Source organism: Strix aluco, chromosome 4 (assembly GCF_031877795.1).
Source record: "Strix aluco isolate bStrAlu1 chromosome 4, bStrAlu1.hap1, whole genome shotgun sequence".
Classification (NCBI taxonomy): domain Eukaryota; kingdom Metazoa; phylum Chordata; class Aves; order Strigiformes; family Strigidae; genus Strix; species Strix aluco.
In genome coordinates, this window is record NC_133934.1 from 45,374,805 (window position 1) to 45,446,893 (window position 72,089).

General features: G+C 39.4%; 1 protein-coding gene and 1 long non-coding RNA gene across 3 annotated transcripts; both read left to right on the forward strand.

Moving 5' to 3' along the window:
- The first annotated feature begins 9,853 nt into the window (after positions 1–9,853).
- NAF1 (nuclear assembly factor 1 ribonucleoprotein) lies at positions 9,854–38,144 on the forward strand. Of its 2 annotated transcripts, XM_074822911.1 has the most exons (9): positions 9,854–10,148; positions 12,508–12,646; positions 22,575–22,668; positions 26,331–26,413; positions 27,448–27,608; positions 32,815–32,866; positions 33,519–33,646; positions 35,771–35,876; positions 37,441–37,812. In XM_074822911.1, exons 1-9 carry the CDS (start codon positions 9,895–9,897, stop codon positions 37,561–37,563), a joined length of 1,140 nt encoding a protein of 379 aa, XP_074679012.1. In that variant the 5' UTR covers positions 9,854–9,894; the 3' UTR covers positions 37,564–37,812. The 2 variants fall into 2 exon arrangements, with proteins under 2 accessions (XP_074679012.1, XP_074679011.1); XM_074822910.1 differs by lacking the exon at positions 33,519–33,646 and having other exon boundaries at positions 37,441–38,144.
- Positions 38,145–45,023: 6,879 nt separating this feature from the next.
- On the forward strand, positions 45,024–50,504 carry LOC141922273 (uncharacterized). Its single transcript, XR_012622932.1, has 3 exons — positions 45,024–45,233; positions 49,750–49,854; positions 50,446–50,504. It is a non-coding gene; the product is annotated as an uncharacterized LOC141922273 (long non-coding RNA).
- Positions 50,505–72,089: the final 21,585 nt, after the last annotated feature.

A 72,089-nucleotide genomic window follows, 5' to 3' on the forward strand; every position in this document is an offset into this window, starting at 1 on the left:
ATGCCTTTCTCACTGTAGAATTAAGATCTAATTATTTATCAAGGAGTTCATCACAGGGTGTGAAATCAGATGTCAAGTCTCTTTAATTTTTGCTAATATTTTGTCTCTCTACTCCAAATTTTTGGTTTCTTATAGTGATCTGCTTTTGGAGCACCTTCCTCCTCACTTCTTCCTCTTCTTGCCCCCAAAGAAAATGGACAAAGCAAAGTGGTCTAGTTTCTAATCCAGCGAAGTATGATCTTGGATAGGGGCAGTACACACTGGTTTGCAATGAACACATTGCTTCTGACTGGAAGGGACTGAACTCCTAGTGAAGTTTTGCTTCCTTTTCCACACTCTCAGAATTATGTTTCTGATGGAAGTATGCCAGCTTATATGGAGGGTTTCATCCATAAAATAAGCTAATGATAGAATGTAGGACTTACATGCATAAAGAAGACAAAGTCCTAGAATATCTACATTCACAATAACAGCTTGATAGAAAACAGAATGTGAAGAAAAAAGAAATGGCCTGAAAGTATGAAACCTCCCAGCTATAGACTTACTGCATACAGACGGTGAGGATATGTGCTCGATCCCTGTATGGGCCACCAAGAGGGAGCATAGCCAGAGCAACGGACCCAAACTGGCTAATGAAATATCGCTTATCATATAACATCATGGTCAGTATGATGTTAATTGCTAAATAACCCTGTTATTGCATATCATCATTGCAACCTGATCTAGTGGAAGGTGTCCCTGCCCATGGCAGGGGGTTGGAACTAGGTGATCTTTAAGGTCCCTTCCAACCCAAACCATTCTGTGATTCTATGATTTTATGATAAATCTGTTCAATTGTAACTTTTGCTGGCATATGACCTTTTTTCTTAGCTTAACCAATAAAGCAACCAGTACTTCTCCAGTTTTCTCTGAATTCATCTTGAACAGTAAAAATGTCTATTGCCTATCTCCAAAATTCAGAAATCAAATCTCAGATACTGACAAATGGTATTTTGAGATATTTTAATTAATCTAAGCAATAAGAAAAATAAGGTTATTAAGGGATATACATTTCCTGAAATAAACTGACTGAAATCCATTCTGAATATATTGGATGGCATGTCTCATAGCACACTTTTTTTTTTTTTTGTGAGAGGCATCCACTAAATTATTATAATTATTAAAATACAACATGGAATGCAGATACAACTTTCCTTTTTTCAATAAAAATGCTTTGTGTTGTAGAGATTCTTACCGAGTGATATGTTTTTATAGACCTATTTGTTATAATCCTAAGGTATCTTTCAAGATTTGTAGTAAACAGGCCAGAATCTATATAGTATCTGTAAAGTTAGGGCTGGTTAGGCTCATGTGTGATTTTACAAATTTTGATTCTGAAATCTTCCTTTCTTTTTATCACCCAGCCACTCAGTCTCTCAATGTTCTTTTGCAATTCTTCACAGTCACCTGTATCTTTACTACCCTCATTAGTGTAATAGCTAGCAAATTTTGCCACCTCGTTTTCCAGATCACTTGTGACAATGGGTAAGCAAAGTTTTCATATGTTCTCCATCTAATGCTTCAGGCTGAGAAATGTCACAGGCAGGTTAAGCAGTTCAGCCCTTCCACATACTCAAAATTCACTTTTAAAAATGAATCAGCAAACAGACCAGAGATCAGAATTCAGAATCTCTCAGAGTTCCAGGACACATGGTGCGGGACTAAAATAGTAATAATATGGATTACTTTTTACTTTTTACTGGCTTAAGTAAGGGGAGACTGGACATTGGCAGTGGGGATCCCATTTGCACTGCATCTCTCCCTTTGCCTGGTCAAAACTGAGGTAATTTATGTAACAAATGGCCACTTAGTGCTATAGGGAGAAGGTTTTGATCATTTCACAAGGTCTGTTTTATTTTCTTTCTGAGGCACTGTAGTAGTATTGCTTTTCATCTTATTGTACAGTTCATGAAACAAAGAGAAGTATTTTCCATTTTGTGATGCAGAGGGTGGATGTTTTCCTAGTCCTTCTGGACCAAACATAAATCACATGATGGTTTGAGATTGCAGGAGACTGGATTTGATGAGCCACATCTCTTCCACGTCTCTCTTCCTTGGTTCTCAAAGAGCCTTGTATCTACAACAACAAAGTACTTAAAAAAAAAAAAAAAAGAGAGAGACAGGATTAAATAAAACAAACAAGACAGAAAAGGAAAGGAATGTGGCATGGTAAGAGAACAGTTGGCATATAAAATTTCTGGGACAGACAAAGCGGCAGTGTGAAACACAAATTCCCTGGATGGGAAAAGGGAGGGAAAACAGAGGCAAGGAATTTTAGGAAGTCCTGTGCAATATATTCATTCTAGTTTCTCTTTCCACTTTCTTTAGATCATTGTGGTATGCTGGGTACAATTTGTGTATGTAATGTGAAATGTGCTTGCTTGTTGTCTTTCTGATTACTATTATTTCAGAATAATCATTGAGTAAGTGCTTTCAACTGTGTTTGTTACCGTGTGTGTCTTACTGATGACGTTATGAGAAGATGACTCCATCTACAAGATTTTCAATTTTGTCTGAAGACACTGAGCTCATAGGAACCATAATTTCTCTCAAGAATTAATTCCATATTTCATCAGATGCGTTTCCAAAAAGACTACTTTCTGCAGACATACGTTTGACTTGTGAGGTTTGCAATTCACTTGTATGTAGCTCTCATGAGGGACAGTGTGGTGCAGATCTTACCTATCAGTGAGGAATCAGTAACAAGATTTGAGCACTAGGGCAATGTGCTTTCAGTAGCCATTTTTGCTAGGCAGAACATGTTCTGTTTTCTGAGGCATTTTCATTTTTTGTAAGGTTTTGATGTTGGGTTGTTTTTTTAGGTTTTTTGGTACAGAGAATAATAATTGAGCCTAAGGTCAAATGTACATTGGTTCCCTGTGGTTAAGTCTGAATGCAATAGAAAGATCATCATGTTCCAGCCAAACATATGAAAAAAACCAGTGCATTTTGTGGAAGTAACTCCCTGAGTAGCAAAAGAAATGTGAAGGGCAAATGAGCATGCATAAAATTCTTCAGAACATAATGATTTCACAAAAGCTATTCAACAATGAGTCTAAATATGCAACTTTCTCACCTGCTGGTCTTCTGAACCTTTTTGTTATCTTAGGTTAAACTGCTTTCTTCGGATACTTCAAAGAAGTGCCTTTTTATGGTATTCCAAACAAACCAGTTTTTGTTTCAAAGGGGCTTCTCAGAATTTTTCATAGTCCTTTTGTTATTCTGTTTCTTAACATTGGTCTTTTGGAAAAAAATAAAAAGCCAACCAGTTCTTCCTCATGATTAGGAGGAGGTAAAACTTTCAGTGCTAGGAGCTTGTATATTGTCCCTTAACTGTGAAATGCCCTAGCTCTTGGGTGTTGACATTTCACATCCTACAGCCCATTTATGCTGATGCTAGCATTTTTGTAGGCAGGGTGGTGGTGGTTTAATTTTCACTGGATTTCTCCACCCTGACTCACTCTTGTCTGCATGAACACTAGTGCTGGCACAAGGAACAGGACAGAAAATGAGAGCTGGGGGAAGGGCAAAACCATCTATTTTGCTGGCAGTGCCAGTTTATGCTGCGCTGAAGTTAAGAACTACAACATAAGAAATACAATCTGAGATGTCAAGTCTGCAGAAGTCTACAGCAAAACATTGAATACAGGGAGAAAGATCTTTTAGATTCAATTATTACATAAGTGGATTAAAAATTACATTCTTTAATTTCTTTGTGGATTTCATGCCAAATGCCTGTCGTATATTGACACTTTAATGAGTGCCTGTCTACCAAAACATTATTGCAAGCACAGAAAGAACAGTAGGCTGTGGAGCCAAAATGAGGTGGATTGGTTGAGAGCACGTGTCAGGACGGAAAGAAAAGTCTTCCAGGTTCCTGAGACAGTCGGCATAGCGCTCTGATAGCCACAAAAACTTCACACAAGGTTGTGGGAGACATGCCCGAACCACAAGAATTTATGATAATCAGATAAGCAACCACTTTACTAAAACTTGTTCTTTTTCTTATATTGAGGTCATTATAGGGAAGCCACACTCAATTTTACAGAGCATATTACTCTCTCCAAATGTGACTCCCTACAGACTCCAATACAATGATTTCAGCTACACAGACATTGAAATTTCTGAGCTATTTATACATACCAGAATTAATCACATTTATAGATGCAGCTTGGATGCAGTTGGTTTGGCAGCTAACCAAATTATGCTTATATTGGTATAATTTAAAATATTGGACTGAAATCATAACTAGAAAGGGAATGTAATAGACCCTAATAAAAGAGTTGATAAATTAATTGTACAAACTCTTAGAATATCTGGACATGAACCAGTCTGTCCAGCAGTGAAGGGATTTGGATTGCTATTGATGAAATTGGCTGTGGGCAGCTCAATCATGAGAAAATTATATTGGCTATATTTGGAAGAATAAAGTAAAAGAAGAACATGGGACTATAAGACAAAGTTGTGTATTTTTCCATATTTAAAAATTTATTTTTGGCGAAAGTCTTTTATCCTTAGAAGTCATATTGTTTCTTTTCATCTGATTATAAACTGCCCAGCCCTTTATACAAAGAAAGAACTAAGGAATTTGTGTAATTTAACTCTGTACAATAATTTGAAGCTTTGAAATGAGTAAAACATTCTGTACTGTAGCTATTTTAATCTTGTTTCAGAACAAGATCTCTCAGCTGTGCAAGCTACAATGTTGATTCATCTGGGTGGAATGAAATATGACTAGCAATAGTGATACAGAAAATTCTGTTGATCTGATTTCCTCTCCCTCCCACTGCTCCTGACCATGAATATCTTAACCTCCAATAGTTCAGTTGATGACTGAAAAAAAAGGCTCTGAGATAGGAGCAGTAGTTTCAGAACAGTTGCAAATTTAAGCCCATAGTTTCCTCTTAAAATCGGACTAAATATAAGGAACAAAATGAATGTATAATGGTATGGGGGAACCACAGTCACCACCACCAGATGAATACCCCGCTTACCGTATGAGCACCCAAGCATCCATGGACAAATTCTTCACTACAAATTGGCATACAGGCATATTAATACGGATGTGTCATCAAGGATTGTCTAATACAAGAAAAGCACTGATAACTGTCATTTTTTCCTGACCTTGTTTAGTAAGAGATGTAGTAAGTCAGTCTCTTCCTATTCTATTTCTATGCAATGAGTGGTGTCGACATGCAGCTTAAGGCTACTTCCCACAACAGCAAAAAATTGGTTTTCTGAAGGGATTTTTTTGAGTCTGCAAATGGAACCAACCACTCAAAGAAAGTTTTAAAGTGATTTGTTCAATTCCCTGGAGTAATTATTCTCAGATGTTAGAGAGACAATTCAGATGTCAGCATTCTAACTTTGCAGGTCATTTCAGAAGACACATTCAGCTCATGTCTTTCTTACCTATTTTTATAGGTCAAAATTAAAGCAATTTTCTTTCCCTCATGAATCTAAAAAGTGAATTATTGTGAGGAGTGATGTGGAGTGCCATCCTTCTGCTCCAGGTCACTTGGAGCAAGTCTACACTAGAAACTTGAAGCAGCGTAAAGGCACATAGGGATGTGAATTTTTGATATCACTATGCTGGCAAAAAGCCCTACTGTAATTGAAGTTTTATGTGTTTAAAATGCTTTTCCCAGTAACATTATTCCAGTACTCATCAAATCCATACATTTGCTCTCTTTCTTCTCTGTCTCTAGAGGGGAAGCGCTGGTGCAGACCTGAGCTGAAGAGCTGAGCAGCTGTATAACTGTACCCACATCATATGAAGGAGTAGCAAAGGCTGTTCTGACCAGGACTAATGAAAAGGGTAAATCAACACTAATGGAATTCCCGTCACCTCTTGGCTCAAAACAGCGAAGAGAGTCATCAGGAGAGGAAATGATCTTCTGAAGGCTTTTTCTGACCCCACCGCAGGATATTAGATAAGAAGAAAAAAAGCATTTTTGTCAATCCATTCAAGACTACACCTCTGAATGTGTAAACAGATTTCCCAGAAGTTTTATCACCTGATGGTACCTGGAGACCACATTTAGAGCTGTGAGGTGCAATTTCTCGCTACAAACTGTCTGCAGCTTCAGTTAGTAATGCTACAGCTGGGGGAAAGGTAAATTGCACAGTAGTAAGCATGGGAAGAGGATATGGCAATTGAAACCATCAGGACGCCCGACAACTCACTTTCAGATTCTATTTTTATACACCTGTAAAACAGTATTTCCAGGGTGATCTTTTTCTTGCTTATTATTTTATATTAAAAGTAATTCTCAACTGACACAAGAATCTCAAGGAAGATCTAAGTAATGATTATACTTACAAAACACTGAAATTGGTTACACACAAAATACTGTCAAACTACCTAAATAAACCAACCTGAAATTTAAGAAAAAAATGTTTGCAGAAGTGTATTTTTCAAATTTACTGTGTTCCTTCTATTAATTAAAGTGCACTGGTTTTATACTACCTATAATCTGATATCACAGTGTATGGTCACTAGAATATGAAAGCATAAAATGTGTAAACGATAAATGTCACAATAGTATTTGTTTTCATATTTCAAATATATTAGGAAACATGACTTCCTTTCTTATTCATGCTTTTTCCTCTGAAGACATAAAAAGCAGCCTACAGAAATCTCCAAGCGATTTTCCACCTTCAAGTTCAGAAGACATATCAGGATGAAACTGTTTTTCAACAGATTCCTCTACTGTATCCAAAGAAATTCAATAATACATTGTAATAATAGTTTGAATGGTGTCATTTTAGATTTAAAAGTATGATGGGAGCAATTACACACACCTGTCTTAGCAGCAGGCATAGAAAAAAGAAACGTAGAAAACAACACCTCTGGAGAGCTTCATCAAAGAAATTGCAGGCAGAAACCAGGCCTACAATCACTTTTAGCCCTGACTAGGCAGACGATGTTGGATTCCAGTCCCAGCAGTGACATTCCTTAACTGCTCAGACCTTGAAAGCAAGTATTAGAACCACTGTGATTCAAGTGTTCATCTGTGAAACGACTCTTTTCCTAGAACATCCTCGTGCTTGTGCTACTACTTTGCCAATTACTTAAAAATGCCCCTGCTGAATGGATGATGATGTTTACTATGCATCATGACCTTCACTATCCTCATTCTAAGAGAAATGCTATCTTATAGGTTAAAGGCTAAGCTGCAGTGTTCACATGAAATAAAGTAACTTCTCATTTGAAAGATGCTGCTAGTTCTGCACAAACACAGAGGAAACTGTCAAAACACAATCTAGGTGCCAGAGTACAGCTACAAAACACTTACTAAATTGCTTTAAAAAGCAGGAAAGTCATGATTCATCAGACAATTGAAGAGTTTTATTTACATAAGTGCAAGGTAGAGACCTGAATATGCTTTTACATTTATAAGAGGTTTATGTTCAGCAAATAAAATTAATTTTCATTTCCTCATCATTCAACTCATTCAGTCCTACATTATGACATCAATTATTTTACCTTTTCTTAGGAAAGGATTTTGCTGATATAAGGGCTTTGTCTGGTTTGGGGAAATTATTCCCCCCCCCAGTCACACTGATCAACTTTCTCACACAAACTCACAGATCTCGTATTATGGTCCATTTCAGGTACATCTCAAGTCCCAGTTCTGAAAGAGAAGCAAAGAAATTAAAAACCCCTCGAACTAATAATAAACTTTCTTTGCTTAGTTTTAAAATGAATCTTAGCTTTGCAAAATCTATTTTTGCAGGACTGGGTTTTAGTAGGATTCTGTCTCTCCTTACTCTTTAATTGGATATATATCTCATTTCAATCACTTTGTTAGGGATGAAACCATATTTGCCAGTGAGATTCAATATAAGCCATTTTTATGACTGTTCAATATTTAATCTCCGTGCAATTGACATCTAATTGTTGTTGATATTTAATTGCATCAATTTCTAAAGATCCCTTTTGTTAAAGAGCTTGCAGTACAGGGCACACAGCCCATGTACCCTCACTTCAGGATCCCAGGGTTGTCATTGAAGAGGAGATGATTCCTAACCCAGGTGTTCCGACTAACTGTGTGGAGAGAGAATTTACTTCTGCTGTTTACACATACAGCCTATATAGGCTCCTCGCTTCAGGCAGTGCAAAAAATACCAAATGCCCATAATGTGACTATTCTGCTTGACCTATACATAGTTTTAGACAAATTTAAATAAAAATATTGATGAATTATGTTATATCCACATTTGCATATGTTTAATTTTCCTACTAAATAAATTCTGCTGGTTGCATCTGCTGTGTCATGTTGCAAATGAAGAGCAGAACTACCAGAGAAAGACGTCTGCCTGCCAGACACTGCCTTCAGCCTGTGTGGGGTACCGGTGAAGCACTCGTGTGACGGTTTTTCAACATAGCCTGGATATTTGGGAGAACGAAACGTTTTGGGTGCCTTTGAGCTGTAGGCACACAGTCCTCTCAGAGATGGAGGGGAAGTTTATTACATGGAAAACCTACCATTCTCTGCTCTCGTCAGATGTTCAAGTCCCAGTCTTCTTTGGCACTCTCAGCATTATCACACATAACTTTTTCATGTATTTATTTATGCGGTTCCTCCTCAGACCTATATTGCACTCTGCCCCTCACCCCGTTGCCTGGGAGCGAAGACAGCCTTAGCTCTTGGTTTGAAAGCCCGTCCAAAGGACAGCGTGATGGAGCTCTGTGGTGGTCAGGAACACACGGTGTTGGCACAGGAGCACTGCTGTCAGGTTGCAGTTTGGAGTCCAGGTTAAGGGGGCTTGTTTGTAGGCTCACAGTCAGAGTGACTGCCTAATGTTGATTGTCTTTTGCACATCTTTTGGGCTTTCCCATGGATAAATTGTGTTTAAGAGAAGACCTGGTTTTTTTCTCCTAAGTTATTGTTATGGGAAAGAGCTTTAAGTCGCCAAACACAGAGGTTGGGGAAGGGCAGGGGAGTTCCTCTGTACTCTCCTACAGGAGAGGACACTGTATGCCAGGAGAAAAGACTAAGACACCAACACGCTCCCCCACAGAGTTGTATGAGGCATTGGACAGACACCGAAAGACCCTCAGGCTCTGGAACAGTGGGTATTTATGGTGAACCTAGAACGTACATGGACATTTATGTTGCGGTGAGTGGTCTGGTGATCTAAAGGATGTGGTTAGGTTTTGCAGAGCTAGGTGTTATTGTAGGGTTACTATAGTAGCGTTAGGTATTACTATAGTAATTCGATATTATACAGCTTAACTGGTTTTTTTTTGTTTTAACTACACAAATCTTCTGTGTGTTGTCAGCACACTCATAAAATACCAAAACCAATCCATCCCAGTCAGCCCCAGCAAGAGTAGCAATGACCTCTAGCTTTGCCTTTCAGGCAAGCCTCATAAAAGCAAGTCTTTGGTGTCCAACTTAAATTAACCACAAAATTTACTTAGCATTAAGACTTAAGCAAAGAAGACTTTAAAAATTATGACAAAATTCATTACTGTTACCTTCCACGAGTTTTTAACAACAACGGCTTCTATTAACAAAGGGCTCAGACCAATCAAATGTTAAACAGGCAATTACCACCCCCACGCCCTCAGGCAGCTCCCTCGCCCCCCACCGCCCGCCCTCAGGAGCCCGCCAGCGGCCGCGGCGCCGCGCGCCGTCTCCCCGCCAGCGGCCGCCGCTCCTCGCGCCGCGTGACGGGAGGCCCCGCCCCTCCCGCGGCGCGCTCAGCACCCCACGCACGCGCCCCGCCCGAGCCCAGGCACCGCGGCGCCTGGGGCGCGGGTGCTTGGGGGCCGGAAGTAGCGTGTATCTGGGGGCGGGGCGCGTGGGGCGGCCGGGGCGCGGGGCGCGTGGCGCTGGTGCCGAGATGGAAGCGCAGCTGGCGGTGGTGGCGCAGCTGCAGAGCCTGGCGTTTGAGCCCGGCACCGCCGGACCGCCGCCGCCGCTGACGGGCGGGGAGCGGACGGCGAGCACGGGGGGCGCGCCGAGCCCTCCGAGCTCCCGGGAGGGCGCTGAGGAAGAGAAGGCCCCGCCGCTCCCCGCCGAGGGAGCGCGCAGCTCGCCGCCGCCCCCGAGTCCCAGCCGGCCTCCTGCCGCCGCCCCCTCGTCGGACTCGGACAGGTGGGTCTAAACCGGGGCTGGGCCGCGGGGCGGGAGGGGCGCGTCGCTCTCCGCGGGTCGCTCTTTCCCCTTTGAAGCCTCTTACCCGGCGACGCGTGTGGCCCCGCGGCTCAGCGCTCTGCGAGCGAGGTGCCCGAGTCAGCCCTCTAATCCCCGCCCTACTGTTTCGGCTTCTGTAGCTTTCTCTTTCTCATTAAAGGTGACACTTATATTTCACTAGGAGTTTTATTGTTGAATTAATAAGCCTCCGAAACGGGGACTGTAAGGGTACAGAATTTAGCGAAAACATGAGTTTGGTGCTGGTGGTCTGTAGAACGTCATGATTGGTTGGTCCACCATGACCGTTTGAATGTCTTGTTTGACGTGGTCGTCACAGGGTGCTCCTACATCACTTGTGACAGTGTTATTGCTGAAAAAAACAGTATGTAGGATTCAAGGTAAAGAGTCTGCAAATCTTAACTCTGATGTTGTCTCACTGGAAAAGCTCATTCTCAACCTGTATACTTTTGTAAAAGGTTCCATCTTCTACTTGCATGTGTGCTTTGGTGTTCAGTGTAGTTGGTGAAAGGCAGCTTTGGTTAGATGTGGGCTCTGTTTCAGTCGGCAGCCTGCACACTTTCTCAGTTAGTGAGGTTTGTGTTTTCTTTTTCGGCCATTGCAGCAAGATGGGTATGTGCTCCTCTTGACTAGTGGAGGGTGAAATTAAGTCTAAGGGTCTCTTCTTCAAAAGAAGATACAGGGCTTCTTTAGTAGTTAATGGATTAAAGTTTGACTATGGAAATACTCTGTTTGCTTAGTTCAGAGTTTTCCTAGAACATCATGAAGTGATGGATAGTGAAATTCCTGACCTATGGCAGGGGTTTCACCTGTAGTCTTTCTTGCTTCCAAAATCTGTTGCACTGATATTCATATATCAAAGAAGAAATTTTGATAGCTTTAATTTACTTAGCTGCCCATGTGTATCTCAAAAAAAAAAAAAAAAAAAAAGAGTTTAACTCCTTCCACTGATTGGTCTCTGGTAGTCTGGCTGATTTTTGTATTTCTGCTACGTTGATTTTGTTCTAAGAAGTCCGTATTTGGCTTTTTCAAAAGGTTTATTTGGAAAGGTGGTCTTATTTGTCAGCATTTGTTGGAAAAAAAAAATGCAACAGCAGATAATTTGCCTGTGAAGGAGATAATGTAATACCAAAGAATCTAGAAGAGAGCATTTTTTGTTTTTTATTTATCACTTTGTTTCCAAATGCTTCTTTGTTAACGGCCAGATCAGATAAGAAGGGATAGATGCAATTTTACAAAAGTTTGCTTGCTTTGTGTATTTTTGTGTACAGTTTGTAATGTGTTTTTTCACTCACCAAGATCAGTTACTCCACATGTTTGTTTCTTCCACCAACTCTTGCAGAACTTAGACTTTTGCTAAAAGGAACATGTTGGTGTGAAGAAGGACTGGTTTCTTACTGTGCTCTTTACTTGAAATAATGAGTCTAAGGCAATAAACATCTCTTATGCATGTGCCAGTGAGAAATATTAAATTACTAATCCATGTGAATACATACTAAGGGAATTCAGACAGGCCATGAATTATGAAACTAATCCCTTTTCTCTGCAAAAATTAGAATTTTTTTTTTTTTACCCTCATAGTGTGTGATGCATTGCTTGGAATAAGTATTTACTTTCACTTCGCTTTATGCTAATGTTGGGATTGTACAAGAAGAGTGACTGTGAGCTGTAGAAGGTAGTTTGATGTATTATCTTTGAAATTTTTTTTTTGTGCTCAGTTACATTAAGTGATGTTCAAAACTGGGAATTTAAGTGGTGCATAAAATGGAAATATGTTGATAGTGCATAGACATGGTCCTAATTTGGCTGTGTTTATCTAGGCACTATACTGAAGTGATCCTCCCATGACTAATGTCTCATTTCACTTGCAAACCAATGAAGTGTAGGCCCCAAACCGTGACTATAACTGTGTATGTCTCACAGAGGGAGTTATGCTGGTGCTGGAGTTTAACGTGGGGTGGCTAGTGGGAGAAGCTGGACTAGGTGAACTTAGAGGTGATTGCTGTCATGCCACATGAACCATTCAACAATGAAACAGTGGGAACCGAAGTGAGCCACTGTAGTTGTTAGCATTTGCTCTGAACTGCCGAAGCTACTACTCTTCTGAGATTTTTTTTTTTTTTTTTTTATGATCTTGTTCAGTGGTTGTATGTTCAGGAAAGATTGCTGCTCTTCTGTATACAAATATATACATTTAAGAAAAACATATCTGGTAACCAGAGGTATTTGAGCAATGTATAATGTAGCCACTCTTTTTATCGGTAATGTAGAAGTCAATAATTCCCATGTTTGTTTTATTCAGTGATACAGATTCAGATAGTTCATCAACTACATCTTCTTCTTCACGTTCTCCTTCAACTGTATCTGATGAAGACGATCATCCAAATGAGAAGGATAACAGAACTTACTGTGTTAAAACAAAAGATGAGTTGCCTATTGATGTAAGTACAATGTGTTATCTTTTAAACCTTCTGGTAACACAACTTAAAATATTTTAACTTAATGTATTTTTAAGTCATTGCAATACCTAGTGATTGAATGTGTTTTTACGGTAGTTCAGGTATAACACAGATAATAACTAGAAATGTCTTATTTTTCAGTATATTAAGGCCACTCTGAAGTGAGGTTCACAGCTCATTTTAGGTTCACATTTGTGAAAAATCACAGTTGTAATTAATGAAAATAAATTTCTGGATAAAATTCTGGATATTTTAGTACCTTTGTTGTTTGTATATTGCAGGCATTCATCATTCTTTCTCTGTGACAGACTTGAAGGTCTGATATGTCTTACAGATATATTTCAGATATGTTTAGCTTTGAGGTAAAAATTTCAGATGTTGTATTAAGCCTCCCAGAGGTTCATACTGAATTGCCTCTACTCACTTAAGCAAAATTATTAGAGTGGTCATAGAAATGGTTTGTATTTGTTTTATTCTGCAATTTTTGTTATAGCACTGGTTTACGTATTGCAGATCAGAACCTTAATTTGCATCATGATTCTGTCTTTTGGATTTGGTTCTCATAAATACCATATTCATTAAGTATTGCTGCCATTATTCCTCATTATCTCAAAATTAAGAAGTTTAAAGGAATGAGTTTTAGTAATAGTCTGCTAACAGATGATTAGCTATGCATCATTTGTAATAGCTTACAAATAAAAGGATAATATAACAATGTCATGTCGATTTACATTAACAGTATACTGAATCATAGAGTCATGGTTTGAGTTGGAAGGGACCTTAAAGATCATCTAGTTCCAATCCCCCTGTCAAGGGCAGGGACACCTTCCACTAGACCAGGTTGCTCAAAGCCCCATCCAACCTGGCCTAGAAACTTCCAGAGAGGGGGCATCCACAACCTCTCTGAGCAATCTGTTCCAGTGTCTCACCACCCTCACAGTAAAGAATTTCTTCCTTATATCTAATCTAAATCTACCCTTTTGGTTTAAAACCCTTACCCCTCATCCTATCCGTACACTCCCTGGTAAAGAGTCCCTCCCCATCTTTCCTGTAGGCCCCCTTTAAGTACTGGAAGGCCACTATAAGGTCTCCCCAGAGCCTTCTCTTCTCCAGGCTGAATGACCCCAACTCTCTCAGCCTGTCCTCATAGGGGAGGTGCTTCAGTCCCCTGATCATCTTCGTGGCCTGCTCTGGACCTGCTCGAGCAGGTCCATGTCCTTCTTATGTTGTGGGCCCCAGAGCTGGACACAGCACTGCAGGTGGGGTCTCACAAGAGCAGAGTAGAGGGGGAGAATCACCTCCCTCCACCTGATGCCCACACTTCTCTTGATGCCCAGGATATGGTTGCCTTTGTGGTCTGTGAGCACACATTGCTGGGCCATAGTCAGTTTTCCATCCACTAACACCCCCAAGTCCTTCTCTGCAGGGCTGCTCTCAATCCACTCATCACCCAGCCTGTATTTGTGCTTGGGATTGCCCCGACCCCTGTGCAGGACCTTGCACTTGACCTGGTTGAACTTCATGAGATTTTCATGGGCCCACCTCTGAAGCCTGTTCAGGTCCCTCTGCATGGCACATCCCTTCCCTCCAGTGTGTTGACCACATCACACAGCTTGGTGTCATCGGCAACCTTGCAGAGGCTGCACTCAATCCCGCTGTCCATGTCACCAACAAAGATGTTAAACAGCGCTGGTCCCAACACGGACCCCTGAGGAACGCCACCTGTCACTGCTCTACACTTGGACATCAAACCATTGACCACAACTCTTTGACTGCAAACACCCAGCCAATTCCTTATCCACCAAGTTGTCTATTCATTCAATCCATGTCTGTCCAATTTAGTGACAAGGATGTCATGCAGGACAGTGTCAAATGCTTTGCACAAATCCACGTAGATTATGTCAGCTGCTCTTCCCTTATCCACCAATGCTATAACCCTATTGTAGAAGGCCATCAAATTTGTCAGACATGATTTGCCCTCAGTGAAGCCATGTTGGCTGTAACCAGTCACCTCCTTATTTCCCATGTGCCCTAGCATGGTTTCCCAGAGGATCTGCTCCATGATCTTGCTGGGCACAGAGACGAGACTGACTGGCCTGTAGTTCCCTGGGTCTTCTTTTTTCCCCTTTTTAAAAAATGGGGGTTATGTTTCCCCTTTTCCAGTCAGCAGGAACTTCACCGGACTGCTACAACTCATCAAATACAATGGATAGTGGCTTAGCCACTTCATCTGCCACTTCCCTTGGGACCTGTGCATATATCTCATCAGGTCGCATGGACTTGCTGAGGAGAGGGGATCCAAAGAGGATGGAAGTGAGGGACCCTTCTGAAAGTGTCAAAAAACCAGCAGCAAAACCTCAAGCCCAGAAGGCAGAAGCCCAGGGAAGTGGGAGTGCCTCAAGCCACCTACCCCCGAGCGGGAAGAGTGAGCTGCGAACGAGGGCAGCGGGGACTCAGAGTGGGAGGAGACTGGAGTGACGACGCCCAACGCCATCACGTACAAGAGCAGCCCCCAGGGAGCGTGGTGAACAGGACGGGCAAACAGGGTGTGGTGCGTCAGAAGGGTGTGGTGTGTCAGTTTGCACAGCAGTTTGCGCAGGCAGTGTGAGCGGACAGGGCGCAGTCCATCTCCTGAGTCTAGAATTTATCAGAGCTAGTTGTCTTCTTATCGTCCTCCACAAGTGGACTGAACCATGGTCTCCACTCGCGTCAAAACCACCACCAGAAAGAATGTGGCGACCCAGATGGAGCTGCCATGCAAACATGCAGCAGTCCAGGTCCCAGGCTGCAGGGAGTGCCTGAGCCAGTCCACCCTGCCGAAGGGCAGCAATGACAACACCTGTGTGCGCTGTGATCAGCTGGATGACCTGCTCAGCCTGGTGGCGGAACTCAAAGAGGAGGTCACAAGATTAAGAAGTATTAGGGAGTGCAAAAGGGAAATTGATTGGTGGAGTAGCACCCCTGAAGCAACAGGAGCAAATGGAGGCTCCAGAAGAGGCAGGCAATCCCTCATTCTCTTGCTACCAGGCAGAAGGAGGGGACCTAAGAGATGGGGGAGGCTGGAAACAGGTCCCTGCTCAGGGAGGCAGGAAAATCCCCTCCCAACCTACCTTACCTTCCTTGGTGTCCCTTCACAACAGGTACGGGGCCCTGGAAATTTTGAATGAAGCAGAGAAGGATGAAGAAAATGAGTGAAACAAGGAGGAAGATGGAGGTCCACCAAGGCTGGGTCACTCTAGACCAGGTATTAAAACCAGTTCTAAAAAGAACCCCAGAAGAGTCATTGTAGTGGGTGACTCCATTCTGAGGGGTGTCGAAGGCCCAATATGCAGACTGGACCTGCTTCATAGGGAAGTCTGCTGCCTCCCTGGGGCCTGGGTAAAGGACCTCACGGCAAAACTCCCCACTCTAGTGAGACCTAAGGACTACTACCCTCTCTTGGTTTTTCAGGTAGGTAGTGGCGATATTATCAGGAGGAGTCCTAAATCAATGAAGAAAGATTTCAGAGCCTTGGGTAAACTGGTTAAGGGGTCAGTGGCACAAATAGTGTTCTCCTCTATCCCTTCAGTTGGAGGGATGGATGAAGAAGAATACAGGAGAACTCAACAGATGAACTTGTGGCTCTGAGACTGGTGTTACTGGCAGGACTTTGGATTTTTCAGTCACGGGTTAGTATACAGGATACCAGACCTTTTGACATCAGATGGGATGCACCTGTCCCAGAGGGGGAAAAGGGTCTTGGGGCAGGAGTTAGCTGGGCTCATTGAGAGAGCTTTAAACTAGATTTGAAGGGGGAAGGGGACAAAACTGGAACTCCCAGACATAAGCCCCAGGGTAGATTACCAGAGTTTGTGGGCTGTTGTGCTGGAGACGACCCTCATCCTGCCATCTCAGTGGAGGCAAGGGATGGAGACATGCAGCACAACAAAGATGCAGGGGATATTGATGGATCAGTAACCATGGTAACACCTGTGAAAGGTCAGACCGGACGTAGGACCTCTAGATGCAAAAAGGTGCTGGGGACATCAGCCCATCTGAAGTGCATCTATACCAGTGCACACAGCATGGGTAACAAACAGGAGGAGCTTGAAGCCATGATGCAGCAGGAAAATTATGATGTAGTGGCTATAACAGAAGCATGCTGGGATGTCTGCCATGACTGGAGTGTGCCAGTTGATGGCTACAAGCTCTTTAGAAGGGACAGAAAAGAAAGCAGAGGTGGTGTGGTGGCACTGTATGTTAGGGACTGTTATGATTGCTTTGAGCACAAGTATAGTGAAGACAGGGTAGAGTGTTAGAATTAGGGGAAAGGCCAACAGGGCAGATGTTGTAGTAGGAGTCTACTATAGGCCACCCACCCAGGACAGAGAGGTGGGTGAAATATTCTGTAGGCACTTAGGAGAAATCTCACGATCGCTTGCCCTTGTTCTTGTGGGAGACTTCAACTTCCCAGACATCTGCTGGAAATACAACACAGCAGAGCGGGACCAGTCCTGGAGATTCCTGGAATGTGTGGGAGATAACTTCCTGACACAGCTGGTGGGTGAACTGACCAGAGAAGGTGCCCTGCTGGACCTCCTCTTTGTGAACAGAGAAGGACTGGTGGATGATGTGGCAGTTGGAGGCCGACTAGGGCACAGTGATCATGAAATAGAGTTCTGTATTCTTAGAGAGGCCAGGAGAGGGCTAAGCAGAACTGACACCCTGGACTTCCAAAGGGTTGACTTTGACTTGTTTAGGCAATTGCTTGACAGAATCCCTTGGGAGACGATCCTGAAGGGTATAGGGGTCCAGGAAGGCTGGACACTCTTTAAGAAGGAAGTCTCAATGGCTCAGGAGCAGGCTGTCCCCAGGTGCTGTAAGAGAAGCTGGCAGTAGAGAAGACCACCCTGGCTAAACAGGGAGCTTTGGCTGCAACTCAGGGAGAAAAGGAGAGTTTACGGCCTTTGGAAGAAGGGGCTAGCCACTCACAGTGATTACAAAGATGCTGTGAGGCTATGCAGGGAGGAAATCAGGAGGTCTAAAGCCCAGCTAGAAATTAATCTGGCTTCAGCAGTCAAGGATAACAAGAGATGTTTCTATAAATATGTCAACAGCAAAGGAAAGACCAGGGAGAACCTCCATCCCCTGCTAGATGCAGGAGAAAACATGGTAACGAGTTGTCCTGGTTTCAACCAGGATGGAGTTAATTTTCATTGGAGTATTTCATACCATGTGATGTCATGCCCAGGGATTTAGGTGGGTGGGCTCTCTCTCACTCTTGTGGCTTTTCACCAGGGGCTTGCATGCGTGCCGTCTGCTTGTCGGGTCCTGTGGCTGTGGGGGGCGTGGTCGCCATGCTCAGTAAGCCACTGCTGCATTTTATCCGTTTCTTTTTGGACTCACTATTGTTACTGTTGTTCTCTTGTTACATTTAGTAAATTCTTTCTTTTTATTCAACCTATGAATTCTCTTCTTTTTGTCCCTCCCCTATTTCACCACAGGGGGGTGGGGGGGAGGTGAACGGCTGGCCATGTGGCATCTGGCTGCCAGCTGAGTTCAGACCTCCTCACGAGTGATGAAGAAAAGACTGAGGTGCTTAATGCCTTCTTTGTCCAGTCTTTAATAAGAAGACTAGTTGTATTGAGGGAATCCAGCGTCCTCAGCCAGGAGACAGAGACTGGGAGAACGACCCCCCCCACAATCCAGGAGGAGACAGTGACCTACTGCATCACATAGACACACACAAGTCGATGGGACTGGATGGGATACACCCGAGGGTGCTGAAGGAGCTGGCTGGGGTGCTTGCCAAGCTGTTTTCCATCATTTACCAGCAGTCCTGACAGATTGGAAACCGGCCAATGTGACGCACATATATGAGAAGGGTCAGAAGGATGATCCGGGAAATTACAGGCCTGTCAGCTTGACTTCAGTGCCCGGGAAGCTGATGGAGCAGCTCATCCTGAGTACCATCACACAACACATGCAGGACAACCAGATAATCAGGCCCAGTCAGCATGGGTTTATGAAAGGCAGGTCCTGCTTGACAAACCTGATCTCCTTCTATGACAGGGCGACCTGCTTATTGGATGAGGGAAAGGCTGTGGATGTTGTCTACCTTGACTTCAGTAAGGCCTTTGACACCGTTTCCCACAGCATTCTCCTGGCAAAACTGGCTGCATGTGGCTTGGATGATCACACGCTTCGCTGGGTAAAACACTGACTGGATGGCCGGGCCCAAAGAGTTGTGGTGAACGGAGTTAAATCCAGTTGGCGGCTGGTCACGAGTGGTGTCCCTCAGGGCTCAGTTTTGGGGCCACTCCTGTTTAACATCTTTATTGATGATCTAGACGAGGGGATCGAGTGCACCCTCAGTAAGTTTGCAGATGACACCAAGTTGGGTGGGAGTGTTGATCTGCTCGAGGGTAGGGAGGCTCTGCAGAGAGACCTGGACAGGCTGGAGCGATGGGCTAAGGCCAACTGTAGGAGGTTCAATAAGGCCAAATGCCAGGTTCTGCACTTGGGCCACAACAACCCCCAGCAGCACTACAGGCTTGGGGAGGAGTGGCTGGAGAGCTGCCAGTCAGAGAGGGACCTGGGGGTGTTGATTGACAGCCGGCTGAACAGGAGCCAGCAGTGTGCCCAGGTGGCCAAGAAGGCCAATGGTATCCTGGCTTGTATCAGAAATAGTGTGGCCAGCAGGGACATGGAAGTGATCTTACCCCTGTACTCGGCACTGGTGAGGCTGCACCTCGATGACTGTGTTCAGTTTTGGGCCCCTCACTACAAAAAGGACATTGAATTACTCGAGCGTGTCCAGAGAAGGGCAATGAAGCTGGTGAAGGGTCTGGAGCACATGTCGTACGAGGAGCGGCTGAGGGAACTGGGGTTGTTTAGTCTGGAGAAGAGGAGGCTGAGGGGAGACCTCATCGCCCTCTACAACTACCTGAAAGGAGGTTGCAGAGAGCTGGGGATGAGTCTGTTTAACCAAGTAACAAGTGATAGGAGAAGAGGGAATGGCCTCAAGTTGCACCAGGGAAGGTTTAGACTGGGTGTTAGGAAGTATTTCTTTACAGAACGGGTTGTGAGGTGTTGGAATGGGCTGCCCAGGGAGGTGGTGGAGCCCCCATCCCTGGAGGTGTTTAAGAGTCGGGTTGACATAGTGCTTAGGGATATGGTGTAGTTGGGAACTGTCAGTGTTAGGTTAATGGTTGGAGTAGATGGTCTTCAAGGTCTTTTCCAACCTAGATGATTTCTCTGATTCTGTGACTTGTGTGCCTTCAGGTTCCTTAGATGGTCTCAAACCTGCTCTTCTACAGTCGGTGGTTTTTCATTCTCCCACCCTCTGTCTTTGCCTTCTGTGACTTTGGCGGTGGGGCTGGAGCCCTTGCTGGTGAAGATGAGGTAAAAAAGTCATTGAGTACCTCAGCCTTCTCCATATCCTAGGCAACCAGGTCTCCCGTTTCCTTGGGGAGAGGGCCCACATTTCCCCTAGTCTTCCTTTTATCACCAGTGTACCTATAGAAGCTTTTATTGTTGTCCTTGTTGTCTCTGGCCATATTTAATTCTGTCAGGGCTTTGGCCTTCCTAACCTGATCCCTGACTGCTTGAACAGTTTCTCTGTATTCCTCCCAGGCTACCTGTCCTTGCTTCCACCCTCTGTAGGCTTTCTTTTTACATTTGAACTCGTCCAGGAACTCCTTGTTCATCCATACATTTATCTGTTATTCTGTAGATCTCTCCCCTTCATAAAAAATGCTTTCTGGAATGGGAAACCAGTCCAGTGAAGGGTACAGGAAGTTATTAGGTAGAGAAAAAGAATCTCTGAAGAGCATTGACATGAATTAGTAGTAGCAACAACAGGAGCTGGGAGCATGTTAATTCTTAAACTGTTGCTTTAGAGACACTTTGAGTAAAGAAAAGCTTTTTGGATATTCTTTTATCCCTGAAATTAATCAAAGATTGAGAAACACATACTGTTGTTTTCTGAAGGAGTAAAACATCAGAGCAATTCCTGCTTATGTGTACTTGGTTTTGAAGTACGATTAATAGTAGAACGAATGTAGGTGCTTCTATGAACATTTTTTTTACAGCACTGGACTTCTGAACAAAAATCCTTGCTCAAATATATGTATTTATCAGGCTTTATTTACCTTTTATCTCATCTGCTCATTTGTCTAATTAGCTCACTAGTCCAAGTGTTTACGAAACATTGTCTTCCTTTTAATTACCGGCCTGATTAATTTCATTGGTTCAGCAAAGCTATAGCTTTTTGCTAATGATAGTTAATAAGAACTGAAGTTCTAGAAACTACATTGTTTACTGTATCTTGTACTAAGCCATTCTACAGTAATAGAATTAGTCTGTGTAAAAATTTATAGATTGTGTTATGTAAATTTGAAGGAACACAATTTGAAAATTGAAATGTCTCTGTTAAAAATGAAACATGATGATTAGTGTTCTACCCAGAAGTTCCCAATAATAGCTAACTTGCTAAAGCATGGGTCAAACATAAAATAAAAAATTAAAGGAAGTATTTAACTGGAATATGTACTTGGGGGAAAAAACCTGCATGTATTAAGGAGTGTGGAACTATTTTAGAAACCTCCTGCTTTGAAGCGTAGGATTGGCAGATATTGTACATAGTATGACAGATGGTATAGTTTACCAATCTGAGATTTATGATCAAAAATTTAGCCTTCTTCCTTCTGGTCTTTGGCCTTTGAATTGCTCTGACATCCATGACTTGTTTAAGTCTTAGCAGTGAAGTTGGTTTAATGTTGGAAAACTTACTGTCCTGTAGAAATGTGTGGTGTTTCTATTTGAATTCACATTTTGACTTCAATGCTATATTATATGATCTGGGAAAGTCTTGGCCTCTGTTTGGTCTTTGAGTTGCTCTAGAAGCCTTTGCCAAGCACTTTTGTTAAGAGTGAAGATTATCAGGTGAAATTTTTATAAGACAGGATAAGATTCTTCTATTGGAGGGGGATTTTGTTTCTGTTGATGGCCTTTAGAAGTGCAGTTTAGTGCTAAGATTTGGACTCTACCTCCAAATTCAGAAGATGTTGAATTTGAAGATAATTCTTACTCTAGTTGCCCTTACCTTGTGTTCCATATAGTCCATATTGAATTCACAGCGGTATAGTATATATGCAGAAATCTTAGTTTATGAGTAAATTGGAGGTAGATGATGAGTTCAGTGTTAATCAGCCTTTGATGGCAGATTTTGATGCTTACATTTGAGGTAAAAAATTAATTTGAATATTTTTTGTGTAGTACTCACTTGTATACCTGAGCTTTGGCCTTTTTTTGGAAAGTGTTCTCTGTGATTATCCTCTTGTACCAAATGCAACTTCTACCTAAAAATAATTCTTTTTGTATAGGTTGTTGTGATCTCTACATCTTCTATAATCATCCAAGTCATGGCATAAATGGACAGACACCATTTTGTTGAATCAGATGATATATATCTGGTGTATTTCATACTATTTTATCTCTTGCTCTGTAAATTGTTCTTCTGTCACACATTGAATGTGATTACAAGTTGTCTGATTTTTTTTGATTACTGATTATTTAATTACTATGTTGTACATTGAACTTAATTTATCTAACTTGAAAGTTAGAAAAAATGAACAAAATGTCTATCAGTTGTTAGTTTTCTCCAGTTGAATAAAATTGGCTTCTATTTTAGTTGCAATGGAAATATGTAGACTAGTGTCTCAATAGAAAAGGTGTCTTCAGAAGTGTCATTTGCCCAAGATGAGTTAATTTAGAATTATTCTGAAAGAGACAAATCAAACTAGATTATTTTTATTAAATCTTTAAAATGCTAGGAGGTTTTTCTGATTGTCAAATTTATGCAGCAACAAAGTGATGAATGTCTTAGTGTGATGAGATTATATTCTGAACATTGACTTGATATTTTCAGGAACTGCCTCCTGTTGAAGACTTATCAATAATTCTGCCTGATGATGTTGAACTGAAGCTCTTCGGGACAGTTTCCAGCATCATTGAGCAGCTAGGTAGGCAAGATATGTTTGCTTTGGTTTTAATTAAAATAGTTTCTCTATATCTCTGCATTAATAGTGTGATTAACTGTTCCCTCAAAGTGTCAGTACTGCAGCATTCTATTTCAGGGGTAGTGGGTTGCTGAATGAGAACTCGGACTACCAAATGACATTTGTGTTGAATTCCCTTTTAGTTGGCTTACATCTGAAGATTAAGATAATTATGCATGTGTTTCTGTGTAACTTTCATGTTCTGATTTTTTCATTAAAAAGCCTTTTTTCAGCGTGTGTTATGATCTTTATATTCTGGAAACAAAAAGATTGAACATTTGCAGTATTTTAAGAAAATCTTGCAGTTGTACATGCTATATTTGAATTATCTCTGAAGATACGGAAAGCGTATAACTGAAAGCACAGATGTAGTCAATCAGGTGCTTGATTGTTAATATATGAAGACAGGAAAAACGCTTGTTTCTTTAGCAGTGCAGGTTCTTCTTTACATTTTTTTGTTTTATTCATGCCACTTCTGGCACCTTGACCAAATGCAAGCTGCTGGTGTCAGCAGTCATAGGACAGCATGACTGACACGATTTATAGGGATTGGAGGGTAAGCTTAATGGGATTGAGACATACAATGGATATAAGCTTAACTGCAGGTATATACATTTAGGGATCTTTTCAGATCTACCTGGGACCTCAGTTTTTGGTATATGAAATCAAAGTTTTTCTGAAGCTGATATTAATAAAACAGCCATAGTATGTTTGTATTTAAGCTTGAGTGTTCCATTCTGCTTGAATGGCTTTCAAAGCAGTTTGCTTATGAAAATTAGAAACTAAATTCAATTTTGAAGTTAAAGTATTTATGTTGATGGGGTATAAAATAATTAAAGCAAATAGCCCTTGCTATTAAATTTTATTTTATTGTAAAGATTCCAGGTAATACAGGCAATTCCTTTACAGTATTTTTATTGGTGGTGTTGGTTTGGAGTTGGATTTAATTTTATTCATGTGTAGGAAGCTGGCTTGAGAGTGTGGAAGGCAGTAATGTCATAATTGTCCTTTTGTTCTAATTTGCCCTTTCTTGCTTATTGATAATAATGGGCACTTCAAGAAGGCTGTTTTCAGCTAAAATGATAGTTTGAAAATAAGTTAAAAGAGAAACGGTTGAATCATAGTTTGCAGTTCTTTTTGATCTAATATGTGAGTTTTTAAACAAAGCTATTTTTAGACTTCAGTTTTGAAATCTGTCTTTATTTTATAATCCTCCTTGGTGTGAGTATAACCTTTTCAAGTCCTGTCAGTTTACTGACAGGTGAATTCTTCAGTCTGCATCCTACTTTATGTAACTGAAATATATGAAGTGTTGAATTTAGACTGGTTGGTGAAAGTTAGAAAACAGACTAATAATCATACATGAAAGAAAGTCATAGGAAGGGAATAAAACCCCAAGATATGTGTTATTTTTCTGCTTTTACTATCTTGCTTTATGACTTCCTCTTTCCACATGTTTTCCTTTCTTTTCAGTTCTGGAAATAGGTGTCTTGAGTGGCCTCACTTTCAATTGATTTGTGGCCATATTAGGGTCTCTGCCAGCTTATTGTGGGTTGTTTTTTGATTTTTGAACTAAATTGATACCCATGTATACTGGGTTTGTATCTAGTATGAGGGGAGTTGAGGTCTCTTGGAAACCACAAACATTATTTTAGTCCGACAGTCAGTATTCCGAGCACTTTCTGTCCCTTTGATGTATCAGAAATCTCTGCTGTTCTCTGTAGCAAGATTCCAAGTTCATAATCTGCAGTGTGTGATACCTGTAAATTGGGTATTTCATACTATGAGGTGAATTTAAGGCTAGAACAGTATAGGTTCATGCTAACTTCATACAGCTAAAAGCAAGATGACAGGTCTTACACTGAGCAGAAGTTCACAGGATCAGAATTTAAAAGAACTTTTGCTGTGTTTTGCTTCAAGGTACTTGGAGAAGAGAAAAATTCACTGCGTGGGTTGTAGCCTGAAAAGTAAATAGCTTTGGTGCATGTGAGAAACCTGGTCTGGGACTGCGCTTTGGGGTCTGAACGAGTAGAAGCTGAGGGTTTTGGGTGGGTTGAGGTAGGAAAAGCTATAAGTCAAATAGGCTGTAGATGATAACTGTTTCTCCTGGGTTTCATGGGACTGGCATGATTTATATTTTTAGAATATTTTCCTTAGCCTGCTGGAAGACTGGGGGCTATGTGTGATCAATCAAGTTGAGAGCATTCTCTGAGAGTTTTTGGCGTGTGGTTTTTTTTTTGTGTGTGTGTATTGTTTTGGGCTTTTTGTTGTGGGGGTTTTGTTTTTTATTTTTGGCTAAGGTATATTTGTCATGAGGGTTAAGCTACACATTGGGTTCTTTCACTGTATATTTTATTATATAGGTAGGCACAGAATAAACCGATTTCCCTAATTCTCTTGAAATTCAGTGAACTACTAAGCCTGTAGCATTGTCACAGGCTTGCTTGGCATGTCATAAAGTGTTTGCAGATTGAAATAGTACCAAAGCTTGAGTTTTAGCTTTGAGATGTTTATTGCTTTAAGTCCTGTTATGCAAGTTTAACAGTGATAATCTTGTTAGTTTTTGTTGGAGTCTGACTGACACTAAGTGCTTGAGTGACTTTATTTGCTGATGGAGAGACGTTGAGAATGCTTAATTGAGCGTTCTGTTGTTTTAGAGGTAGAAAAGATTACCTTCAGAATCAGAATTTTTGAGTGTAAAGCTGCTAGGCCTCTGTATTGACGCATTTAAGCATGATTCCTGCTGATTGTAAAGGAATACATGGTATTTCTGTAGACTAAGCAACAAATGTGAACTACTACCCAAGAAGAGAGTGAACTACTCTGAAGATTTCAGTAAAGAATAAGCTCTTTATGTGTCTGAATCTGGAAAAACTAAAAGTAAAGTTGCCTGTATATCAAATTATGTATTTAATGGAGGAAGAACATGCTTATATGTCCATTTATAAGTATTTAAGTCTACGAAGTGTTAAGATTTCACATTTTGATCTACTAGAAGGACTTGCTCACTCTGACCACTCATACCATCATTAATCATGGGTTAGGCCCAAATGTGGTATGAGGCTTATATGACATTAAATTGCAGAAGTGTATTTCAGATTGTGTATCTGCATACATAAATGACACCACCAGTTGCTACTGTGACTGCACTGCCAGGCATCTTTTGTGTTCTGGTCTGTTCTTATGACTTATTAGGGGAATCATTCTTTTTTCCGAGGAGAATTTTCATTTGGCATACTAAGAAGGCAGAATATAAAGATGTATCTGCACTCAAAAAACCCCAGGTTATTGCTGCTATGCACTTAATCAAGAAACATCCTCTGTAAATACAAGTATCTCGCACATACGTATCTGAGACTTTTCTTTTGTACCTATCATCTGGTTTCCTTTCTTTCTCCACCCCAAGAGAACAATAATTCTGTAAACAAATGTAAATCTTACCACTCATATATCACTGGAGAAAGGGTGTATGGTTATAAGTAGTTTTGTGTGTGTGCAAGAATTTCTGGGTGAAGCTCTATGAACTTTAGTGGACAAATAATGGTGTGGTTTGTTAAGTTTCTCTGCAATTAACTAAATGCTGCTGTTGAAACATAAAGTTCTAATTGATTTTTTGTCCATTTTAGTAATAATTGAATCACTGAGAGGTCTACCTCCAGTAAATGAAGAGAGTATAATTTTTAAAGAAGACCGGCAAGCAGCAGGAAAGGTTTGTGTAAAGCATAAAAACCTGTTATGCTAATATAAAATTCAAAGTATTCTTTTATGTTCCAACAAATAGTGTTGAAGTTGACTAAATGAAAGATGTTTCCTTAATATGTAGTTTTTCTTTGTGCTTTTGACTCTTGCTATAGTAATCTATCTTTTTAATCTGAAGAATTCCTAACCTGGAATTCGTTACATCTTTATAGAATTACTATGTGTGATAAGTTTTCACTATTTTATGAAAGTGCTTGTGGAGAGGGAGAGGTTGCTTTATGTTGTATTATGTCTAGAATAACAGGCTGTGCTCTTTTATTGCCAGGGGTTGGGGGCAAAGATTGGAGAAATTAGTCAAGTTTCACAAAAAAACAGGAAATGCTTACATATCTGCTCTCTGCTGTTTCAGTTTAAGGCCAGTGTGTATGCAAGTATAATGAAGAATGTTTGCTGAGAGGGGTGTCACATTAAATTTTGTATGTTATCTGGGAAGGGACAGCCATCATCTGGAATGGTTACTACTATAATATCTTTGAATGCTAGATGTGAGTGAAACAAAAAAACTCAGCCTGAAATTGCACATATTCTGCACATCTCAGAATTCTCTGCTCTCCATGAAACAGGGGAACAGACAGAGGAACTGACGTAAAGGTGTCTTGTAAAGAGAAAGAAATGGTCAGAATATTGTTCCAGGTGTAAGAGATTTGAAAGTATAATGGAGAGTGAATAGAGATTTGATAAAAGGAAAGATTACTGAAGTAAAGGAAGCAGACAGTGAAGGCAGTGCAGTTGGGTGGCCAAAGGCAACATCAACATGTGAGAACTTTTCCACATTATAACTTAAACAGTATCTGGGGAAATATACTGTTAAACAAAATGCAGTAATAAAACCAGAGCATGAAAGTATCTTTATTTAATGCTTCATTTTGAAAATATACCGAACTTCTTAAATACAAAGCATCTTAAAGGTTCATGGTTGTCTACAGTGAAATTAGCTATCTAGTCTTGGTTTATTTAAACATTTTAATTTTGTTTGTGTTTCAGGTATTTGAGATCTTTGGTCCTGTTTTACATCCCTTTTATGTGTTGAGATTTAACAGCTCTGAGCATATCAAAGCAAAAGGTATAAATGTGCAAGATAGCATGTATTTTGCTCCATCAGTGGAGGACTTCACCCAGTATATATTTGCAGAGAAACTGAAACAGTGAGTCTGATTTTTTTTTTTTTCTTTCCCTAATCTGGTTATAATGTATTTTATAATATAGCTAAAATTACTGGATTAAAGTTTAGCCTTGAGTGAGAAACTGTAGGACTAAGCTTGACACTAAAACTTTTCTCTTTTTAGATATTCTCAACTGTGTTGTAATAACAAGGTTGTACCGTTTTGCCTTTTGGAACACTACAGAGTAACTGTAGACTACAAAATTCTAAAGTGTTACAATTACTAAAGTTTAGTAGCTTCTTATTCAATTTAATACATTAAGCTTTCTTTCTTTTCATGTTTCTGTGTTACCTAAAATATCATAACCAGAAAAAAATTAATGGATACTTCCCTCGCCTACAACTTGTTTGAATTCTGAACAAGTTTGTATTTATTTGCTATTTTTATTTCATGTTACAAGACCAGAATTGAAATTTAATTATCAATAAATCTATTGTACAGTTGGAGAATGACAATTCTATATGAAAATCACCTGCTGTAAATTTGAGAGAGGCAATCTGAGTGGCAATGTAGTATGATGTTCAGAAACTTCTAGTGTTTGTGTATCCCAGTCTGCCTGAGGAAAGTAGCATGTATGAATAGGACTTGTTGCCATTTAAAGATAGTGTACTCAAAGATACAGAATGAGAAATAAAGCATAATAAATGACTGCTAGACTTTAATGTTCCAATTATTGATGAATAATTGTCTGAAATAACTATAGGTTAAAAAAATCCTTTGTCATACAATTGATGTAGTCTGTTTATTAGAACTAGTTCTCATCTGACTTGCAAATTTTTTTACTATAGCCAATAGTATTGGTGTCTGCATTAATTGCAACTCTGCCAGTATTCATATCGAATAATTTTTTCTTTAGTCATGCATGGGTGATCAAGGCCTGCAGGAGTTTTTCGGTTTTTTGGGGTTTTTTTTCCATTTCTGTAGAAGCAGCAAGCATATTTTTTCCTTTCAGTGAAGATCAAAATAGATCATCACACTCTCACTCTGCTGCTTGTTTGTTTTTCTGCAGCATTTTGATGCCAGCTGGTCTTTGATTTGTTCCATTAAACTTTGTTGCTTAGCGCAGTAACTGCAGAGACTTTGTCGTGCTTTAATCATGTGCTTGCTGCATCAGTAACTGTGTGCCATACTAAAACATGAGTCTCACATCTCAGATGCTTAGTTGGCTACATGCTTTGCAAGTAGTTTTGGGAACTATTTGTCTTTTGGTAGTACTTTACTATCTCATGTGGTACAAAACACTAGGTAAGATGTTTCAGACTTTAATGACTTACCAGTGGAGTTGAAGAGTGCGTAAGACATGTGTGAACATTTGTGCCCAGGTGGCCAAGAAGGCCAATGGCATCCTGGCTTGTATCAGAAATAGTGTGGCCAGCAGGGACAGGGAAGTGATCTTACCCCTGTACTCAGCACTGGTGAGGCTGCACCTCGATTACTGTGTTCAGTTTTGGGCCCCTCACTACAAAAAGGACAGTGTTGTCCAGAGAAGGGCAACGAAGCTGGTGAAGGGTCTGGAGCACATGTCGTACGAGGAGCGGCTGAGGGAACTGGGGTTGTTTAGTCTGGAGAAGAGGAGGCTGAGGGGAGACCTCATCGCCCTCTACAACTACCTGAAAGGAGGTTGCAGAGAGCTGGGGATGAGTCTGTTTAACCAAGTAACAAGTGATAGGAGAAGAGGGAATGGCCTCAAGTTGCACCAGGGAAGGTTTAGACTGGATATTAGGAAGCATTTCTTTACAGAACGGGTTGTTAGGTGTTAGAATGGGCTGCCCAGGGCAGTGGTGGAGTCCCCATCCCTGGAGGTTTTTAAGAGTCGGGTTGACATAGTGCTTGGGGATATGGTGTAGTTGGGAACTGTCAGTGTTAGGTTAATGGTTGGAGTAGATGATCTTCAAGGTCTTTTCTAACCTAGATGATTCTGTGAACAGCTGTGTAATCTGGCCTAAACCATAATTTCTGAATAATGTGATTTAAGTTACATTTCACTGAAACTATTTTATTTCTGAGTTTTGTCAGTAAAGTTTCTTAAGCTTTTGTGAGGCAATTGGTACTGTTTGTTGAAGCTGCTTTTTCACAAAGTAAGTATCACTGAAAAAGGATAAAGAATTTTGATTTCTGACCTGTGCTGTAATGTCTCTATAAAGAAACCATGATGTTGTGGATAGGAGAAAAGTTGAGCTTCGGTCAGTGCTTCACAAGAAGGCTTTTGGACCTTAGCAGATTGACAGTTTGATGACCAGTGATTTTCTGGTTTTTGTTAGTTTGACTGTGTGGAGACCAGTCTGACTGGAGTACTATAGGCTTAACGTTTTAGAACTGCTACTCAAAACTGTGATGGTACTTTGAAAAGGAAAGGAATCAGGATTAAGATCTGAAAGAAACCTTAAGTTTGAAGCTTTTTTAAAAAACCTAGAATGCAATCTGCTTGCATTGTATGAAGTTGCAGTGCTATGAATAAGCCTTACACTTTATAGCAAAATAAATGAAAATTTAGTGTAAAACTTCCTGAATGCAAAGTACTTTGTTGCTAAAAATAGATCTGTGTTGTATTGCCTGAAACACAAAGTAATTCTAAAAAAGCTCATGTATTTTCATGATTCCGTTGAGTCACCTTCTGTTAGACTTCTAGGTCTTACAGTATCAGAAATCAAAGAATTCCTATCTTGTTCTTTGCAGAAGATTATTAAGTATCTCAGAGCATGAAAAGTGTTTTGTGTTTCACTGAAATGAGGAAGGCTGCCTTGGGAGAGGGAGATAAGCTGCCTGAAGAATTTACAAGGCTTAAATTTTGCAGTCAGTGGTACTACATACCGCCTAATGACAACAGGTCTTGGAGTTTCTTGCATGCTCTGGTATTTTTGGCAGGCACGTATTGTCCCGAAATAACAAGATGAGAGGGAGAAACAAAGAAGTTGGTTCATAATAAAAAAATGAAAGTGTTACTTTTCATCTTTGCATAGGTAGAGAGTTTTCTGCAACCAAGAAATTACTCATATAGAGCCCTTATCTTCCTTTTCTCCCTTAACATTTTCTTCTAATTGAACTTTAAAATGGCTTGCTTGCTAATATGATTTGCTCATAATCACAAAGGTGGCGTGTCTTTATGGTTTTCTAGTAATAGGTAGAGATTGAGCTTCAGTTTTATGGTTAGGAGTTGAGGCACAAAAGTACTGCCAGATGACTTGCCAGTGTTCTCATGGGCAGCCTTTGACTAAGGGCCTCATAAGTCCAGGCTAGCTAGAGCTGATGCTTATGTATTTGATGTGCTTATGTATTTGATGTAGCTATTGCTGCTTAATTGTTGCTGATTTGATGAATACATATTAGAGCACTGATTGAAGGCATTTCACACTGAACACGTTGATGTTATTAACTGTATGGTTCCATTTTGCAAGTAAGAATTTTCAGTATTGCATTATTTCATATAGTTTGTCTGCATAGATAAGGATTGTGTCTTGACATTTCAGACCAAAACATAGCGTGGAAAAACCTTCCATAGACTTTTAACAGCATAATTTAAAATTGTACCACAAATTTGTTGCTAATCAAAGAAATGACTTGATTTTTAGTGAAGTTCTTAGTGTTGGGTGGAATAAATGACACCACTTCAAATTAATTTTGGTGCTTGTCGGGCAAGACAATTGAGTTTTCTCTTCCTTAAGCATCTTTTACCTTGCTTATTAATTTTATATTTACAGCAAAATAGAAGATGAAACCTAATTATCTAGCTAATCCTGTCTTAATAAAATTATAAGCCAAGCTTAGAGGGTTTTTTGGTTCCGAATTCACTTCGCTATAGTTACACTTAAAGCCCATGTCCTACTAGACCAGTTCCTTTTTAACTGGCGACATGTGTTCTGAAACCAGAAGAAGCAGCAAGCTTGTCACTGTAGTCAGCAGTTAGTCAGCATAAGAAAGTTGCAGTGAACTACCTCATTTTAAATTCAAAAGGGTGTGTTGAGAGAATATTGATCAAAGCTTAATATTAGCCGTGTGATATGTTCAGACTCAGAATAGGAAGATTTTTCAAGTGGCATATGTAGTGAAGTCTGAAGTTGACACATACATGTAAGGAACTGAAGGAAGTGATGCCTCAAACATTCATCGACACAGAAAACCTCAAGGACAAGCTGTGGCCTTTGCATTAGTCTAAGGAATGTCACCCAAGGAAGCAGGAGTGTATCGAAGGATGCACCCCCCACTCCCTTGCAGTTGCATTGACAAACTCCTTAGATAAGCCTCAAAAGGGGGAAAACTGGACTGAGTGAAACCAGGTGTTTCCCCTCAAGCACAAATACGGCTGAACCCCATACTTTGTGGCTCTGTTGTGCAAGCCAGACACCAGGCTTGCCTTGCTAATGACTTTGCGCCTCCGCCATTGAAGTGGTAACAAGAACAGATAAGAGGTGATCGCCTCTGGGATGACCGATAAGAAGCATGAAGTCAGCAAAAATCTCTGGGAACAGAGGAGAAAACAAAGCTGGACAGGGCGAGTATGACCACCGACTCAGTTGGAACCCATGCTCCACCTTTTTCCTCGTCTCTCATGGAAATGAGTTTGTGGAATACCTGCCCCTCCTCGTGTAGTATGCTAATCAGCTGAGAAGATGAATTTAAAAGGGGCCAGAAACTTTGTTGTGTGTGCACCCACCACCCAACATTACTGGACCTGACACATCGCTGGATCCAGGGGTGGTGATCCGGATTTCTTTGACTCTCTTTCTCTCCTTTCTTTTTCTTTCCTCTCCTTTCTTTTCTTTCTTACAGGTTTATAAGAGACTACATTGCTTATTAACCTTTTTCAAGTTTAAATTGTTTTCTACCACAAGTAAAGCATTTTAACAGGTCGTTTGGTGTCATTTCACTTTAATTTAACCCAAGGGCATCACAGAACTGTTGTGACTCTCTGGGTCTGGATCGTGACAATACATTACTATTCCCTTAGAAACAACATTAAAAAACAAATGCGTTTTTTAAAACGGGCAGCTCCTGGTGTAGGAGATCTGATACCTTGAAGAAATACCTGATAGCCTATTTGCTACAATACAGTTCTTGCAAATTATTTCTAACCTGGAATATGTTGCTACTACGTGATTCAAACAAGAGATGTTTCATAGCCTGCTTACACAATCTTTCTTCCATCTTCATTGTCTGATTTGTGGTTTGTTTTGTTTTTTTTTTCTTTCAGAGAAAAAGGTTCAGATGCATCTTGGAAGAACGACCAAGAACCACCACCTGAAGTAATTACATATTTTTAATTATTATTATTTTTGATTACACAAGATACGTGTAGAAAAATTTCTGTGCAGAGTAACTAATTAGCAAGCTTATTTTTTACACAAACGAGTTGGATGTACCTCTTCATTGAAAAGAAGGTTTCTTGGAGAGGTCTCACACACAGTCGGTGTAGAGTGTGCTAGCTGTCTTTTTCTCCTTGCTTTTTGCAATTGGAAAATTGTATATCTTTGTCTTCAGTTCCTCTAGTCCTTCAAGAGCATGTATTGCAACCTGAATGTTCAACTTTGAGTAGCAGTGCTTTTACCTTGCCTAACAGCTTTGCTTCTGCTATGGAATTTTTGTCCTTGTTCTTTCACTGCAGCTCTCTGTTTTACCTTGCCACAATTGTCCACAGTTGGACAACTTGTCCAGAAGGATGTTGTGAGGGACAGTATCATGCTGTGAGGGACTGTATCAATTTTTACATTCACAGTCCTTATCCCACACTGTTTGTTCTGGTTTGAAGGAGAAATGTTGTGATGGACTTTTCTGTGGTTGAAGATAGGTCCTGTAGTGATATATCAGTCTCAACCCAGAATGTTTCTTTTCCCGCTATGGATGGAATGATGCATTTTGAAATATGTTTTTTTTCTTCCCACAAACAAAACTGAGCAGAGCAGTAAGTTCTCTCAAACAATGCTGTCTGTCAGGTCTGACTGTAAATGGCCTTCCTTTCTCCGGGAGACATCATCTCACAAAAGATCATTTGAGAATCAGAAGTGTTGCATAGAATTGGACTGTGGGTATGTGATGAATAGAGCTTTGAAAGACTGCATGCTTAGAAACTTTTGGCTAGTCTTAACTTTCCTTTGTTGAACAATTTTCTAGTGATAATGACAGAAAATGTGCTTATTGGCTAATGGTGAGCTCTTTTTTTGTTTTAGTCATATTTTGAAAGCTGTTCAGGAGATAAGCTTGTAAATGTGTAATCTGAATTTGTAGGAACCTAAGTAACTTTAAAACTTGGCTAAATACAGTCAAGCAGTCAGATCTTCTGCAGATAGAGATTCATTGCTTTTTTTCAAAGTTGTTTGGGTTGTTTTTGTTACAATGTTTCTTAATTTTAATGATGATACTGTTACCTTCAGGTTAGAATCTGAAAGTACAGGAAGAACTTCAGGTTCCTCACTGTAGGAAGGAATGAAGCTTGAACAAAATCAGTGATGGCGAGGATGGGCAAACTTGATTGCTTGTTATGACACCTTTGTTTCCGTGGCTGTTCTGACTTTGTGATATGTCTGTGTGCTCTATTTTGGAGAAAAATGCCACATGTACCATCTCGTAGTCCTGAACTAGAATAATCTCTGGGTAGTTGTAGCAGTTGCAGTTTACACTAAGATATTCAAACTGTGACAGCTGATGAGCTGATAGAAAGTAGCTTTTGCTGTGAAGCTAATAGCTGTTGACAAGGGTGCAGATTAAATTTTATGCTACTGATGCTTGAAATTGTCTCTTACAGCTAGACTCTTTTCGAGCCCTCAGCTAGTAGTTGGTTCTGTAACTTCTCTGGCCAGTTCCCATGGTAAACTGCATGCAATTGCTGGAGTCAGTTCTTTTTGTGATACAGTGAAGCTTTATTTTTGTTTGAATGTTAAATTAATCCATCTTAGGCCCTTTTATGATTGCTACTTTAAGGTATATGGTAAGTGTTTGTTTTCTGACAGGCTCATAATTAGCCCAGCTTAACTGTCCACTCAGTAATACAATCTCTCTTGGCCTTGTCTTTGGGGTCATAGGATGACAAAGTGTGATCTGTATGCTGCAAAGCTAAAAGGAGCAGGTAACTGTGATTTCTCTGAGCTGGCTATTATGGAATGTTACATGGAAATTAGCTAGAAATAGAAGGTACCTGTTGTTTGTTATTTCTGCTCTAGTGAAGGATGGTGTATTGAAGTCCTTAGAAAAAGCAGGAGTTGGTGAAACATTTTACTCCATGGTATATATTATCTTGTATTCTTTGTGGCTTTTTCTGAGTAAAAATGTAATCCAGGTATGTAGACGAGGAGATAGTTGTATTCAGAAGTAATTTTTATGTGGCTTTTTAGCACTGTTTTAGTGCAGTGTTTTTGAGATCCATGCTCTGTATATACTATAGAAATATATCAGTAAGCAGCAAAACCCTTCCTTTCAGAATTGGGAAGGGGAGAGTGGGAACAAACCCTACCCCTGTAAGTCATATGAGCAAGCTGTTTTTCAGGGAACTAATTATGCTTTCCTGTCACTAATGACTTCCTCATCCTAAATGTAAGCTAGGATTTGAAAGGTAGCAAAACTTTGTGTAACAGGAACAGAATGTTTCAGTGATACTGAATGTATTGTAAGTGACATCATTCTCCGAAGTTGAATATTCCTTTGGAATAACATTGCTGTTGGAAGTTTAACGGGAACAATGTTATTAAATATAAATGTAGACTAGAGATATTTTTAATGTAGTTTGACTGTGCTAAGTGTTGGTCACCAAGTTAATTTTAATTTGTTTTAAAAATCCATATTTTAATTTATCTAGTCTGCAGTTTGCCTTTTGAAAGCTTTTTCTTGGCAATAACTAGCCATCGCCCTCAGAGATTCCCAATTTTTTTCTTACTAACATCTAGGCAATCAAAAATTTGTGTTCAGGAAAATTAGAAGGAATAACTGAGTATTGTATAACTGCCTTATGAGAAATTTGTGAAGCGTTAAGTTTTTGATTGTGTTGAGAAGCCAGCTGAACACGATAGCTCTTTGAATGCAAAATAGGAAAGTGCAGCTTTAAGATTCTTCTAAGCTGACTGCAGGATGGATTGTTTCCTAGATAATGAATTATTGCTAGAACTAAAGTTCTCTGCAGTCTTTATATGGCTTCGTTCTCTTTTTTTTTTTTTAACCAGGCCTTGGATTTCAGTGATGATGAAAAAGAAAGAGAGGCAAAACAGAAGAAAAAGAAGCCTCAAAGTCAAGGAAGGAAGAAACTCAAATCAGAAACAAATGTATCAAGTGAGTGAATGTTATGGGAGAATGCTTTTATCTGTTAAACAGAGTTTGACATACACAATGTTATCTGTCTTAATGATTGAGCTTTCATACAGTTAATCAGTATTTCTGTGTTTTACAAAGTTATATTTGTGAATTTGTTGCTATGTTCCTTATTTTTTTTTAAAAGGAAAATGAAGGTGTTTTCCATTAAACTGTGGAAAGGAAGTAGTATAGGAACAGGACACTTGTCAGAGGAGATTCAGAGGCTCTTACAACAGCGTCAGCTGACACACAGTGAGGATATAGAACAGATGCCACCTTTTGGAATTTAGAGCTTGCTTATTGCAGGGGTTATTGAGGCCCAAGTTCAGCTTAAGCCTTTGAGTGCAGGGAGAAGATAGAGGAAGGCCATATGCAATTTTTGGAAACCCATTTTTTTGACAATCAGAGAGAAGACACAAGTCTTGGTTGGATAGGGCATTTATTCCTTTGTCTGAAAAGGAAGCTCTTCCTCACCCATGGCATATAAATACTCCTTTAACTGTTACTTGTGTAGCCCACTGAGAACCTCTCTGTTTGGCTAACATAGTCATTAGATAAACAAACCTATAGTAGTTTAATAAACTATGTATAGTTTTTCATAGTATACATAGTGCCTTCACCTTCCTTTCTCCTACTGTTGACAGATCTGTTCCAGGTGTGTGCTTGCAGCCGTGCTCTGTTTGCAGTAACCAGATTTTCCTATCTGCCTTCTCTCATGCCTCTCTACTGACAAATCATTTTGCTTTTTGGTTGAATAATTTAAAAAGCTGTATACCGCTCTGTCGCCGTAGAGACGGACACGACAAACATCAGATTGTGTGAAATGACCAAAATGGCTGCAAAAGCACCTTTATTGTTCTAACAAGCCTTTTTATAACCTTCTTCAAAGTAGGTGTTCATACAGGATTGGTTTACTTTAGTAACTAACAGTTCATGATTGGGTGATAGTTTCTTGCCTGAATTGTCAGGACAGTTCTTCTTATCTTAGTTCTCTAATCTTGTTTCCATGGCACTTCTGAGGACTTTCTGGCCTCTCATGGATACACTGGAATCTCATCAAGGTTAAATTCTTCTTCAGTTAGACTAGAGGCAGACCCGCTGCCTCCCCTGCTGTAGTGTAATGCAGTGTTGATTTATCTTCAATTTTAAAATGTGTTGCTTTTAAATCTTGTTTTAAACCAAAGCTTCGAAAATACTCACAGTTTGAGTGTTCCTGTGATTCGTTAATACAAATGAAAATGCCTGGAGGGAAAGAACGTGACATTTTTTTCTTAATGACTGAATTTGCAACCTTCAGGATCATCCTTTCTATACTACTGTAATAAATCAAGATGAATTACTAAACAGTAGACTTGCCAGTATTATTGTGTTGTTTATGTTTTATTTGCGGTATTATTTGTGATAAGATTAGTTTTCAAATTTCCTTGACTTCAGCTTGAAGGATTTGTGAGGACTAAACTTAATTTTTCCAAAAGAATACTAAAACTGTGTGTGTCTGATTGTATTTTGGTTGTTTGTTTGGTTGTTTTTTTTTTTTTTTAAGGTGAGAATAAGGGACTTCATCAGTCAATGCAGCACCCTGCTTCAAGTTATTCAAGGGGATACCGTGGCAGAGGGTTCTCCAGGGATCCATTTCCTCCTCCATCAGGCCCTCCAGGTTTTTTGAGACCACAAGTAAGACCGCCACAGCTATACTCTTCAGAGAACAGAATACATCAGGAATCTCCGGTGTTTCCACAACCTCATAGAAAAGAAAATCCAATGATGCAACAGTATTCCTTTCCTCCTCCAGTTTTTGGTTCTGTTAATGACGTGCATCAATTCCACCTTCCACCTTCAAATATGAATATGATTTGGACAGGCCCGAACATGTACAACTCATCATACCCATTTTTGCTGCCACCGCCGCCACCTCCTCCACCTCCTCCAGATAGCCATCCTTCTCAGTTTAGGCCTTACTAAGTTTCTATAAATGTGCATACAGAGCATTGCAGTGTAAAGGGAGGAAGAACAGACTGCTGAGACTGTATCCCCTTATTTTGGAGATGCTTAATTTTTCTGCAACAGTAGAACAAATACAGAGTTTGATGCTTTGTGGGACATCCATAGAAAACTTTTTTTCTATATATGTTTTCTGTTTCAAAAAAGAAAGCTATATGAGAAAAATAACTCAATATTAAATGATGATTTATTTTTATTATACCTATTAGTTTGGGATGATAAATAAAAACTTTTTTGAGACTGGTATGTAGTGGTGGAAATCTATTTTGTATTAAATTTAAGAGTTTATGTAACTACTGTCTAATAGTGATGAGGGTATGTCATGTATATGGTATTTTAATACTTTTAGAGTGGTTGTATATTGCTATGATAAACAATTTTCCTCAATTTCTGCAAATTTTGAAACCTACTTGCATGGAAAGATATGACATCTAGATTTTAAGCTAGGTTTGCCAATATTTGTATAAGGTATAAAGTCCTATTAATCCAACTTCTAGTATTTTGTTAATTTCATATTAACTAAAAGACTGGAGCTGGATGGTCTTTTTTTAAATAACTGGAATAGGTAGACCAGAATTTGGACCAGCAGCTGAATTAGTCTGTCAGATTTAGTGTCCTACAATAGCTGTAGAAGATCAACTTATCAATTAGATGTTTTTAATTTCAGACTTCTGAAGTTTCCTGTAATATACTTAAGTAAAAATCGTATTCTCTAATATATCTAAAACTACTATTTTATAGGTGTGCAACTGAGAAGATTGTATAGATCTCAGATTTTATGGCAAACGTACTGTGGAGTGGTAACAAACTTGTTTCAGAACAATAACATTCCAGACAGTAATGTTTAACTGTTCCTGCAGATTTTTTTTTTTTTTTCTTAGTAAAAAAAATGTCCAATTGTAGACTGTTGCAAATGCTTATATTTTTGGGGAAAGGAGAAGGGCTATCTAAGCTATTACCATTGCTAGTGATAGGTCACAATGTGAGTAAACTCACTGCAGCCTCCTGACTGAGTCTTAGCAGATTTGGTTTGTCTGAGCTTCCCTTGACTGACCTGCAGCTTTCTTTTTACTTGGCTTAACTGTAACAACAATTTGTTAAATGACCAGGTGGGTATGATTAATTTGTTTTACTTGTAATTTTTTTTATGGTATACACATAGGTTTTTACACAGATGGCAGTGAAAAGTAGTTATTCTGTGTAGCATGCAGTATGTATGGCTTTAATGGAATAAGATAGTGTAGAGGAATAGAGACCTGACATGATAACGGAAGCCTGAAGTGGCAGCACAGAGTGCAGGGTAGAGGAGTACCTGGGATGTCAGGTCTCTGTGGGGCAGGGCTGGCACGGGAAACCTCTGGGTTGCAAACTGCTCCCCAGTGGTCAGTTGAGGAAATGCAATCCTGGCTGCAGACAAAACTTATTTTGAATATAGGGAGAGAAAATGTGTGCAACACATGTAAAATGCACCATATATAGTAAAATCAGATGTAATTGTGAACATGCAGTCAGGTGAAGAAAGAGCAAGATGTTACAAGCGTGTTATCAAACATAAAAGTGATCCCAAGTCAATTATAGATTAAGGAGGAAGAAACCGCCAGTGTCATACTCGGGCTTGGGATGCTGATGACTTGCTGTATGTCCCTGGCACAAACCCACGCCATCAGCCTCGAGATCCTACGGGTTGGTTGAAGGGTAAGCGTAACACCAGGAAAAGGAGTGAGGTACTAGGAAGTGTATGTACAACAATTTTAACTGTTACTACTATTGAGACCTTTTTTTATGTATAGTAATGTTCACTTTTTTTCTGCAATAATTGGATCTGGACTAATAATAATTCTTTGATTAGTCTGTTAAGATTTCAGTTATACTAAGGTGTATCCTCTCTTGCCACAACAACATTTTTTTTGTAACAAAAGCCAATATAAAATTAGGTTACAGAATGTAGTTTGACAGAAATTTATTCTGGTCTAAGCCATTTTATTAATGTTTGGTAGTTAACTGCAGTACTGGTTTTGTATGTTCTTGCTTGTTTTTTATGTTGAAACAAATTTTGCAGGTGTTCTGCATTTAGTGAGTATAGGTCACACTTGCAGAACTTTGCTTGGAATCGACTTTAGTTCTTCATTATAAAATTACTCGAGAGCTAGGTATTATTACTGAGTTTGAAATATATGGAGGATTGATTTCCTTGCCCAAAATAGTGTGTTGCACACAATGTCCCTTACACTGAAGAATAAGCATTGCAATAGATTGTTAGAGTAGCACCATGTTAATTTGAAAATAGAGCTAATGTAACACTTTTTTTTTTTTTTTAGTAAAGATCTTGTATGTAATCATTGATTATTAAGTTTCCTCATATAGCTGTTTGTAGTCAGTAGCATTTCACAGATACTATCAGACCCTTGTTCAGTGTGCTGGATGCTTGCTGTTGAGAAAGCAGTATAAAGTTGCAGTAATTTGGGGAGATTAGAACTGAAGTGTTTGCAAGTTTAGCTGTTGGGGGAAGAAAGATAAAACTGGGTGTGCTTGACAGTGTTTCCATGACATTCCTTTTTCTTCTTTTGTATCTTTTAACTCTGAAAAATGTCCCTCTCTTTGTCCACAGGGCTTTAAAGCCTTAACTGTAAAGATTGTGAAAACTGGCCTGACAGTTTTAGTGGCAAGAATAGCTGGTTTTGTTTGGCCCCAGCTATTTTTATGTTAAGCTGTTTTATAGAAATCTGTGTTACTATGTTACTGTGTTACATTAAACACATTACTACATTAAAGTGTTAGAGCAGTATGCTATAACAGGATTACAGTAACTCATCTGCTGAACTGCACTCTTGTGTCTGGGACACCAGTTCAGTCCTGGACACAACAGGGACAGATCCTTGGCAAATGAAGCACAACATCTGCATTTTTCTCTGCTTCTGGAAATTGAACAGTAATGCACATCAGCCCAATCCTTGATCAGTGCTACTTAGAAGCAGGCTGAGCTTTTTAATCTGAAATAACTTGGTGTGTAATGCACCCCTTCTAGAGAATACTCCAAATTTAAAAAGCCAGTCAGCCAGAAAATAGAAGCCATGAAATGTGAATTGTGCAGATATCAGGTCCTCAGCACCAACACTTTCTCTGCAGATCTCTGTTAGCTGGTCCACACTACTTGCTAAGGTGGGTGTAATTTTAATATTCAGCATATACTGCAATAAGCCTTTTTTTTTCATAGATACTACTTAGGCATGTTTCTAATACAGGTACAGAAAGACAGAAGGGCTTAAAAATCTCTGTTCCTTCTGGCTATCGATAGCGTTCAATCCTGATGCCAGTTGAAAATACCAGCAAACACCTATTTGCCAGGAATTTCACTATGGCCACTGTGTCAGCAGTTGGCAGGTTGCTGGATTAGTACACTGATATCAGAAGAGGTGTTGAAGCCAGCGTTCTATTGAGTAAAATCATTGGAATATATCTGATAGGTTGTGTTTAAAAACAAACAAAACCATCTAACTGTCCCCTCTTTCCCTCCCCTCAAAAAAACAACTAAAGAAAAAAAACAAAAAACCCCTGCTAAATTTGTGAAGCGGATTTGTGCAATGAAATATCCAGCTGTGAAGAAAGAAGAGGGGGATCCCAGCTTCTACAATGCTTACTGAATACGGTTCACATTAGTCCCTGTGTTTAAAAAAAAACAACCAACCAAACTTTAATTTCTGAATTTGACTTTCCATATGTACAGATACCACTTTGCAATTCTGCTGGGTAGTCACCCTGTTTTGAATACAAAAAATGTAAAATTACACTGTTCAGGGGTCGAAGATGAATCGGACTGGAGGAAAAATGCCATCATATCTTCCCTGTGGAGTAACTTCACCTATGAATTCATTTATGTTCCTTCAATTAACCAACGTAATTCACTACTTGTGTCTGAATACTGTCTTTCTTCTAAATAAATGTATTTGATGTAGGAATACTACAATGGCATGTTTATGAACTTTCACTTTTTTTACCAAATTGTTAGGATTTGCTAAATTGTTGGGAGGTTAGAACTTTACAATAGCTTGCTTTCATTCACTGAGGTGGAGTTGGGAAGTCTGTAAAAGCCTCAAAAGAAAAGAGCATTTCTTGTTATTTTTTTCCTCTCAACATGAGTAAAGCAAAGTCAACATCGGAAAAGTTTTGAGTCCAGAACAGAATTTTCAGAGGTGACTCCCACCAGCCCTCCGTCTGTGCCAAAAGTATCAGGGGTTGCTAGGCTCTGGGCTGTAATGGGTCAGATGCAAGTCTTCAATAAAGTAATATTTTATAGAAGGCCATCGTTTCTCTATGACTCATGTCTATTTTCAAATTCAGCCTGGAGACCTGCAGTAGAGTCCTGTCACTTCTGTAACATTTTTAGTTATTCTTCCATGGGATTTAATGTTTCTTCATGGGCTACTTTTCTCTAGGAAGCTTAAGGTATGGGATGAGTGAAAAGGCAGAGAGGGGAGAGACGAGGAAAAGCAGAGATTTAGGGGAAGAATTGGCTATAATTTCTCAAATGGCTGAGGTTTATAAATAGAAGTATACATACAGTAAACTATTGGACTGTATAAATGTAACTATGGTGACATGAGAAAATGAAAATTGTAATCACGTACTTAACATTCCTTTTACATTTGTAAACCAACAACTTTGGTACTTTTGCTGGCTTTTAACTCCAGTTTGGACAAGTGTCAGCAGTGAGAAGGGGCTGAACTTTTTTCCTAGAGGTGAGATTTCCTAAAGCAAAATTCTGACAAGTGCTGTGGGGAGAGGGGGAAGTTCACACTGCCACAGATTGCTCCAAGAAATGGTGGAATCTACGGTCTTGGAGGGATTCAGAAATTGACTTTAGACAAGGGCCTGTGTGATGTAACTTCCAAGTTAGTCTCACTTTGAGTGGAGAGGTAGACCAGATGGTCTCAGAAAGCCATCCCAACCTAAACTACTCTTGTCATTGCTGTCATTCTTCTGGAGTTCTGTCTTCTGACCAGGGACCCTTTGTCTCTCAATGCTAAAAGGCATGAATAGCCTAGCCTGGATTACTGGTGTTCAGGAAGCCTAGCTTTTCTTTTGTGCTGTTGTGCTCTTTCATTATCCTACAGATTTTTACATCTAAAATATCCATGCTGTGCTAAAAGTTGGACTTGCTGTGGAAGATAATGACTGCTTCCATTTCACTGGATGTAAGCTGATTTGAAGAATTGTTCCTTTATTAGTTGTTTGGGAACTAATACTAATGAAAGTCTCAGTTGCTGTCATTTTCTCTTAGGTGGTAAAACATTTTGTATTGTATAATTTATTTTGAGAATGATGTAATGAATAACAGTACCCAAAAAAGTTTTTTAAAAACCTGACAAAACACAAACCAAGAGAGCCCCTGATAATTATTTTTATAAACATTCTCTAAAGAAGGAATTTTTGCCTTAGTGGAGACCTTTTGAATCATGCTGGGCACTCATGACAGGATGTGTATTAGTACCACACAGATGAAAAATAGAAATAAGCAGATTTTGTAGGTTATGTTTGGCCATTTCCAGGTTCTGTTTTCTGCTTCTTTGAAAGTCGAAGGTATAGTCAGTTATTCTTGTCTAGTGAATTTAGTGATGCACATGCTGACTTAAAGGATTGCTGAATCTGCACAGAATGGTTGGTAATAGAATCTTGTATGGTGACAGGTGAAAAAAATGGAAAACACTGCCAAGGATGATAAGGCAAATAAAACTATTACTGTAGGCATAGCACCAGGCTTTTATAGAACAGCTTATCTTTCAGGGCAAATATATAATTTTGGAAAGCATGAGTAATGTTCTTCCTTTATCTCAGTTGCTTGAAAGATACTGAACGTGGGGTAGTCTTAATTTGCTGTAAATGAAATCTGTGGTAACTATGGAAGAATATTATTGTTGGTTTTTCTGTGAATTTGATGCTCTTAATTTGTTAGGTAATGATCTGTGAAAACGCTTTATTAGAATTTTCTGTGTGACTGCGGTCTAAAATAGATGGAAATTATGCATAACACCTGCCATATATTAGCATGAAGCCAGCCACCTATACACAGAGACAGTGGTGAGCAACTGTCACATACTCTACTGTTGAACTTGGAAACAGAATTTCTATCTCTGGCTTTTCTGTGCCCACCTGAGTAGTGTGAGTACCTGGACATAAAATAGCTTGCTTCACCAAATGCTGAAACTAATATGGGAGTGGTGATGGTTATGAAGTATCTAAATGTGTTTATATTGTCTCAAAAGCTGTTGTTTGCATTATGTTCTAAACAGGAAGATTTCACTCTGCAAGCTTCCTACTGTGGAAAGTAAGAAACAAAATCTAGGAATTTCTTAATCATCAAGAATGAACTGCTACTTAATCTCAGATAAGTTGTCACAGAGGTTTGTCTTTTCTAAAAAGTGATACAGGTAAGATTTTCTTCAAAGAGAAGAAAAATGTCATTTCTTATATGTATTTAATAATCTTTACTCAATTTTTAATATGTAAATTAGGTAATCTTAAACCTGTTTTGTGAAGATTGCATGCACGTGAGGTCTGAAAAAACAAAATATTTTCTTCAACGTAGAGCTAAAGAAAAGAGTACAATTTGTGAGTTTTCAGTTGAATCCTTTAGTTTGTCCAAAAGTAGACTTTCTACAGTATTCAGTTTACAAGTGAAAAGTATACCTAGTCTATAAAGACCTGTTTAACCTTTCTATTGGATCTTCACACCCTTGATGCCACCATTCCTAGGCTGTCCTGTATAACAGTATTCCTCCTTATATCCAAGCAAACTATTAAAAGTGCAAAGAGGAGACATTTTTTTGTGAGCATTTTTCTCAGAAATCATGATCAGCATTTAATTTCTTGGTTACATTCTTCGCCATGATGCATTTATTTCACAGATAGTTTTGCATTTACTTATTATACCCTGCAGTTCTCAATCTCCACTGCTTTACTTTGCTGCATAGCGATGTACTTAATCTTTGGTCTTGGTTAACACATCCTGCAAGGTAGAGAACACATGGATACGTTGCATTTTTTTCCTACTTCTTACTCCACGACACTCAGAGATCTCTTCCTCTAGCAAAAAGAGGTGCAGTGCCACCTGCACTGATACTCTGCTTTTGGTAACTGCTTGTTTGTTTTTTCCTTTGCAGTGTATCCAGTATATACCCCTTATGTTCTCTTTCTATTTAAGATATACCTGATTTTTGCTCTCACTACAATTCTGACCCTGAAACTGCTAAGGCATTAAAGATTTCCATCCCTCCAGGATAAGGTGATGAAGTGGTGATATCAACAATTACTGTACTCTAGAGGAAAATACAGCCTTGGGTAAGTTATGTAGGTCATGATACCCTCTTGTCTGTGAGTAGAGAATCCTGTTTGCTATTCATTTTACTATTCCAATGTAATGAAAGAAGAAAGACTTGGTGATCTTAGCAGGAAGAGGATATCATACTCCCCAAAATTGAGGCATGTCTGGGCATGATAGTATAGGACATTCAGATCGTTATATTGTCACCCACAATCTCTTACGCAAATCAACCATTTCTTCCATTGGAGAAGCAGGAGGGGAAAACCAGTAAAAAGCTATGGCATTTATCAAGTTTTGAATTCCTAGGCAAAATATTTCCTATTAAGTTCAAACTCATTTTGCTGGAATATATAACACATTGGAAGATGACTTTATTATAACATAAAGATACTGTCCTTTTGGAGAAGAGATGATTCTAGTTTGTCACAGGTTAGGTCAGTGTCTCCTGTGCCTTGTAATTGATTTGGAGATTCAATTTAAAAAGCAATTTCAGACAGAATCAATCTGGCTAGTATGGACATCAGGAAAACATTAAACTTTGGATCCTGAGAGGAATTCAATTTGCATTTCAGAGGAAACTCAGGATCAGACACCGGGTTTCTCTTGTCCCATGCTCGTGAATCTAAACCAGTTAGAAACTTTTAAAGACCCATCTTTATGCGTTTGTGTGACCTAAGGATAACACAGAAATGAGCTTTTACGTAGTGATGTTTTTTGTTGTTATTTCTGCACATAATTTGGTTAGTAAAGTGTAATCTTGAAAAAGGTTTACTTTGAATTTAATTTATAGCAGGATACATACAAATGAGAACTGTACAGTGTCAATAAGAAAATATACTTTGTGTTGATTCAAGCAGCTACAAACAAATAGAGAAAGATATTTTGCAGCAGTTTAATGTTACATTGTTGGGTACTAGAATGTACCTGTGATACTGAAAATAACTTCCTCATGGATTCTATGAATAAGCAAAACAAAAAACACATAATCTGTCTTTAGAGTACTACAGTTAAGTGTCTTTACAATGTCTTCGGTATCTTTTTTAGACTCTGTTTTAGTTTGACTTTGCTAATACATATTTCTGGTTTGGGCATTCCTTGACATTTACTTGTCATTCTGCAGTGTTAAGAAAAATGTTAACATGAGAGGTGTGTGAGGCAAAGGACTAGAAGGTAGAAACTGAGCTACTGCTGATACCTTCTTGACACTCGCTGTGTATCAGATGTGAGAAAAGCAAATTAGCTCAGCATTTTTAAAGTATAAGGGATTTAGTTTTATATCTTCCTGGAAGATTAATGGGAAATGTGTCCAAATCCCATGACTTCTTTTCCTGTAGTCCTCTATGGAAATATTAATCTAAAATTGCTTTGAGAGAGGATTGACCTAAAAATAATTTTAAATGCTAGAAGAATCCAATGTTTTCACACTTATTTTTATAATAGGAATAAAACAATTTTATTTGCATTGAATACTGGTGGAAATGTGACTTTAACATATAGGATTTGTTCACATACAGAATATTGATTTGACTTTTCAGCAAATTAATTCCTTTTGAAAATTAGAGACTAATCTGATTTGCCTTTTTATCAAGATTCAGGTAAAGGGTGTTTTGCTGATAACTCATATCTTTGCATGACGTACTTTATGTATCTTGTCACTTCATAGTATTGCTTTTAAAGATCTTATGAGCAGGACTTCTGAGTCTTTAATCTGAAAGCTATTTAAACCTCAGCTTATTTCTTTTTTATCTCTGGATGAAAAAGTGTATATCTGTAAAGATATACTTAGCCTTGGCATTCCTGAATTTTGAATGTTTCACTGTCCAGTGATGATGATATTTTCTAAAGGTGAATTTTTTCATAATTTGTGATTAAAACCAAGTAAATCTAAAGGTAAAACTATTGCAAATGCATCTAATAAGGCACAGAGGGACTTGAAAATAAGAACTCTAACCTGTTTTTGGAGGAAAAAACCTAAACAAACTCTCTTTCAACAGGCATTGAAAGATTTTTGCGTGGAATATTTTAGCACTAATTTGGGTTAAACCCTGGAAAAAGGCAGTTTTGGAAACATCAACAGTAGGTGCTTGCTTGTAGAAATGCGGATGTCTTCCTTTCAAACTGTTTCCCAACTTTGCAGCCATAACCAGAAAGCATTATTTATTTCTGTGTCAAATTTCTGGGCCTATCCACATTTTTTAAAATCTTACGCCTTTTTTCTTTAGAGCCAAAAACCTACAAAAGTGGCCGAGTTCCTACAGGTGGTCAGTCACTAATCCAGTTAAGTTGTGATGTTCTGTTTCAGTCTCAGAATAGAGAACATAAGTGAGTAAACAAAGAATAATCATGACTGACTCTGAACTAGCTTATAATGTAATAAAAGAGGAGACATAGAAAATCTTTGAAGCTATGTTTTACATCTTGCTTAGATTCTAATTTTCAGAAGTAATCTTGGGAAGCAAATCCCCTTCCTATCGAGGAAGAATTTTTTTTTTTAATACAGTTGGTCTTAAGTATAATCTAATGTTTTAATTCCAGTAAACAGTTTTAGTATCACTATAAAGAAATGTGTGCATGTATATGTAATATAATAATCTATAATATATGCACTTTAAACTATAAATATTAAATTATCAATAGAGATTATATATGTGAGTATATATATATAAACAAATATTTGTTGGTTGTTCTGAACTAATATAACTTAGCCTGCCTCATGCTAAGTTTCGGCAGCAGACAGAAAATTACAAATTACTGCTTAAGCAGTTACTACAAGGCTGCTGAATCAAAGCGACTGAGCATGTTGATGCTCTCATTTCATTGCATTGTATCAAGTAAAATGTTAATTTAAATTACCCCTTGAGATGAAGAAAATAATTATTTTTGGGAGCATCTGTTAGCATTTTCTTCACTTTACCTGTGGTTGTTAGGATGGCTGTGCCCTCTGTGTTCCCTGTACAAATGACTGAATGGAGGGATCCACACTTAAGTCACTTTCTGTGGTGATTCGCTGTTCTGCTCTACATAGTATGCCAGCAGATCAGGGCTTTGCTGTCATATGGGAGCTGTGCCTGGCTGCCTTTTCATTTTTTTAGTTTTCATTGTGTAGTTTCATGAGCGGTTAAGTGGATGTAAAAATGCACTGAAAAGGTGACCGTCCCCTCTCTGCTATGTTCCTGTCTGTTTCTTCTGAGAATAACAGTGCTCATCTTTCAGTGGGATCAGTTTTCTGACTCAGCTGAAGAGAAAACCTAATAATAAGACAAAAGATCTCAAGAAGATCTGAACAATAATGTATCTTACCATACTATCTTGAAAGATAAGGACCTGTTGAAGCAGGTCCAGAGGAGGGCCACAAGGATTATCAGAGGGATGGAACGCCTCTCTTGTGAGGACAGGCTGAGAGAGTTGGGGTTGTTCAGCCTGGAGAAGAGAAGGCTCTAAGGAGACCTTGTTGCAGCCTTTCAGTACGTCAAGGAGGCTTATAAGAAAGATGGGGACGGGCTTTTTAGTATAGCTTGTTGCAATAGGACAAGGGGTATGGGTTTTAAACTGAAAGAGGGTAGATTCAGACTACTATAACAAAGAAATTTTTCACAATGAGAGTGGTGAAACACTGAAACAGGTTACCCAGAGAGGTGGTAGATGCCTCACCACTGGAAACATTCAAGGTCATGTTGGAGGGGGCTCTGAGACACCTGATCTAGTTGAAGATATCCCTGCTCATTGCAGGGTGCGGGTTGGACTAGATGACCTTTAAAGGTCCCTTCCAACCCAAACGACTCTATGATTCTTTGAAAGTGGATGATCTTTTATATTGTTTTGGAAGTATTCAACATCCATACATCTTTATGATGAAACTACAATATCATTGTAGTAGTATATTTTTTTTCTGATTATTAACACGTCAGACTGTCAATGATTAAAAAAATAATAATCTGGAGCTTTAACTTTACTGCTCTGCCTTTAAAGTGATTAATTTAATTTCCCTATCATAACTTGTTTCAATTCTGCTGGCATGTATTATTGCATTTCAAATTCCATTACAGTTGTGATTATAAAAGAGGGTAGTTTTTTTAAACTCAAGAAGAAATTTAATAACTTCCAAATGTAATTACAGTACCTCTTGATGATCAAGTAATCTTGATGATTAAAAACACTACTTGACAAGTATTTACTTATTTTCACTTACAACATCCTGCAGAAACCAGAGACAGCAAGTAAAACAGACACTTTATAACACATAAGAAGCTGCGCTTAAAAATTTCAACATTTTTATTCCCAAAGAAATATTTTTCTTGATGTTTATTACTTAGGATGAAATTTTGCATCACTTAATATTTATTAGAATTTGCTTTGTATGCAGCAAAACCAGAATCAAACTTGATTTTTTTTTTTCTTTAAAAAGTCCTTCTTCCTTCACTCCTCTGGTATGGAAATAATTTTCTGAAACAATAGTATATGAGGTACAAACACAAAAGAGAGAAGTCTCTAGTCACGCCCTATCCAAAAGAATTAACAGAGTTTGTTTTACAGGTTTTCTGAACAACGCCTAAGCAAGCTGAATATGTCTCAGAGAGATCAGATACTTGTGCTGTTTTGAATATAATAAAAAAGAAAAACAACCAACAAAACATACCTGTGAGTAATCTTTATTTGGTAGTACCTCCTGAATTCTTGTTTGTATAGGCTAATAAATAGTGCTACATACAAATGTTTTTTTATGCAAATGTCTGATGTCTTGGGCAGAAGGCAAGAAAATGGAAATGGTCTTTGAATAGAGTACCTAAGAGAGCTAGTTAGTCAGCCATAAGCACAATAACCATCAGTCGACACTGAGGTCTTAAAGTCTGTATTTATATTCACAAATTGTCCCAAGTATATAATGGGATCTAGCTTTTAAAGCTTAATCCTGAGCAATTTTGGTATGTGTCTAAACAGAAAGCAATGTGCTATGTTAGAGCATAATGACAGACATATAATTTTAGCCTTTAAATGTAGTGGCTACAGATCACTATCCTTCAAGGATGAAACGTGGAAGTGTCATCATTATATGATCATTATGAATAAATGCTTCAGAATACACTTGAGCTGAAAAATAATGCATAGAAAATTGGTCACATGGTTTATTATAGAAAAAATTGCCCTTCCATTTTTCATGTATTTCAGGGCTTCTATTGCTAGCAAACCCTCTCATTTATGCTTGTCTTATCTCTGCTATTTGCTTTGTAGTAGGATGAGATGCCTTTCGGTTCACAATCAGAAGGAATAACCCTTCGGAAAGGTAAAAGCCTGCATAGTCTCACCAGACAAATGCAATGTGCTGAAAAAAATACTTGTGCCTGCAGTCCAGCTTTTAAATATTGTAGCAGTGCAGTGTGGGCCACTGCTTTCCCATAATGAAAAATCTATCAAGTTGAAAGAATATCTAGGCTGGGTTTTTAATAAGTAGACAGGTGTTTGTACTAAGCAGGTATTTATTTTTAGATTGATAAACTGAGTAGTCCAGTTTACTACTTAGTACTTCTGTGGACACAACAATTCAAGAGTACAGGTCAGGAGTATAGGGATGAACAAGATCATCTCTTGATGGAAAAATGTCTTAAGCTCCCTAGGAGATCTCACCTTTGGTCTTATTTAACAATGTTGATGTTAATGCGGATTTCCCTGGATAGAGAATTTGACATGTAGTGTTAGAAAAACTTGTAGCCTTAATTGTCATTATTTTTAGGAAGTCCAAATGAATTTGCCAATGTACCCCACTTTCATTCCTGTCCTTCCAATATCCTACTTTCTCCCTTCGAATTAGAGGATAATGCTAACACTGCCCAAGATAGATCATTTAAAGTGACAGGATTTAAATATGTTGTGCTCTTTTGGGAGTATGAACAAGGTGAAATAAGATGGTGTTAATAGGTCTTCTCAGTTAGTTGAATTGTGGATGGTTGCTAAATTACGTTGAAGCTCTTGTAGTAGTTTTAAAGTGGGCAGGAAACTTCTTGCTGCCCCTCTCTACCTCTTGCCAAATTTCTCCTTTCATTTTCCTGCTCCCAAAATCTAGGTTTTTATTTATAGATTACTCATAACAACCATAGGTATGTTGGAACAGATACGTAAGCAGAAACTGCTGAAAACTTCAGTATGTTACCAGTTTGGGAATATCAGAATACCATGCCAGGGAGTACTCCTAGAATAGTCAGCTATGTTTTTAAAGCTGTAACTTTGAGATAGCAGAATCAAATTACTCTTTCCAGAATATACTGAAGGAGCACAATTTTTCCAGTGCAATGAGTCAATCTCTTTAGCCTTTAGTGCAGATCCTGCAAAAACTTACGCATGGTTTGGCTGTAATCACATGACAATTTGAAAGTATCCTTTAATATCTGCATAACCGTACTCTTATTTTATGTCCTCAAAAAAGAAGTGATTTAATGTCTTGGATATAACCATCTCAGACAAATCGTGAAAGTGAGGGAAGGGAGATCATAGAAGGAAATGGGGTGCATATGCATGGCTCCTGAGATAGGAGGAGGTTGCACAAGGATGTGATTTGTGGCCTTCAGAGAGGGAGGGGAATGATATAAAGGCTCTAGTCTATGCAATAAGCTTGGCCAGCAGAATTCAGTATGTGCAGCCTTGCAGCTTCAAATGCTTTATTTCTTCTAGTGTTTCACCATTCATCTCGTATAATTGAGATGTACGTTGCCTTTGTATTTGAAAACTGTGACCTGGTTGTCACTCAAGAATGTTTAAAGGCCTGACTTCTGACTAGAAGATTTATGTTAGGTAGTACTTAGTCATATTCACATGCATATATGCACACATACACAAACACCTTTCTGATTTGCAAGGATGCCAAAGTTTGTTTTAGATAAAGAAAATATCTGTTGAGTTTATTTTGATTTTTTTTTTTTTAAACAAAAGGTATAAAACATTACATTTAAAGTGCATATTTAAAACTGGAGTTTATTGTTGTGCGTCTGAAAATATCAATCTGTCAAAATGGAAACATCTTTTGAAAAATTATCAGTTAGTGAAGTTCTCAAAGGGGGCTTGGAAGCTCTGGAAACAATGTTTGCTGCTCTGGAAACAATGTTTGTCCCTCTGAGTTCATTCTGTGGCCAAGGATGGGACAGAGGAGAGGTAGCAGGCCCTAAGGAAGCTGTGTGACAGAGGTGCCTGGCTCCACTGGAGGTCCCCTGGAAGTGTATGCAAAGATTTTCAGTGTTGGTTAGTAGGAAATTATGGTTAAGGGAATTTTGGGAATTTTTCTGAAATGTTCTGCCTATTAGTTTGACATGCTTTGCATGCTGGATTTGTGCAAAGTTACCCCTATGTGTGGCTGCTGTCATCTTTCTTGCCTGCACTGACACTCAGTTATGTGGAAAGAAGAGTTCTTCCATGCTGCAAAAAGCAGCAGCAACATCACTGAGGCCAGACTAATCTGGAGGTGGTATGCACTGTTTGCTTGTGCTGAGATGAAATTAAGATGGATGCTCAGAAGTGGATGATGGTTACTTAGGTTAACTTTGTAGCAAATATCTGATTCGTCCTAGGTGGAAGAAGTGGAATGTGTAAGGGTATGAGATCACCTGAACAGCAGATCCCCCAACTCCTAGCTGTGGTTGGGAGTTGTAAGTGGTTGTGTAAGTCTGGCTTAGTGCTGCAGTCTTAGCACTATTTTGAAAATTATTAAAATGTGAGTTATTTTAATCCTGAGATTAAAGAATACCTAAGAAAAGGTATTCAACTGTAAGAGAAAAAGCAGCGAATTAGAAGTTGATGACTGAGTAAGGTTGAGGATTATCCCATTATGAGGAGCAGTAGAGATCAGTTGGTTTCCACTGAGTGATGACTGACGCAAGAGTGGAGAGCATATTAACATCTAGATACTGCTTATTACACCTAGGCATCTCTTGTATGTATTCACAAGTAAATGCTGTGTACTTCTGAGCTTTGTATATCCTGTTTTGTGGAATCTCTTGGCACCTGGTAGAAGTTGCTGAACAAAGTGACCCAGAGAAAGAAGGGTTACAGTACTAACAGCTGAAGCAGACTCTGTAGAAGTATAGGTAAACTAGAAAATGCCTGCAGACAATACTTTGGTCTAAATAAAAACATAGTCCTAATTTAAAAAACAAAAAAAACCCCAACAAACAAAAAAACACTTGAGCACTCTTCTAGGATGAAATTTGGCCTAATAGCTTCTTAGGGGCGATAGAAATTTAAGCAATTTAAGCAGGCTAACTGTTTTCTTCTGCTAGATGTCTTTTTCAACTTCAGTAGTGCTCCGGTCTGACTCATGCATGTGTATAAATACTTGTGTGGGCCTGGCATAGACAAAGGAGTAAAGCAGGAAAGCATTAATGCATGTAGAGTTAGAACTGGGGAAGCCACAAAGAACCATGAAAATCAGGTGTAGAGGTAAGAGATTATGAAAACAGACTAGATTTTTTTTTTTAATCTTTACATAGGGCTCTCTGGAGTGGCAGCTTTGGGGATTTCTACACACAGAAAGTACATCATTAATTGTAGATATGGTCTTCTGGGAAATAAGATTGCATGCGTTGTTATTAGTATTATTCCTCAGTGTGGAAGAAATGTGTTGTTATTTTTATTATTACCTTGTTTATAAATAAGAATATACAAAGTAATATGCCTGACTCAATATATAATTTTGTTTTCTACTGCAAGGGAATTAGGTTTGCATGTTAGCTATCTGCTTGAACTACAGGGAGTAATATAGAAGAAAATGTACTAGGTGTAGCAGAAAAAAGTGTTAACTACTGCTTGACATGGAAAAGACTGTGAACTATGTCACTTCAAGTGATAGGTAGAAAATAAAAACTGAATTAAAGAAAAAATGTATTTTTCAAAATATATGTTGACATCTAATGTTGCTATTGTATTCAGTGATTAAATACAAAAGCAAGTATCTTTGAAGGAGAACCGAACCATTAGACGGGGAGGTAGATATTGATGTCTAGAGGAAAACAAAGAAAATAAGTTACTACTACTAGCTAGCTTAAATACCTTTTGAGTTTTCATGCAATATTGAAGACTTACACTTGTTACCTTATTATCTTATGATAATACTCTAAGAAGATGCAATATGCGCTGTATGTTAGTGTCTGTTCATAAAAGCACTTCTGCTGCTTTATTTCCTCTGCTGTTATTTATTGTTTGATGAAGGCAAATGGTAGTTAACTATGAGTGCAGTTAACACTCCTCTGGCATGAGTGCAAGACATAATTTATCAGTTTGGTTTTTGTCAAGAATGGTCAGTACTCTGATGGTTTTGAAAAATGTATTTAAGACTTTTTATTCTTAGTCAAAGTAAAATTTATTTGAAAAATGAGCATATTTTAGATCTATTCACCTTTGTAAATTAAGTGAAAGTAAAGGAGTATTTTCTTGCTTAATCAATTTGGAAATGGTGTCATTTACAGTGGTGAGATGCATAGATTGGTCATCTCAGAGAAGATGTTTGTCAGTTGAAACTAAACCAAAGTTGAGGAAAAACCCTCCACAGAAAAACCCTCCTGTCTGTGGAAGACATCTATAGATGTAAAACAGGCAAAAGATCAAAGAGGCAAAGCACAGCAGAAGGCTGCTGAAAAAACCTCTGAAAGGAAAAAAAAAAAGTAGAGATCTTACCTGAGAAGACAGGGATATATCTGAAAAGTAAAGAATTATTGTAATGTGCTGTAGTTAACAGAAGAACAGTAAAAGGTAAGAAAAATTCATTTGGCACCTTGTACAGGTGCAAAGAGATGTTAGAATAATTTTAAAACATAAGGAGAAGCTGTCAGACACTAAATAAGCTGCTCCTGGGCATTTGCAGAAGAGGAGCTGCACACCATGTAAGTATTAGGTGAAGCTGTACAGAAAACAACCAAATAGGCTTCTATGCATAATAACCTCAGCTACTCTCCAGAGAATGATACTTTGAGGAGTTATTAGAGAAATAATTTTAAAGACTTGCCATAAACACTGTACATTTTTATGGTTTAGGATACCTGTAAAATGACTCTCACTACAGTAGTCAAGTCTCGGGACTTTGCCAGAGCAGTTGGCTTTGTGATGAGATGGTTTAAAAAACAAATTTGTGTTAACAAGAAGTTTAAACCATAGAGGGCTTGAAAAAAATTTAATAATATAGATATAATTTTCCAATAAAAGTTTTTAATCCTACTGAGGTGTAATACCTGCCCTCCTCCCCTTTACCAGGCCCAATTCAGTGATGTGATCTTTAGTTCCCTAAGCTTCTAAATCCATGACTTGTGTGGTTTGGTTTTTTTTGTTTGTTTGTTTGTTTTTTTTTTTTAAATCATGCTTCCTATGCAAATAACACGCTGCTATGCAAGCTCATCTGTAAGGTTATGAACTGAAACTGTGTGTGTATCAGTTTTACTGTGCTATCTCCAAGGTTCTAAATAGATGGTCATTGCCATGTGTTTGGATGGACCACTGTAGAAAGATCAACAGTTATTAGACTGGTGCCCTGTTGATGAAAATAATCTCCCTCTGTCCATCTATTCTGATGGATAATTTTAAGGAAGATGCGAAGCCTTATTTGCTTTTTTAGTGTTAGGTTTTAGCTGTAGAAATATGTAATAGGTACGAGCTTAATTTAAGTGTGAGGGAAATACACTGCCTTTTTCCCCAGAGAAGTATTTGATGCTGGCATACTGGGTAACTGAATGCAATAACCCTTACTATGGTCAATAAGAAATTATAAGCAAGTATGGAGAGGACACAGGATGACTACTTCACTGCTGTGAAAAAGCAAGATGAAGGAAATGAAGTACTTGTGAAGAGCCAGATGGAGACATCCATAGATGTGAAATATTCTAGAACATTATTCTATAGCCCATGCCAAGAGGATCACCAGTCATCTAATTTAGGCCTGCTTTTTTGCTCCTTCCGACTGTAACTACCATGTAGTATGTTGTGCTTATTTTCCAGATGAAGTAGCTCAATTTTCCTTTCTGAGTGTTTTTACCATATAGAAGACATATTTAGGCATGAGCAACATTCCATAATGACTGGCATGTAGACCATGAAGAAGATCTGGCAAAAGAAGGGTCCTCTACAAGACTGGGTTCTCATAGGTGACTGTGAAGAAAATCTGTGGAATAATAGTGTCCTTCCTCTTCAGGAGCTCACTGTGGCTTCAGGAGGATGATAATGCAGGAATACAACTCTGTCTTGTAGCTGTCTGAGCTGAATTCTCCCGCAGCCTTGAATGGTCTCAAGGTGTAGTTGTAGTGGCAGAGGGTCAGTTAGCTAAATGCTTTTTAAATACGTCTGCTATTTTTCACATGGTGCTATTGTCATGACTTTTATCACATTCCTGAAATTGCCTTCTTCCGTGCTTGGTCAACAGTCTGTGTATTTGCTAAGATGTTATTGCTTGGTTGCTTATATGAATTTAGCATTGTTCTGAGAGCACCTAGGTTGTGTGTTCAGTGCTGGAAGCTGAAACTTTGAACTTTGGACGGCCCTTACCTGATTTTATGGAGATCTACTTATTACCCAATGATTTTTTTTCCCTTGAATTTTATGCTTTTCTTTTGTAATTCAGAATACATTACCTCATTTTGCAACATGCTGTCATCATGTTTTAAGGCAGAGGAGCTTGTCTGTGGTCGTTAGATTTGTGAGTCCTTTCATGACTTCTATTTTGTTAGGAAATTTCTCTTTTATGTCACCCGGATTCCTAAGTGGAAAAAAGATGTTTCTAGGACTGCAACAACAACAAAAATCCCAGACTCTCTAAAGATAGAATAGATACTGTACACTTGCAGTTGTTGTTAGATGTGATATAGCAGCAGCATTTGGGTACCTAGCAGCAGCTGACTTGCATTATATTGGAAGAAGACACCTATTCCCTGTTAAAGCACAGTTTCAGGCTGAGAGAGATGGTTACAGCACAGAGGTGAGAGGTGAGTGGTGAGTGAATTGTTCAGGGTTGCCCAGCAAGTCAGCAGCAGAGCAAGAACCAGAGCAAGGTGTGAGAAGCAGCCTAATACTGCTGGGAAGATAAGCCTTTGAAGAATTTATTTCCCTAAAGGCATGCTACTCTGTTCTTTGATTTTGAGTGAGCTTTCACTTCAATAGGGCTAAGATTTAACCCATTGTATTTACAAAAGAGGCTTTATGATGTAGTTCTGAAGTGCCTGGCACTGTGATATTTTGGTTCCCACATAGCTGATTCACTGGGATTTGATCTTTGTTAGGTGGCAACGACATTACTCATACACTGCTTGTTCATAAGCTCTAAATTCACAAAGGACACTTTCTTTAAGTGGTACCAGCAAGAGTTGCAGTTACCAACTTTCAAAGTATTTGTAAGTTGAATTATTCTGGCTTGAGCTGGTGGCTTTCTCACAATGACACCAAAAGCTCCAACTCTGTTGGGAATCTCAGCCCTTTTCGAGAAAGAGCTCTTCCTTCCATCATCTTTCTCCTTAGGAGGGTAGCTGCAGAGAAAAAGCAGAGGTTTCTGCTCGTGAACTTGAAGAGGGTTTTGTGTGAGTTGGAGGAGAAGAGTGCAGAGAAAGGTCAGAATAGTTCCTTTCTTTCCACTACCCCTCTGAGTTCAGCTTTTGCTCTTCTCTCTTCCCATTCTCTCTCAGGGATACCAGGTCCGGAAAGGGGATCTGCTTTAAACAGACAGAATCACAGAATCATCTAGGTTGGAAAGGACCTTGAAGATCATCCAGTCCAACTGTTAATCTAGCACTGACAGTTCCCAACTACACCATATCCCTAAGCGCTATGTCAGCCTGACTCTTAAACACCTCCAGGGATGGGGACTCCACCACCTCCCTGGGCAGCCCATTCCAACACCTAACAACCCGTTCTGTAAAGAAATACTTCCTAATATCCAGTCTAAACCTTCCCTGGTGCAACTTGAGGCCATTGCCTCTTGTCCTATCGCTTATTACTTGGTTAAAGAGACTCATCCCCATCTCTCTGCAGTCTCCTTTCAGGTAGTTGTAGAGGGCGATGAGGTCTCCCCTCAGCCTCCTCTTCTCCAGACTAAACAACCCCAGTTCCCTCAGCCGCTCCTCGTACGACATGTGCTCCAGACCCTTCGAAACCAGCTTCGTTGCCCTTCTTTGGACACGCTCGAGTAATTCAATGTCCTTTTTGTAGTGAGGGGCCCAAAACTGAACACAGCAATCGAGGTGCGGCCTCACCAGTGCCGAGTACAGGGGTAAGATCACTTCCCTGTCCCTGCTGGCCACGCTATTTCTGATACAAGCCAGGATACCATTGGCCGCCTTGGCCACCTGGACACACTGCTGGCTCCTGTTCAGCTGGCTGTCAGTCAACACCCCCAGGTCCCTCTCTGACTGGCAGCTCTCCAGCCACTCATCCCCAAGCCTGTAGCGCTGCTGGGGGTTGTTGTGGCCCAAGTGCAGCACCCGGCATTTGGCCTTATTGAAGCTCCTACAGTTGGCCTTAGCCCATCGCTCCAGCCTGTCCAGGTCTCTCTGCAGAGCCTCCCTACCCTCGAGCAGATCAACACTCCCACCCAACTTGGTGTCGTCTGCAAACTTACTGAGGGTGCACTCGATCCCCTCGTCTAGATCATCAATAAAGATGTTAAACAGGAGTGGCCCCAAAAACGAGCCCTGAGGGACACCACTCGTGACCAGCCTCCAACTGGATTTAACTCCATTCACCACAACTCTTTGGGGCTGGCCATCCAGCCAGTTTTTTACCCAGCAAAGCGTGCGATCATCCAAGCCTCAAGCAGCCGGTTTTGCCAGGAGAATGCTGTGGGAAACGGTGTCAAAGGCCTTACTGAAGTCAAGGTAGACAACATCCACAGCCTTTCCCTCATCCAATAAGCAGGTGGCCCTGTCGTAGAAGGAGATCAGGTTTGTCAAGCAGGACCTGCCTTTCATAAACCCATGCTGACTGGGCCTGATTATCTGGTTGTCCCGCATGTGTTGTATGATGGTACTCAGGATGAGCTGCTCCATCAGCTTCCCGGGCACTGAAGTCAAGCTGACAGGCCTGTAATTTCCTGGATCACCCTTCCGACCCTTCTTATAGATGGGCGTCACATTGGCCAATTTCCAGTCTGTCGGGACCTCCCTGGTCAGCCAGGACTGCTGGTAAATGATGGAAAGCAGCTTGGCAAGCACCCCAGCCAGCTCCTTCAGCACCCTCGGGTGTATTCCATCTGGTCCCATAGACTTGTGTATGTCTATGTGATGCAGTAGGTCACTGACTGTCTGTTCCTGGATTGTGGGGGGGTCGTTCTCCCAGTCCCTGTCTTCTGGCTGAGGAGGCTGGATTCCCCCAGTACAACTAGTCTTTCTATTAAAGACTGAGACAAAGAAGGCATTAAGCACCTCAGCCTTCTCATCACTTGTTACCATGTTTCCTCCTGCATCTAGCAGGGGATGGAGGCTCTCCCTGGTCTTTCTTTTGCTACTGACATACTTATAGAAGTATTTCTTGTTATCCTTGATTGCTGAAGCCAGAGTAATTTCCAGCTGGGCTTTAGACCTCCTGATTTCCTCCCTGCATAGCCTCACAGCATCTTTGTAATCACTGTGAGTGGCTAGCCCCTTCTTCCAAAGGCCGTAAACTCTCCTTTTCTCCCTGAGTTGCAGCCAAAGCTCCCTGTTTAGCCAGGGTGGTCTTCTCTACTGCCAGCTTCTCTTACAGCACCTGGGGACAGCCTGCTCCTGAGCCATTGAGACTTCCTTCTTAAAGAGTGTCCAGCCTTCCTGGACCCCTATACCCTTCAGGATCTTCTCCCAAGGAATCCTTTCAAGCAGATGCCTAAACAAGACAAAGTCAGCCCTTTTGAAGTCCAGGATGTCATTTCTGCTTAGCCCTCTCCTGGCCTCTCTAAGAGTAGAGAACTCTATTATTTCATGATCGCTGTGCCCTAGTCGGTCTCCAACCGCCACATCATCCACCAGTCCTTCTCTGCGCACAATCAGGAGGTCCAGCAGGGCACCTTCTCTGGTCAGTTCACCCACCAGCTGTGTCAGGAAGTTATCTCCCACACATTCCAGGAATCTCCGGGGCTGGTCCCACTTTGCTGTGTTGTATTTCCAGCAGATGTCTGGGAAGTTGAAGTCTCCCACAAGAACAAGGGCAAGAGATCGTGAGATTTCTCCTAAGTGCCTACAGAATATTTCACCCACCTCTCTGTCCTGGGTGGGTGGCCTATAGTAGACTCCTACTACAACATCTGCCCTGTTGGCCTTTCCCCTAATTCTAACACAAAGACCCTCTACCCTGTCTTCACTACGCTTGTACTCAAAGCAATCATAACAGTCCCTAACATACAGTGCCACCCCACCACCTCTCCTTCCTTGTCTGTCCCTTCTAAAGAGCTTGTAGCCATCAATTGGCGCACTCCAGTCATGGCAGACATCCCAGCATGCTTCTGTTATAGCCACTACATCATAATTTTCCTGTTGCATCATGGCTTCAAGCTCCTCCTGTTTGTTACCCACGCTGTGTGCATTGGTATACATGCACTTCAGATGGGCTGATGTTTTGCCCCCTTCCTCCTTCAAATCTAGTTTAAAGCTCTTTCAATGAGCCCAGCTAATTCCTGCCCCAAGATCCTCTTCCCCCTCTGGGACAGGTGCATTCCATCTAATGTCAAAAGGTCTGGTGCCCTGTATACCAACCCCTGATTGAAAAATCCAAAGCCCTGATGGTGACACCAGTCTTGGATCTACAGGTTTGTCTGTTCAGTTCTCCGGTGTTCTTCTTCATCCATCCCTCCAACTGAAGGGATAGAGGAGAACACAATTTGTGCCCCCAACCCCTTAATCAGTTTCCCCAAGGACCTGAAATCTCTCTTCATTGCTTTAGGACTTCTGGTAATGTCGTCACTACCTACCTGAAAAACCAAGAGAGGGTAGTAGTCCTTAGGTCTCACTAGAGTGGGGAGTTTTGCCTTGAGGTCCTTGACGCAGGCCCCAGGGAGGCATCAGACTTCCCTATGAAGCGGGTCCAGTCTGCATATGGGGCCTTCAATACCCCTCAGAATGGAGTCACCCACTACAATGACTCTTCTGGGGTTCTTTTTAGAACTGGTTTTAATACCTGGTCTAGAATGACCTGGCCTTGGTGGACCTTGGTCTTTCTCCTTGTTTGTCTCATTTTCTTCCTCCTCTTCTTCACTCAAAAGTTCCAGGGCCCTGAATCTATTGTGAAGGGGCACCATGGAGGGTGAGGGAGGTCGGGAGAGGATTTTCCTGCCTCCCTGAGCAGGGACCTGTTTCCAGCCTCCCCCATCTCTTAGGTCCCCTCCTTCTGCCTGGTAGCAAGAGGATGAGGGATTGCCTGCCTCGTTTGGAGCCTCCATTTGCTCCTGTTGCTTCAGGGGTACTAGGGTGTTACTCCACCAATCAATTTCCCTTTCACACTCCCTAATACTTCTTAATCTCTCGACCTCTTCTTTGAGTTCCGCCACCAGGCTGAGCAGGTCATCCAGTTGATCGCAGCGCACACAGGTGCTATCACTGGTGCCTTCCGACAGGACTGACAAGCTCAGACAGATAAAAGTTCTGTCAGACACCTTTATCTCACTCTCAGCTCAGCAAAAGTATGCAAAATGGTGTTGTTAGGAATCCGTAGACTGAAAAAATACTGTTGTTAAAATAGGTGTGATGGAAGCAAGTACAAGTGGTACAAGTCATAATGTTAAATTTGAGGACTTCTGAACATAGCATCTCTGTGCATGTAAATGTAATTGCATGTTGCAAGGTAGTATTAATGTCATTCAAAATTCAGCAATAAAATTCATTGTACAACATTGTTTTTAACATTTTTCTGATAACTGTGGTCTCTAGACTATCTGCATTTTTCTAACCACTTGGAAGACCTCATAAATGAGACCAGACGAGAACTGTTGATACAGTTGACTGTATTGATAAATGATGATGCATTATAGCTAATTTGCTATAAACCATCCTATTCATAGATTGTATTAAATATGTAAGTATTATCAGTCAGCCTTCTGCTTTCTTTTAACTTTTTGGGAACAGTATAAGTAAATGGGCTTGGAAATGAGCTTTAAAAATCCAGATGTTTTCTCACAGATTCTTTAAACTACTGTGTGATTTTTGTGTTTGTTTTGGTGGGGTTTTTTTTTAATTTTTATGACTTTATTGAGATGTCAATGTTTCAAGGAATTGAAGGAATAAGGAATTGAAGCCTACCCTGAACTAAGACTATATTTCAGCAGTACAATAACGCAGAAATTAATCTTTCCTGTGGTCTTCTAGGTAACAGGTATTCAGTGCTAATCTGCAAATCTAAGAAATCTTAAAAAAAAAAAAGCAACCATTTTTTAAAAATTCTGTACTACTTTCAATCATTCTGAATCTTTTTTTGTTATGTTTTCAAATTGATCAGTGACTATAGGTGCTGTACTATCACTTTTAAGAGCAACCTCAGCTCACTAACAGTCCTCTCCCTGAGGAATTAAATGGATTAAATTTTAAAGATTACTTGTGCCACTGTTGCCAAGCTACCTGACTCCTCTGCACTTGCTGACTGGATCCTCAAGTGCCAGTATTTCACCTCCTGCTGTTGCTGTGCAGGTGTTGATTCAGCACAGTTAGAGATTAGCGTTTGAAAGATATAGCACAAAACCATAAATTCAAGATGATTGGGATTTTTTTTTTTTTTAATGAAAAGTTCACTTAGATTTTTACAAGCACTTTCTTAGGGGCAGAAAATGGAATTTTCTGGCTTTGCAAATCATAATTCATTACCCCTTATTTCTTATTAATCTCTGGCAAATATGGCAGTGTTTTGTTTGAAGTGTACATTATTAAAACTTGCTCTTTTTTCATAAAAGAATGTGTGTGATTCTTAACTAGTCATTGGTATTGATCAAAGCAGTTGAGATTGTCTTAGTACAGTTTAGTCATTGTGCCCCAACTCTACTCAATTCCATTTTACTACTTCTCTTATAAATTGTATTGTCTTCACAGGAACTGACATTTATTTGGTATTTATTCAGCATGTAGAACAGTAGATCACAATTTACATGATATCACGAATGGCACTAAATCCAAGTGAGTAGGAACAATAATTCTAATATACTATCTTGTGTTGAGCCAGAAGACAAAAAGCTGCTTCAGTTTGAGATACTTGATCTTTTATCTACAGCATATGTCAGTCAACCTCCAATAAGTTCAGACCTTCAATTCTTGGACAGGAGTTTGCTCTTGGAAGATGTCAGCTAGACTTCTGTTTTACAGTTCTTATATTTGCAGGTGAACGTGTTTGTAAAGGTTATTCTGAATGTTTTCTTAACCCTGTGATCTCACAGGACCAAAAAGTAAATAGTGAATCCAAACTTCTTTTGCTCCCCAAAGAGTTTCCCTTTTATTCCTGAAAAGGAGAAGCCAAATGCTTGCAAGTTTTTCAAAAACATTTCAATCTTTCTATAAACATTGCTTCAATATTCTAAACCTGCTGCTCATAAAACTCCTACTGGATTATTTTGGACAGTTTGGGATCTAGCAAGAGTGAACATGATTTCATGAACAGTTAGAAACAGGTCATGAATCATGATATAAAATTTTTCGTACACGTTTTACCACTGATTGAGCTGCAGAGGGCAGTTCAACACTATTAAAAAAATAGTTAACAGTTAAACCATTTATAATTTAATAGCAATTGGAGAAATCATATAGAAGGTAAAATGCTTTCTATAGAGAAAGGTGTGAGAAATTTGTTTTCATAGGTTGTTCCATAACCTTTCCTAAGGATCCATTATGTGTTCTGAGGAGACTACAGGCAAGCAGCAGGACTGAAGATGATCACTGTGAGAGGCTTAAATGTCAGCAAAACTTACTCTTTTTAAAGGAGCGGATCTGAATGCCCTCAACATGAGGACATTCCTGGGAGCACAGAAGTTTCAGGAACACATCTGAAATGCTTATACACCAACACATGCCGTATAAGAAACAAACAGGATGAACTGGAAGTGTTGGTCAGTTCCAGAGCTATGACATCATTGGTATTAGCGAGACTTGGTGGAATGAGTCCCACAACTGGAGTGCTGGGCTGGAGGGCTACAGTCTGGGCAGGTGAGGTGGAGGAGTGGCATGGCACGTAAGGGAGAGGTTTGATTTTACAGCCCTCACAGTTAGCAATGATGTGTCAAGTGACTTGCTTGTATGCATACTGAAGTTGCTATGAAGCACAACCCAAGCAACTTCTTTCTTTTTTGTAGTCCAGAGTCTTGAAATGGAACAGAAGTGATATGATTGCACACAAGCCAGGTGTTTGCCACAGGAGGAAAAAACCATGATCCAGGCTTTCAAAATCCACTGCAGTGCACATTGGCAGTGACACTGGCAGTGTAACCAGGAATAGTGCAGAATTATCATGTGTCTCTGTGCTTGAAAGATGTTTTAGTAGTAAAATAATGGGTTGCTGAGAGAGTGAGTCCATCCTGAGGTGTCTTTCCTGCTGTTCCCTTTAAGACTGCATGGTGTTCAGCTGACACTTTTTTGTTCTTTGTAAGCCTTTTCTGAGCCATAGTCTGAACAGAAATCAGTTGCGTGCAATTATAAGGTGCTTTCAGGGAGAATCATAACTTCACATTAAAAAAACAATTTGCGTAAGCCAAATTCATAGTGAAAGAATTTCAGCCACTGGAGATTCTGTTGAAATGTCTTTTTGGAACTTGAAGTTAGGATCAGTGATGGACACAGTCATATCTTTAGCCTGTGTCTTGATGAAAGAAAAAACATAGTTATTTAAAAAGGTTGACTGAAACTGAAGTGATTCATGGTGTCATGCATGTTATATCCCTCTGGTCCTCATGGAACTAAAATGAGAAGCTTCTTAAAAAGGGCACACTCTTTGGAGCCTCAGCACATACCTAAATTACAGGCCTGATCCAAAGCTATGTAAGATCAATGTAGGTAGCTTTTTCTCTTTGAAGGTTTTGAACTGGCCCTTTAATCTCCTTAGTGTAATTTGAAATAACTTTTTCTTTTGGAAATATCAAAACTGAGTCTGAAGTTTTCAGGCGTCAATCATCCCATAGCTGAGATCGTACAAAAATTCATAAACTGAAGAAACATTTAAATACCAATTTTCATTGTTATGTGTTGAAGAATATTAGTATGTCTTTAACATGTCACCTGAGATCCTAAGTAACCTAAACCAGCATTATTTTAGTATTAACTAGGTGTTTTAAATAAATTGAAAATATATCAAACACCTTCAGTATTTCTAGTAATCAAGGAGTTTATTATAATAAGCTAAGTAGATTGCTGATAAATTTGAAGTTACTGTTCCTAGTCATCCTAAGTAGAACAAGTCCATTATTACTTAAATTGTACCCATAGAAGAAAATTGCTATACTGTCATAAAATGAGAGACACAGTAATAATTTCTCTATAGGAAGGGAGCAGAGCAATTTCTTGGGACCACAGGTCACTTAATTTGGAATCCTGTCAGTTATTCTAAAAAAAAAAAAAAAAAAAAAAATCTGTAATAACAAAGTTGGTGTTTTTGGTTTTTTTTTTGTGGGGAATAACGTAAGTCATGGAGTCTCATCTGTCTTATAAAGAGCTAATTAAGATTTCAGGTTGCATGATTAAATCAAGGTGCTTTAAAACTTGAAATGCCTATTCCTAGCTCCTGCTCTGATTTACGGTATCACAAGAGCAGAACAGTTTTTCAAAGAATTTCCACATAGACTTACAATGGCTATAAGCTACGACACAGCCATTAAAAAATACCTGGTTTTGATGCAAAAATGTCAAGTAATGAAGAATTAGCTACCACCAACACTTGTTTCAGTGTCAAATTACCTTAGTTTAAACATGTGCTTCCTCCTTGCAATCCAAATAATTTTGGTGGCTTTTGGTCAGCAGATTTTGTCAAAAACAAGTGCGTGTCTAAAAATAAAAAAATGTGATGGAAAAATAATCATAATGTAGGTTTCTGTGAGACACAAAACCAAGCTTTCATGTCAAAGTATGGTGAGGAAAATGGAAAATGCATGCACAACGATGGCAGATGTTCCCTTCGGCTGAAGTCCCCACTTTCCCCATCCTCTGACTGCCCAGCCCTAGCAACCTGCTGAAGTACCCCGTGACTCCTGGTCCAGGCTTCCCACATGAGGAATCTATTGTGCATGGGAGAATTTATTTTTCCATACTTTGTCCTGATATGCTGTTCAGACATGACAGCAACAAGACCCGGACCTGAGAATTGAGAAATGTTATCAGGTCCACTCCTCAGCTGTGCCTGTATTAGTACAGTGCTCTGGTCTGATTCTGAATTTCTTAAGTGGAATAGTACTCTTTGTGTTCAGTAAAATCTGGCAAGGAAGTTTCATATTCTATGTTTAATCTAGCTACTTAACAGAGCTTGTTTACCACAATAAAGCCAATTAAAAATTTACATCCTTTACTGTTGCAGAAAATAGTCACATCAGGCAGTGCTCAGCTCAAGTGACATGGTTTGAAATAGAGTAGAAAAGGGGAGGTGCTTTTTCCTATTAGTGGTTTTGTCACTAGGGGTAGCATTTAGCAGTTTTAGCAATATGACTTAGTGTTAGATACTAGACTAAAGCTGGACTCAGGTAAGCAATGAAGAGTTCTTCCATACTAAATCTTTCTCCTTATTCTGCTGTTACTGCATCCATAAACTGATGAACAGTTGCTCAGACTTGGGAAGAACAAAGGTGCTGTGCAAGAACAAAAGCTTCTTTTTTATTGACTGTTTCTTGGCATCAAGGAAAACCATACGTTAAGATTACACAGGAAAAACATCAGTGATGAAAAAAAGATTCTTCATTGGATGTCTTTATATAATATGAGTTAGTTTTACTGCACAATTGAGCTGTCATCTTAATAATTTCTCTTTTTTTGCCTTTCAAGCTACTGTTAAAATATCAGGCTGGGAAAATTGAAATATTGTAGAATGGCAGCACCTGATAGCTCTGATAATTAGAGTCTGCTTAAGCCTCTATACTTCTACTTTTAAAATGCTCCATGACCTATTTTGTTAGAATTTTCCTTTATAGAACTGAGGTGGTCTTGGGAGACTGTATGTACTTTGCTTTTTCAGTACCATAAATGTCTGTTTATTCGAGTCTTGGATGAAAATGAATGTTTATCATTGCAGTCAACTGCGGATATGCATCTATCAGAGCTTGTATAGTGTAGTGCATGAAGTCTTTTTAATTGCAGCCTAAAGCAACACTTATATTTTCTCACGACTTCCAAACTTTTTCGCAGTTTACTGTGAATAGATGAAGGGAATTGCAGGATTCCAGCCAGTGTTATTCAGAAAGGTTCTCATATTGCACTTCCAGTTTCAGAGGATGTATTTTAACTACTGTAACAGAAGAGGCAAGTACTGATGTCCAGTGCTTTTCCACCAGGGTGTGGCGTGGGTTGCATATTGCAGTTTTGTTATTGTGTAAATAATGTATGTTTCAAGAGCCTGGAGAATGAATCAGATATTTGAGTGAGTGCAGTAGCATTAAGAATTTGAAGTACATCATGAATGCTAAATATTTTTTTTTAGTGTACTGCATGGAGTAGTGAGTTAATTAGCTAAAAACTTTGTAGACACAGATTTTCTGCTCTGCAATACAGCTCAAGCAGCATAACAAAGTTTTGTTACCATGGTAAGATAAACCTATTTGTTAGCCCATTTAAACCTTAAAGGTTTAAATGAATAATAATGGTATAGATTGTTATTTTTTTTAAATAACAATTGGGTTATAGAGAAGAAATTCCAGAAAACACATAATAAATTAGACAACATAGTTGCAAAATAAGTGAAATGGTCTAACAAGTTCAGAAATCTTTCAGGAAAATTTCAAGGCTTTCACTTTTCCTTAATAAGTTTCTGTTCTGTTTATCTGAATACTCATATGTACGGAGTCCTTTTATCTTGCCTTCCTACAGTAAGTTTTCCAGTTGGAGAGTTCATACAGTTCAGGTTTAGCAGCAGTAATATTCGAGGAGGTTCTGATTTTAGTGATGGTGACTATAGATGTAATCAAGGTCGGGGAAACCAAAAAATGTCACAGTCAAAAGTTTAAGTCAAAAGTACTGCATGGACTACACTTTTTCAAGGATAATGTATTTTTGATTTGCTTCCACAGTTTCTTAATGTATCTTTGAATTCTATAGCCATAGAATTATTTTGCCAATAACACTGATAATAAGGATAAATAATATATCAACATTTTAATAAGATCTATTAAAAAAAACCCCACCCAAACCCCAAGTTTTACTCATCCTCTTCCTCCCCTTCTTCTAAATGCTAAACATAAAACAGATAGGATAGGTTTGTACATACATGTAGAGACAGGTTTTGCAATGGCTTAAAAGAACAGCACTTTTTCCCCAAAACTGTAGACTCTGCATTTTCAGAGATGCAAGTCAGATGACCTAAACCTGAGGAACGCTACCTTTGAAGGTCTAATGGTAATTTTGCCCCTGAGGAGATAGATATGGACACAAATAAAAAATACATGGTTACACATTGTTTCATATAAAGAAGAGGAAACTCTGTAATTTATTGAACTTGTCTTTGAAAAGTTGTTTCTTTCAGTGTATTTTAATTTCATTCTGAAATTAATCATAAAATATTTACAGGGGGAAGCAAAGCAATGAGGAACATTTGAATTAAAAGATGAGAGAAACATTCTAGATCCTGATTTTAAAGAAAGAGAGAAAATGTGATGATTTAAGGCATCCAAATTGCATCATGTGGGGGTTTCAGCTGACTGACTAAGAGAGAGGAGAGGGGAAAGCCTCATGGACAATGCCAAAAAATTCTCAAGGTTTCACAGAATCACAGAATCATCTAGGTTGGAAAAGACCTTGAAGATCATCTACTCCAACCGTTAACCTAACACTGACAGTTCCCAACTACACCATATCCCTCAGCGCTATGTCAATCCGACTTTTAAACACCTCCAGGGATGGGGACTCCACCACTGCCCTGGGCAGCCCATTCCAACGCCTAACAACCCGTTCTGTAAAGAAATGCTTCCTAATATCCAGTCTAAACCTTCCCTGGTGCAACTTGAGGCCATTCCCTCTTCTCCTATCGCTTGTTACTTTGTTAAAGAGACTCATCCCCATCTCTCTGCAACCTCCTTTCAGGTAGTTGTAGAGGGCGATGAGGTCTCCCCTCAGCCTCCTCTTCTCCAGACTAAACAACCCCAGTTCCCTCAGCCGCTCCTCGTACGACATGTGCTCCAGACCCTTCACCAGCTTCGTTGCCCTTCTTTGGACACGCTCGAGTAATTCAATGTCCTTTTTGTAGTGAGGGGCCCAAAACTGAACACAGCAATCGAGGTGCAGCCTCACCAGTGCCGAGTACAGGGGTAAGATCACTTCCCTGTCCCTGCTGGTGATGCTATTTCTGATACAAGCCAGGATGCCATTGGCCTTCTTGGCCACCTGGGCACACTGCTGGCTCATATTCAGCCGGCTGTCAATCCACACCCCCAGGTCTCTCTCTGACTGGCAGCTCTCCAGCCACTCCTCCCCAAGCCTGTAGCGCTGCTGGGGGTTGTTGTGGCCAAAGTGCAGCACCCGGCATTTGGCCTTATTGAAGCTCCTACAGTTGGCCTTAGCCCATCGCTCCACCCTGTCCAGATCTCTCTGCAGAGCCTCCCTACCCTCGAGCAGATCAACACTCCCACCCAACTTGGTGTCATCTGCAAACTTGCTGAGGGTGCACTCGATCCCCTCGTCTAGATCATCAATAAAGATGTTAAACATCTTTGATGTTTCCCTTCAAACATGTCTGATGTTTCCCTTCAAACTGTTTCAAACTGAGAAGCAGGGACTGTCCCTGCGTTTCTCTGATCTCAGAAAGAGTTTCTCTAACTCCATCTGTCCCTCAGACAGGTGTGAGCTCCTGCTACTATTACTCTGTCATGCTGGCTGGGGTCTCACAGTTTTACTGGGGTCCAGCTACATAGTCCTTGCTCCCTCTAGCACATCCTGGAGCAGCCTCCTGCTCCGTTGGTGGCTGTGGCCAGTGGCTATGAAGAGACAGGAACTGCAATTTAAGGATTTTGGGTACAGCAGAAAAGGAATTGATGTGCCTAAGGGATCTGGAAATGGAAAGATCCAAATTCTGCAATGTACGGGTAGTTACTACATAGTGCCAAGTGATGATATTAAAATTATTTTCTTATTAAAAACAAAAAAGTTGGCTTTTTTTTTTTTTTTTCCTCTGTTGCACAACAGAGAAATAGAGAAAAGGCACAGAAAGGGTAAATTGTGGGTAGGAAAAGAGAGGAAAAACCAAGTGAATAGGTTTAGGAAAGACATGTTTCTGTGCTAATGACTGGGCAGAGTGTTGCACAGTGTACAGGGTACCTCTGCAGAGTTCATTATGCATTTCAGCATGCTACCTGCTAAGACAGGAATGAATTAGACCAGCACAAGGCAGTAGAGAAGTTTTCTGTGTACATGTCCCAGGTGGTCTGATGTTCTGGCATTCAGACGTTGATGTCCCAAGGTAATAAATATTGGTTATGAAAACGAAGGTTCCAGACATTTTATTTTCTTGGTCTAATTCTTCTGAATTATGCCAATACAACATTTGACACATCTCAATGAACATAATAAAGACACATAAATATTACCTAGAAAATGCAAAACCATGATTTCATCTGACTTAACATATAAGGGAAAAAAGTATGCTTTTTCATGTAATAGTGTCCTGCCACTTAGAAATCTAAGCTTATTGCTGACCACCTGTGAAAAATTGAAGAGGTTAATATAGAAAAGGTCAAATGTCTTCTTTATGTCATTAAAATAACACTGTAATGCAAGAGCACCGAATTTTCCCAGTGGACTTAAAACAGGCAAAGAGAAAGGTAGCAACAAAACCCCCTATATTTTCAAACAGCTTTGGGGGCAATGCTTTCTTTACTGGAAGAACTAATTGTGTTACCTGAATTGAGTTTATTATGTAATACAGAGGCTGGGATAATGGATTGGGTTACTGGATAAAGCAAAATGGAGGGATTACTTGGCTTGAAGCTGAGAATGGAGTTGTTGATGGAATTTTGACAGGGATCTTTAGCAGAATTTAATGGCCTTTCTCTGAGGAGAAGTGATGCAAAAGAAAAATTTCCTATATTTTTTATTTTATATATCCTATATTTTATTTTTTTTATTGTTGCAATATGCCTGTCTTCCCAAGAGGAAATCTGGAAAGAAAGCAATGATTATAGAAGCTCTAGTGCTTTTTCCCCGAGATGACTGCTCAGCAAAACCACGTACATGCAATTCTCTCCAAATATGTAGGGCTTAAGAGATGGTAGAAAGTGCATCTGAATCCACATAGGTAATCTCAAGAAAGAAGTAACAAATTAAGCTACTGCTACGGAAAGAAGAAAATAGCTCTGACCATGCTTTGTTTATGAGGAGAAAGGTCACCTGAAGTCAGAATGTCTTAAGCTTCTTCTAGAATATCTACAAGGGTGGTAGATCGATCTCTTTTTTTTTTTTTTTCAATAAGAGATTGCCTGTGATGTTCTTGATGTTTAATGAAAACTGCATTTGAGCTCTCATAAAATGAAAGTAAGTGCTAATAGTTCAAAGAAGATATGAAAACTGCTTGTCTCATTTCAGGTTGTGTTGGTACGAACAAGCTATAACAGTTTTTTAATAATTCCCAGAATTGTATCACTGCAACACAAACCTGATAGTCTAGATGTCTAGAAAGACATGTTTTTGATTGCAAAAATTTGCAGCCCAAAAACCTGGGAGGAGGAGGAATATGGGGAGGAGAGTAGTTGATGACCTGCAGTGCTGATGAAGAAGTTAGAGACAAAGCTGATGTGACAGCCATCG

Coding starts and splice junctions, on each gene's coding strand:
- NAF1 (XM_074822910.1), top strand. CDS start 9,895: ATGGAAGCGCAGCTGGCGGTGGTGGCGCAGCTGCAGAGCCTGGCGTTT. Junction 10,149..12,507: donor CCCTCGTCGGACTCGGACAG/GTGGGTCTAAAC, acceptor TGTTTTATTCAG/TGATACAGATTCAGATAGTT. Junction 27,609..32,814: donor TTTGCAGAGAAACTGAAACA/GTGAGTCTGATT, acceptor TTTTTCTTTCAG/AGAAAAAGGTTCAGATGCAT.